The sequence below is a fragment of the Salvelinus fontinalis genome, chromosome 19 (genome assembly GCF_029448725.1).
Source record: "Salvelinus fontinalis isolate EN_2023a chromosome 19, ASM2944872v1, whole genome shotgun sequence".
NCBI lineage: Eukaryota > Metazoa > Chordata > Actinopteri > Salmoniformes > Salmonidae > Salvelinus > Salvelinus fontinalis.
Genome location: NC_074683.1, coordinates 7,915,476 through 7,968,896, shown reverse-complemented (window position 1 = coordinate 7,968,896; position 53,421 = coordinate 7,915,476). Strand labels below are relative to the sequence as shown.

Here is a 53,421-nt window from a genome sequence, read left to right as displayed (position 1 = left end):
CCACCAAGCTAGCGGCACCATGAAGACCAAGGAGCTCTCCAAACAGGTCAGGGACAGTGTATCGGGTGCCTCGGCCAAGGACAAGGCCTCCTGCATGTCTCCCAAGTCTGGTGAGTCCTGTGCCTGTGCTAAGAACTAATCCTACTGCATGTCTCCCCAGCCTGGTGAGTCCTGTGCCTGCTCCCAGAGCCAGGCCTCCTGTGTGTTTCTCCACTCCAGTGATGATCCATGGCAAGAAGCCTCCAGTGATGATCCATGGCAAGAAGCCTCCAGTGGTGATCCATGGCAAGAAGCCTCCAGTGATGATCCATGGCACGAAGCCTCCAGTGATGATCCATGGCACGAAGCCTCCAGTGATGATCCATGGCAAGAAGCCTCCAGTGATGATCCATGGCATGAAGCCTCCAGTGATGATTCATGGCACGAAGCCTCCAGTGATGATCCATGGCACGAAGCCTCCAGTGATGATCCATGGCACGAAGCCTCCAGTGATGATCCATGGCACGAAGCCTCCAGTGATGATCCATGGCAAGAAGCCTCCAGTGGTGATCCATGGCACGAAGCCTCCAGTGATGATCCATGGCACAAAGCCTCCAGTGATGATCCATGGCACGAAGCCTCCAGTGATGATCAATGGCAAGAAGCCTCCAGTGATGATCCATGGCAAGAAGCCTCCAGTGGTGATCCATGGCACGAAGCCTCCAGTGGTGATCCATGGCACGAAGCCTCCAGTGGTGATCCATGGCACGAAGCCTCCAGTGATGATCCATGGCACGAAGCCTCCAGTGATGATCCATGGCAAGAAGCCTCCAGGGGTGAGACATGGCACGAAGCCTCCAACGGGGGTCTCCAGCCTGGAGCCTCCAGAGACGCCCTCCAGTCCGGAGCCGCCAGAGTCGCCCTCCAGTCCGGAGCCGCCAGAGTCGCCCTCCTGTCCGGAGCCGCCAGAGTCGCCCTCCTGTCCGGAGCCGCCAGAGTCGCCCTCCTGTCCGGAGCCGCCAGAATCGCCCTCCTGTCCGGAGCCGCCAGAGTCGCCCTCTTGTCCGGGGCCCGCTGTCACAGTCGCCCTCCTGTCCGGGGTCGGCAGCGAGGATCCCCGGCGGCGGGGTCCACATCCCGCACCAGAGCCCCCACCGCGGATAGATGCCCACCTAGACCCTCCCCTATAGGTTTAGGTTTTGCGGCCAGAGTCCGCACCTTTGGGGGGGGGCTACTGTCACGCCCCGACCTTAGAGATCATTTTTATGTCTATATTTTGGTTTGGTCAGGGTGTGAGTTGGGGTGGGCATTCTATGTTTGGTGTTCTGTTTTCTATTTCTGTGTGTTTGGCCGGGTGTGGTTCTCAATCAGAGGCAGCTGTCTATCGTTGACTCTGATTGAGAACCATACTTGGGTATCCCTGTCTTAGGTCAGTTAGGATCACCACTTTATTTAAAAATGTGAAATGTCAGAATAATAGTGGAGAGAATGATTTATTTCAGCTTTTATTTCTTTCATCACATTCCAGTAGGCCAGAAGTTTACATACACTCAATTAGTATGTAACGGCCATCGTTTAAAAAGGCTTGTAAAGTTTGGAATTTCCACGTAAAAATGTCAGACTTGATTTGCCCTTTCAAAAAATGTATTTACCCATACATTTTTCCCCCATTAATTATAATTTACATAACAATGTACATTTGCTGTTGCTACAGGATTATAATCCTCCTGTGTGAAACTGTCTCAAATTAAGATATGACATCTGTAAGAGATGTAACACAATAAGTATACCAAACATTAGGAACACATTCCTAATATGGAGTTGCACCCCCCCCCCCCACCCCCCCCCCCCCCCCACCCCTTTGCTCTCAGAACAGCCTCAATTCGTCGGGGCATGGACTCTACAAGGTGTCAAAAGCATTCCACAGTGATGCTGGCCCATGTTGACTCCAATGCTTTCCATTGTCAATCTGGCTGGATGTCCTTTGGATGGTGGATCATTGTTGAAACTTATGTGAAACTGTTGAGCGTGAAAAACCAGCAGTGTTGAAGTTCTTGACAAAAACCGGTGTGCCTGGCACCTACTATCATACCCCGTTCAAAGGCACTTAAATCTTTTATCTTGCCCAATTATCCTCTGAAAGGCACACAAACACAACCCATGTCTCAATTGTCTTAAAGCTTAAAAATCCTTCTTTAACCTGTCTAAGCCCCTTCAGCTGCACTGATTGAATGCTGTTCATTGACTACAGCTCAGTGTTCAACGCCATAGTGGCCACGAAGCTCATCACTAAGCTAAAGACCCTGGGACTAAACACCTACCTCTGCAACTGGATCCTGGACTTCCTGACGGGCCGCCCCCAGGTGGTAAGGGTAGGCAACAACACATCTGCCACGCTGATCTTCAACACTAGGGCCCCTCAGGGGTGTGTACTTAGTCCCCTCCTGTACTGCCTGTTCACCCACGACTGCGTGGCCAAACACGACTCAAACACCATCATTAAGTTTGCTGACAACACAACAGTGGTAGGCCTGATTACCGACAACGATGAGACAGCCTATAGGGAGGAGGTCTGAGATCTGGCAGTGTGGTGCCAGGACAACAACCTCTCCCTCAATGTGAGCAAGACAAAGGAGCTGATTGTGGACTACAGAAAAAGGTGGGCCGAACAGGCCCCCATTAATATTGACGGGGCTGTAGTGGAGCGGGTCGAGAGTTTCAAGTTCCTTGGTGTCCACATCACCAACGAAATATCATGGTCCAAACACACCAAGACAGTCGTTAAGAGGGCACGACAACACCTTTTCCCCCTCAGGAGATTCAAAATATTTGGCATGGGTCCCAGATCCTCAAAAGGTTCTACAGCTGCACCATCGAGAGCATCCTGACCGGTTGCATTGTCGCCTGGTATGGCAACAGCTCGGCATCTGACGGTAAGGCACCACAGAGGGTAGACACCTTGTAGAGTCCATTCCCCGACAAATTGAGGCGGTTCTGAGGGCTAAAGGGGGTGCAACTCAATCTCAAGCTTCCTGCCGTCCAGGATCTATAAACTAGGCGGTGTCAGAGGAAAGCCCCCAGAAATTGTCAGAGAATCCAGTCACCCAAGTCATAGACTGTTTTCTCCGCTACCGCACTGCAAGCAGTACCGGAGCGCCAAGTCTAGGACAAAATGGCTCCATAACAGCTTCTATCCACAAGCCATAAGACTGCTGAACAATTAATCAAACGGCCACGTGACTATTTACATTGACACCCCCACCCCCTTTGCATTTGTTTTGTACACTGCTGCTACTTGCTGTTTATTATCCATGCATAGTCACTTCACCCCTACCTCCATGTACAAATTACCTTGACTAACCTGCACATTGATTCGGTACTGGTACCCCCTGTATATAGTCTCGTTATTGTTATTTTATTGTGTTACTTTTTCTAATTTATTACTTTAGTTTATTTGGTAAATATTTTCTTAACTCTATTTCTTGAACTGCATTGTTGGTTAAGGGCTTGTAAGTAAGCATTTCACGGTAAGGTCTATACTTGTTGTATTCGGCGCATGTGACAAATAAAGTTTGATTTGATTTAAAGTGGATTTAACGAGTGACATCAATAATGGATCATAGCTTTCACCTGGATTCACTATGTCATGTCATGGAAAGAGCAGGTGTCCTTAATGTTTTGTACACTCAGTGTATATATTTATTGTGTGTCTGTCATTGAGGGATATCATTGCTCCATGGTACACAGCAGAATAGGAACCTTGCTCACTAATGTGTATATATCCATGAATCCCAACTTCAATACGTGCAAGTTAAGTTTGTGTATTTATCCCAGTTCACTACAGTCTGACTGTGCTATTAACCATTGTTCACATATCCCTAGTTCCCTACGGCTCATTACACAAAGCTTAGCTGCACCGAAATGAAGAAAGAAGAAATCTCACTCTGGAGGCTTGAGGATTTTGACCAAACAGAACAAATCAGCAAAAGCTGACACAATCCCAAAGTTTTTTGAAAGAAATAAAGTCAAACAGGTATTTCTAGCACTCCTCGCAGACTCAGCGGACTATGATAAGCTCTGCCATCTATGAAAACAACTTGCAAACCTCTTGCTGACAAATTTAAGACTGTTTGAGGCAGGTTCATTAACCCATTGATTACCATAGGACAAAGGCATTATCCACACACAATGAGGAAGACCAGATGAGCTAAATTCGGATCGCATGACAACCACTGTAGGATCCGTTGGTGTGTAAGAGGGAAAGTTTATTGGTCCTTAAGACATCAACACTTCCTCCCTTTTCCTTTAGCCTTGTATTTAGTCAAATACAGATGGCAGGGATGGAGTTACATTACGGGGGTTAAAATTGAAATACATTTTTCAGTTTTGTCGTGGCAAACTGTAGAGCAAAGGTTTATACAGATTAGTTACCCATACATTATACACCACTCATTAAAATCATGACTTCATGCAACCAGATCAAAAGATGTGAGATGCTTGGAGGCATCTTTATCATGTCAACAGTGCTGAAACCCAACCCCATTCGGCCCTCCTCTCTTATAAAGGAGGAGGGAGAGGCTCAGGGGCTCACAGACACACTGGGTCTCAGGATGTCTATCACTGCTGCTACACACTCAGGAAGCTAACTGGAACCTTCCATCACTGCTGTTCTTCACTGACTACCTGCACAAACCCAGCATTTTGGACATTGCACAAGCCTACCTCACCTGGATCTGCAGCACGCAAAAAAGGCTTTGGATTGTGAGTCTTCAATGGAGTTTTGCTCAGTAAAAAGACAATCTGCCTATATGCATTCTTAAAAATGAAATAGTGGGAAGGTGTCTGATACAAAATCTTAACATTTCAGATTAAAAACTAGTGCTAGTTTATTTTAGATGAATCTGATGACTCGTTGTGCACTAATCTTGTGCACAAATATCAATTTTCAAATACTCCATGTTGAGCAATCGTGTTGTCCTCACTGAACATGAAGTAATTTGGTAGATAAATCATGTAGATGGTTGTTTAAATGTAAAAATTCTCCAAACTTTATCCTTGATTGTCTCTCTCTGCTGGAGGGACAATGCTGTTCCCTACTGTGACCTGGTTCCTGTTGGTAGCAGGGCTGTTGGGTGTCTGGGCTCAGGACTACTATGAAGAGAGAACAGTGAATAAGAGACCCAGGGGCAGGGGGGCCCAACTGCAAGCTGCAGCCATTGCAACTAACGTGCAAAAACATAATGGACAAGGTATGAGGGGGAAACACATTATATTTTTTATAGTATAGTTACTCATTGCAAACAGTTGCCATTTCAAACAGTGAGATCACCGATGTCTTATTATGTCGCATTTCTGTGACCATAATTCATCAATCCAATAGAAATCAAAATTCCAGCTAAACAAGAAGTTGAACATGCACCATAAATCCCATGTTTGGTTAACACAGGTGAAGACAGTAGATAGATATCTATCCTATGAGCGGATCTCCTGGGATATACTACTGTACCTGCTATGTTCCCAAGGAGTTGATATCCTACGGCATTTTCACTCTGTCATAACATGATTTAGCTTGGTCTTTCTGTCCATGTGAGAGATGTAATGTCAAGACAAAGAGTTCATTTTAGATAGTGTTTTTGGCATTTTGACGTGACTGTCATGACTTTGAACGATTGCACTCATCTAAAAATGAGTGAAGATAGAAAACACAGGAACTCTTTATTTGAAGGGCCCCTACATAAGTACTTCATAACACATTCATAACCCACAATGACAATTTTTAATAGAATAGCCTCTTGGTGAAATTGTGTGTCTCTGACTCGTCTTCACGTGAACACAGCCATTTCAGATGAAGACTGCGGTCTGGAGCTTACCTTTCTGCTGGACAGCTCTGAGAGTGCCAAGGAGAACCATGAGCAGGAGAAGCGCTTTGCCATGGATGTGGTGGACAGGCTCCAGGCCGCCCGTCTGCAGACGGGCCGCAGTCTGAGCTGGAAGGCGGCCCTGCTGCAGTACAGCAGTCACGTCATCATCGAGCAGACCTTCAAGCAGTGGAGAGGCACTGACAACTTCAAGTCCCACATCACCCCCATTGTCTACATCGGCCACGGCACCTACACCACTTACGCCATCACCAACATGACCAAGATGTACCTGGAGGAGTCCAACCCAGGCAGCATCAAGGTGGCCATGCTGCTCACTGACGGCATCTCCAACCCCAGGAACCCAGATATCTTCTCAGCTGCCACTGACGCCAAGAACCAGGGGGTTAAGTTCTTCACGGTGGGCATCACCCGCGCAGCCAACGAGTCAGCCAACGTGGCCCAGCTGCGTTTGTTGGCCAGTTCTCCTGCCTCCCGATACCTCCACAACCTTCAGGATATTGACATTGTGGAGAAAGTCCTCAAAGAAATTGTGAGTATGATCTGGCTTGCATTACTTCTCAAGAAACACAATGTTGGTTAGTGATGATGACACAATGGTACAGTTGTGATTTACATGTAATCAGAGTTACACATAGACCGGTGCAGGTTGTGAATTACACAAAATGTTGCAACCAAAATCATCTCATGAGGGGTTTTTAACCCTCATACTACGAACTACCATGTTTTACATACAACCTAGGTCATTTTGATCCAAAGAAGAAACTATTGGAAAAAGCAACAATCATAGCAAAAAATATTCTTAATTCTTATCAAAATATCATTAGACATGTAAATAATGTTGTTTTTTTAACCAAAACAAGCCAAAATGACAGTTAATTAGCATATTCTGTCAAACAAAAATATAAATGTTCCCCTTAAATAATGTACAAAAAAGTCCAAAAAAACTGATTTACCATCATCTGATTGTAGTATCATTTAGTTTTAATAATTATGAAGTAAATACACATTTTGTCATAATCAAAAAGCATGCCCAAATCCTCAGTCACTTAAAACCAAATGTTATAGCAACCCAAATACCATAACAAGTTGCACATATAGAATAGTGGATGATATTATAGGAAATCTGGTATTTATATAATGTTTCCCGTAAAATATTTGTTTTAGAAGAATACACACCAATACAGCACTATGTGTACATTCAGAGGGTAGCTGGTTCTATAATACAGTTCTGCCAAGTATGCATACCGCTGACCGACTTTTATGAGCTGTTTTGACTGCAACTAGGCATACAGTATATGTAAGGTCATTTGGATTTTGTACATGGTCATACCTAGTTATAACCAGTTATAACCAAAGCCGAATACATAAGGCGCTTCATTTCTGCAGATGATCTGTCTATCTGTTCAAAATCCCTGATACAGGTCCCCCTCCACCCTCTGAGGATATTTAATATTATATCTCCAGAGAATCCGAGATTCAAATAAATACTTTTTTAGATTTTCCCTAGAATAACTACTTTTCGGAGAATACACACCAATACAGCTCTTTGTGTGGATTGAGTATATCGGAGTTCTGTATTGCAGTTCTATCAAGTATTTATACCATTGGCAGACTTTTTATACCATTTCCAGATTTGTATATGCCAAAAAATAAGGTAATTTTGGTTTTGTACGAAGTCATAGAATACGTGGTATAGAAAAGTACAATCTTAGGCGAGTACATGGAGAGTTATATCTCTGCAGATGATCTGACTATCTGGTCAAAGTCACTGATACAGGTCCCCCTCCACCCTCTATAACTTGGATAACTTGTTATTATGTCTCCAGAGAAATCTAGATTCAAATAAAGGTCCTATCTATCAAATTACTATAGGCAGGATTAGGTGTGTTTGGCTGTCGTGAAGATTACCCCAAAGAACTTGCATTTTTAAGTCTATATGGATGCAGAAACACTAAACAATTATTTAGATTTAGATTACTAAGAACAAGTTGATTGACAAAGTCATGAACGTTTTGAAGAATACATTTTTTTTCAATTCCTCTGCGGTCAAAATGGCTCCAGACTGGAGCCAGAATGACTGACATTCCACAATTCTTAGGTATACAAATTCAAGAGACTGTAGCAAGATAATGAATGACTATGGATAAGAGCCATGGATTTGGTATTTTTGTTCAATGAGCAGACAGCTGTCTTACATTTCTCAGTAGAATTGCTGCTTACCATCTCTATACTGTGAGTGCATATCCCATGGGCTTTACTTTGACTGCTATGCTTCATGGGATTTCTCAATAAGAGTAAACACAATCTTTTGTGGTCGCACCTTACATTCCTCTGAGTGTAAACAGTCAGGGTGCTTTCAGTGATACTCTTTTATCATACCATTTGGTTTGCATTTGTCTCATTGGTATTACAAGGGACTTTCTACACATGAATTTATTTCAAGTGGCAACATAGCCAAACAGAGCTTGGCACAAAACCATAATTCTAGAAACCCCCAAAGTCACTTGGACTCAGACACCAGGCTTTTCAGTCTAGTTTATACACTGTCTAGTTTATACACTGAACAAAAATATAAACGCAACATGCAACATTGTCAAAGGTTTTACTGAGTTACAGTTCACATAAGGAAATCAGTCAATTGAAATACATGCATTATGCCCTAATATATGGATTTCACATGACTTTGAATACAGATATGCATCTGTTGGTCACAGATTCCTTAAAAAAAAAAAGTAGGGGCGTGGATCAGAAAACCAGTCAGTATCTGGTGTGACCACCATTTATTTGCCTAATGTAGCTCAACACATCTCCTTCGCATAGAGTTGATCAGGCTGTTGATTGTAGCCTGTAGAATGTTGTCCCACTCCTCTTCAATGGCTGTGTGAAGTTGCTGGATATTGTCGGGAAAAGGAACGCGCTGTCGTACACGTTGATCCAGAGCATCCCAAACATGCTCAATGGGTGACATGTCTGTTGAGTATGCAGGCCATGGAAGAACTGGGATATTTTCAGCTTCCAGGAATTGTGTACAGATCCTTGCGACATGGGGCTGTGCATTATCATGCTGAAACATGAGGTGATGGCGGCGGATGTAAGGCATGACAATGGGCCTCGGGATCTCGTTACGGTGTCTTTGTGCATTCAAATTGCTATCGCTAAAAGGCAATTGTGTTCGTTGTCCGTAGTTTATGCCTGCCCATACCATAACCCCACCGCCACCATGGGGCACTCTGACATCAGGAAACCACTCACCCACACGATGCCATACACACTGTCTGCCATCTGCCCGGTACAGACAAAACTGCACATTTTAGAGTGGCCTTTTATTGTCCTCAGCACAAGATGCACCTGTGTAATGGATATGATGTTTAATCAGCTTCTTGATATGCCACACCTGTCTGGTGGAGGGATTATCTTGGCAAATGAGAAATGCTCACTAACAGGGATGTAAAAAAAATTGTGCACAACATTTTAGAGAAATAAGCTTTTTATGCGAATGTAAAAATTCTGGGATCTTTAATTTCAGCTCATGGAACATGGGACCAACAATTTACATGTTGCGTTCATATTTTTGTTCAGTATAGTGAAACATGTGACCGGTGTGTGAAGAGGGGAGGCAAAAGTATGATACATTATGCTAGAGTTTACTAGTCCTGTAATCTAGTCGTAAATGTACATGGTTTCGGTATGTTTTGGATGATACAGTATATGATTTCCTCTAATGGTTGTCACTGTTTATTTTCTCTCTACACAGACTGACCTGGCTGATGAAGGGGTAGGTACTAATACATTTTGATGCGCTGATACACTATCCTCATTCAACAAATAAATAATCAAGTTCAGGGACCCTGCATGACATAAGAATTTGTTCTTAACGGACTTGCCTAGTTTAAAAAAAAGGTTAAATAAAAACAAATACAAAAAAAATGTCTGACACAGTTACATGTTGATTCTGAAACCATGTCTTGCCTTTTTGAAGTGTCCCCCGGCCCATCAATGTGCCTGTGAGAAGGGCGAAAGAGGACTCAGTGGCTTAGCCGTAAGTACTTTGTCTTTCCTTTCCAAACACAGAATACTTTTCCTTTGAAATTTAAGGTGATATATTCCTGAAGGGCTGAATTCAATTAAAAGTTCTAAAGAGGAATCTTACATGGTTCTGATATTGTGGATAATTGCTTGTTTCTTTTTATACTTACAATAATTGCTTGCTTTTTTCTAAGTTACACCCAGTGGTCAGAGAAAGCTGTCTTTCTTGCATCTTCATTACCAGCATTCTGAAAATAATCCAAATGCTACAGGACAAGACAGATTTTGGGTTGTTTTTCTTAATGAATTTCATTTACGCCTCAACTGCTAATTTGTGTTGCCTGTTCTGTCAAGTTATTGCACATTTCCCTTCCCACATAAGATGTCCCCCATGGAAGCCATGGGCATCCTATGAAGACCTTTACTCGCAATAAAACAGGACCTTTGTCATCGGAAATAACACTTACTACCTCCATTGTCAGCTAGTCAGAGAGGGAGAATGTTGGAGGGGGCTTAAAGTGTAAGATTAGGTTATTTTACACAGTAGTTACTGAAGTAAAAAATATTTTAATGTACTACTTAAGTCGTTTTTGGGGGAATCTGTACTTTACTTTACTATTTATATTTTTGACTACTTTTACTTTTACATCACTACATTCCTAAAGAAAATATTGTACTTTTTACTCCATACATTTTCTCTGACAACCAAAAGTACTCATTACATTTTGAATGCTTAGCAGGACAGGAAAATAGTCAAATTCCCGCACTTATCAAGAGAACACATGGTCATCCCTACTGCTTCTTGTCTGGAGGACTCACTAAACACAAATGCATCTTTTGTAAATAATGTCTGAGTGTTGGACATTTAAAAAACAAGACAATTGTGCTGTATGCTTTGCTAAATAATAGGAATTTTAAATGATTTATACTTTTACTTTTGATACTCAAGTATACTTAAAACCAAATACTTTTAGACTTTTACTCAAGTAGTATTTTACTGGCTGGCTTTCAATTTTGCTTGAGTAACTTTCTATTAAGGTATCTATGACAATTATGACAATTGGACACTTTTTCCACCAATGCTTCTAATCATCAGAACAGACTAGAGGCCCCCCTGAGTAAAAGTAAAGATACCTAAATAGAAATTGACCCAAGTAAAAGTAAAAGTCACCAAGTAAAATATTACTTAAGTAAAAGTCTAAAAGTACTTGGTTTTAAAAATACTTAGGTATCAAAAGTAAATGGAATTGATAAAAGTATAAATCATTTCAAATTCCTTATATTAAGCAAACCAGACGCCACAATTTATTTTTATTTTTTATTGACGGATAGCCAGGAGCACAACTCCAACACAATTTACAAACGAAGCATTTGTGTTTAGTGAGTCTTCCAGATCAGATGCAGTAGGGATGACCAGGGATGTTCTCTTGATAACTGTGTGAGTTGGATAATTTTCCTGTCAAAATGTAATGAGTACTTTTGGGTGTCAGGGAAAATGTATGGAGTAAAAAGTACGTTATTTTCTTTCAGAATGTAGTGAAGTAAAAGTAAAAGTTGCCAAAAATATAAATAGTAAAGTAAAATACAGATACCCCACAAAAATACTGAAGCAGTACTTTAAAGTATTTTTGCTTAAGTATTTTACACCACTGTCAATAACCAGGTACGTTATCTATAGAGAGAGTCCTTACATTCTTACACTGAGACTTAAAGGCTCTCATAATTGCTCTCATTAGTTTAATGGCCAGAAACCTGCGATTAGCTATGCATGGCAACCGCCACAAGCTGTCCATGTGCCGAATGGCAACCTGACCTCTCACCTTTTGGCCAAGCAGCAACATGTCCATCCTTTACTTGTACCATGATACACCCCAATACACAGACACACACACAAAAAGCCACCCCCCTTGTGACCACAGGTCCTTTTACCACCCGCACTAAGCAAACAATACCGACTCCCTCAGGAAAACTATGCTTCTCTTTCACTTTGCCCTTCTGTGGCCAGTGATGGCTTATCTCTCATTGACTCACTGCAGATCATTTGCGAAGGATAGTGGCCGTTCGTCAGACATGTTTTGTTTGAAAGTGAGTTAAATGAATCTCGTGTTGTTACTTCATTCCACAGGGGAAGAAGGGTCGCCCAGGAGATGATGGAGCCCCTGGTCTTAAAGGATCGAAGGTCTTTGATTTGTTATGATTATTTTTCATTATTTAATTGTTTTACATACCTGTTGTGTTCCTGATGTCTCTCTAAAATCAAAGATACTGTAACGGCAGTCTACTTCGTCCTCCTCCTCAGACGAGGAGAGGCGAGAAGGATCAGAGGACCAATGTGCAGCGTGGTAATTAGACATAATGAATTTAATTAGACAAAACAAAAACACTATACAAACTGACAAAACACACTAACCGTCACAGTCCCGTGTAGCACCAACACTGACACAGGAACAATCACCCACCAACAAACAGTGAGAACAGCCTACCTTAATATGGTTCTCAATCAGAGGAAACGTCAAACACCTGCCTCTAATTGAGAACCATATCAGGCAACACATTAACCCCAACATAGAAACACAACACATAGAATACCCACCCCAACTCACGCCCTGACCAACTAAACACATACAAAACAACAGAAAACAGGTCAGGAACGTGACAGAACCCCCCCTCAAGGTGCGAACTCCGGGCGCACCCCTAAAACTCAAGGGGAGGGTCTGGGTGGGCATCTGTCCGCGGTGGCGGCTCCGGTGGAGGACGAGGACACCACTCCACCATTGTCTTTGTCCCCCTCCTTAGCATCCTTTGAGTGGCGACCCTCGCCCCCGACCATGGTCCAGGAACCTTCACCAAGGCCCCTCCTAAATAGAGGAGACAACTCAGGACAGAGAGGTAGCTCAGGACAGAGAGGTAGCTCAGGACAGAGAGTTAGCTCAGGACAGAGAGGTAGCTCCGGACAGAGAGATCGCTCCGGACAGAGAGGTAGCTTAGGACAGAGGGGCAACTCTGGACTAATGGCAACTCTGGACTAATGGCAGCTCCGGACTGAGTGGCAGCTCCGGACTGAGTGGCAGCTCATGACTGGAGGGCAGCTCATGACTGGAGGGCAGCTCATGACTGGAGGGCAGCTCATGACTGGAGGGCAGCTCATGACTGGAAGGCCGCTCATGACTGGAGGGCCGCTCATGACTGGAGGGTAGCTCATGACTGGAGGGCAGCTCATGACTGGAGGGCAGCTCATGACTGGAGGGCAGCTCATGACTGAAGGGCAGCTCATGACTGGAGGGCGGCTCATGACTGGAGGGCGGCTCTGGCAGCTCCTGACTGGCGGCTCTGGCAGCTCCTGACTGGCTGGCGGCTCTGGCAGCTCCTGACTGGCTGGCGGCTCTGGCAGCTCCTGACTGGCTGGCGGCTCTGGCAGCTCCTGACTGGCTGGCGGCTCTGGCAGCTCCTGACTCGCTGACGGCTCTGGCAGCTCCTGACTGACGGACGGCTCTGGCAGCTCCTGACTGACGGACGGCTCTAGCGGCTCCTGACTGACGGACGGCTCTAATGGCTCGGGACAGACGGGCGGCTCAGATGGCGCTGGGCAGACAGATGGCTCAGATGGCGCTGGGCAGACAGATGGCTCAGACGGCGCTGGGCAGACAGATGGCTCAGACGGCGCTGGGCAGACAGATGGCTCAGACGGCGCTGGGCAGACAGATGGCTCAGACGGCGCTGGGCAGACAGATGGCTCAGACGGCGCTGGGCAGACAGATGGCTCAGACGGCGCTGGGCAGACAGATGGCTCAGACGGCGCTGGGCAGACAGATGGCTCAGACGGCGCTGGGCAGACAGATGGCTCAGACGGCGCTGGGCAGACAGATGGCTCAGACGGCGCTGGGCAGACAGATGGCTCAGACGGCGCTGGGCAGAGAGATGGCTCAGACGGCGCTGGGCAGAGAGATGGCTCAGACGGCGCTGGGCAGACGAGCAGTGCAGGCGGCGTTGGGCAGACGGCCGACTCTGACCTGCTGAGGCGCACAGTAGGCCTGGTGCGTGGTGCCGGAACTGGTGGTACCGGACTGGAGACACGCACCTCAAAGCTAGTGCAGGGAGCAGGAACAGGGCACACTGGACTCTCGATGCGCACTATAGGCCTGGTGCGTGGTACCGGAACTGGAGGTACCTGGCTGAGGGCACGCACCTCAGGGCAAGTGCGGGGAGAAGGAACAGTGCGTACAGGGCTCTGGAGACGCACAGGAGGCTTGGTGCGTGATGCCGGAACTGGAGGTACTGGGCTGGAGACACGCACCACAGGGAGAGTGCGTGGAGGAGGAACAGGGCTCTGGAGACGCACTGGAAGCCTGGTGCGTGGTGTAGGCACTGGTGGTACTGGGCTGGGGCGGGAAGGTAGCGCCGGATATACCGGACCGTGCAGGTGTACTGGCTCCCTTGAGCACTGAGCCTGCCCAACCTTACCTGGTTGCATGCTCCCCGTAGCCCGTCCAGTACGGGGAGGTGGAATAACCCGCACTGGGCTGTGTTGGCGAACCGGGGACACCATGCGTAAGGCTGGTGCCATGTACACCGGCCCGAGGAGACGTACTGGAGGCCAGATATGTAGAGCCGGCTTCATGGCACTTGGCTCAATGCTCACTCTAGCCCGCCCAGTGCGGGGAGGTGGAATAACCCACACCGGGCTATGCACCCGTACAGGAGACACCGTGCGCTCTTCCGCATAACACGGTGTCTGCCCGTACTCCCGCTCTCCACGGTAAGCATGGGAAGTGGGCGCAGGTTTCCTACCTGCCCTCGCCACACTACCCTTTAGCCCCCCCCAAGACATTTTTGGGGTTTCTTCACGGGCTTCCAGCCCGCTTCCGTGCTGCCTCCTCATACCACCGCTCCTGGGCTTTAGCTGCCTCCATCTCTTCCCGAGAGCGGCGATATTCTCCAACCTTAGCCCAGGGTCATTCTCCGTTCCATATTTGCTCCCATTACCATTCCTCCTGGTACCGCTGCTGCTGTCGCTGCTGCCCGTTGCCACGCTGCTTGATCCTTGTTTGGTGGGTGATTCTGTAACGGCAGTCTAGCTCTTCCTCCTCCTCAGACGAGGAGAGGCGAGAAGGATCAGAGGACCAATGTGCAGCGTGGTAATTAGACATAATGAATTTAATTAGACAAAACAAAAACACTATACAAACTGACAAAACACACTAACCGTCACAGTCCCGTGTAGCACCAACACTGACACAGGAACAATCACCCACCAACAAACAATGAGAACAGCCTACCTTAATATGGTTCTCAATCAGAGGAAACGTCAAACACCTGCCTCTAATTGAGAACCATATCAGGCAACACATTAACCCCAACATAGAAACACAACACATAAAATACCCACCCCAACTCACGCCCTGACCAACTAAACACATACAAAACAACAGAAAACAGGTCAGGAACGTGACAGATACAGCCAATTTACATGTACTATTCTTCTATAGACATACTGCGTATTCCTTATAGGAGTAATAATATAAGGCTCGGGCTCCAGATGGCGCAGCGGTCTAAGGCACTGCAGCTCAGTGCAAGAGGCGTCACTACAGACCCTGGTTCAATTCTAGGCTGTATCACAACCGGCCGTGATTGGGAGTCCCATAGGGCGGCGCAAAATTGGCCCAGCGTCGTCCAGGTTTGGCTGGGGTAGGCCGTCATTGTCAATAAGAATTTGTTCTTAAACTGACTTGCCTAGTTAAATTAAAATAAATAAAATAAAAAATAATCGAAATTGAATAGCTCCAGTGTTTACTGTGTAAATAATATATGGTAGATTACCATGTTCTCCTTTCCTTTTAGGGAGAGGGAGGACTAAGTGGACTTCCAGGTCAGGATGGCGGAGAAGTGAGTGATACACTTAAACACGTAGTACTTCTTATATGAAATGTTCATATGCAGATATCTATAGATACAGATCTAGGTTCTTAATCTAATCTCCCTGTTGCAGGGGAACTTTCCTGGAGGAAATGTAAAACATGTAGTGTATTTGAGGTTTTAAAATGCTTCTGAAGTTTTCCACTTTGACATTTCAGACTTGATTTACAAAAAATGTATCAACCCCCAATAAACCCTCTTAAATGTCCATTAATAATAATCCACATAATATTCCACATTTCCTGTTGCTGCAGCAAACTTTATTAAATTAAGATCCTACATCTGTATGTTGATTAAGCGTTTATCAATGTACGTACAGCTGTTGCTCACAATCAAACCTATTATACTGTGTTTGTTTGCAGGGAAAATCTGGTTACAAAGGAGAGAGGGTATGTCATTCAAGTTGTCATTACTATTTACTGTATGTTATTTTGAAGCTACAGTTCATTCATATGACATATTGCTTTCCATTACACAGGGTGAGAGAGGCGAGTGTGGCACTCCAGGAATTAAAGGGGACAGGGTAGGTATGAATAATCCCCCTTATCGGCTCTCTGAGTCATGCTTTTGTTCTGTTGATCATACTACAGGTTGATTTATACAGTACCTTTATTTACTGTTTCATTGAATGTCCACTCCCAGGGTCCTGAGGGCCCAATGGGCACCAGAGGAGTCAGAGGTCTCCAGGTGGGTAAACAACAGCAACATGTACCTAGAAAATGCCCATATTCAGATCAAAGTGTTATACTTTTGTGAAACACCTGTATGAACGCATATATACTCGCTCCATGCTCCACTCTCCTCCCACGCACACACACAATGTAGTTGATAATGTCTGTAATCTCTGTAGATCTTCCCAGCAATTTAGCATCAGTATCTGGGTAGCCTTCACTTTATATCCCAATGTGAATTGTCCACCTTTGTTAAGGAGTGTTCTTTGTTCCTCCCCAGGGTTTACCCGGTCCACAGGGTGACGTTGGACCTGAGGGCCCTCAGGGAAAGAAGGTTCGTAAGGAGACACCTCATACTTACCTCATCACACACATCTGCTGTCGCCTGTACACTTCCTTTGTAACGATTTTCCTCCTCCTCTCCATTTTCGGAGAAGGAGGAGTATTGAGGGAACCAAGGCGCAGCGAAGTTTGAACACATAATGATTTATTAAATAAACAAAATAGACAAAGACGACGTAGACAGAAAACGAACTATACTTGAAAATGATACAAAATAACAAAACGAAAGTAGACAGTCCTGAACGACGTACTTACATACAACGTGACGAACGAAATGAACAGGAACAGACTACAAGAAATGAACAAACCGTATACAGTCCCGTATGGTGCAAACATTGACACGGACACAGGAGACAACCACCCACAAACAAACAGTGTAATTGCCCTACCTAAATATGACTCTTGATTAGAGGAAAATGCAAACCACCTGCCTCTAATCAAGAGCCATACCAGGCAAACCAAAACCAACATAGAAACGAATAACATAGACTGCCCACCCAAAACACATGCCCTGACCATAAACACATAAAAACAACATAAAACAGGTCAGGACTGTTACATCCTTTTAACGGAACTTTAAAAGAGAGGTTCCTGCCACGCGTTGTACTACCTGAGAGTCGAGGGGCATGTGTCTCTCTCCCTTAATAGGCACCTGTGGAAAATACTGGCCCGGTGCCAGTGCCTTCCCCTTCACTAATTCAGCAGCGTGAGGATTAATGCTAGTTTTCACATTCATACTCAGGTTCAGTTAATGGCAGGAGTCCTGTTTCTAAATATACGGTACACTAGGAACTGCCTAAAGCACTGTCTACCTCCTTACTAGTCCTCTGTTGGGATTGTCAAGGCACTACAGCTATGAAAAGTCAAATGTTCTCTCTCCATGTGAGAACATGCAGGTTTCCATTGGAAAGAGAAAAAAGGGTAAACAGAATGTTAAAGACAGATGTTGCTCCCATAATATGAGTATGTGAACTGTACGTGTTGAGATTTTAGCAGCCTAGTGATTTATCTCTTGCTAATTGAATCAGCACCACCATCAAAGACAATCTTTCAAAACTGGATGGATAATTGTGGAAAGAGCCATGTTTATAGTCTACCCTGTTAGGAATATGTTTTAAGAGAGGAATGTAAGGTGTTGAGCATTTAACTGAGGTCAAATGTGATTGTTATGGAGGTATGGACTGAAACGTGTGAGAGATCTGCCTTGCTTTGGGAAATGTTTTCTAGTGGTTATCTTAGCTTTCTGCTTGACAGGCTCAACTTCTTTGTTGTTTCTTGTTTAGGATTAAATAACTCCTAAATCGTGAATAAATCTCATGATTACTGCAAACTCTCCGGCAAACCATTGCCTCCAGTAAAATAGCTCTTAATTGTTTTGAGACTGGATGTTTTTGACTACTTTGAGTCGACACCTCAACTGAGACAATGTCTGGCTTCAGGATGTGCCCTGACTTGTTTCATTTGGAGGGGTAAAATAGTTTCCCCACTTTTCCATATACAGTACAGTTCAGACAATAGCTCCCCACTGTGTATTCACTGGTTGAATCAACGTTGTTTCAACATAATTTGTCAGCATATTGTGACATGGAATCAATGTGGAAAATACATTGGATTTGAAAAGATTTCAACCAGCGTTGTAAACATTGAAATTAGGGTAAAACTTCAACTTAAATATATTGACTTAACAGATTCTTACAGTGCCTTCAGAATGTATTCACAGCCCTTGGCTTTTTCAAAATGTTGTTGTGTTACAGCCTGAATTTAAAATGGATCAAATGTGAAGTTTGTTTTGTCACTGGCCTACATAAATTTCCCATAACGTCAAAGTGGAATTAGGTTTTCAAAATAAAAAAAATTAAAATAAAATATGAAAAGCTGAAATGTCTTGAGTCAATAAGAATTCAACACCTTTGTTATGGCAAGCCTAAATACGTTACATAATACGTTGCAAGGACTCACTGTGTGTGCAATAATAGTGTTGAACATGATTTCTGAATGACTACCTCATCTCTGTACCCCACACATACAAATTATCTGTAAGGTCTCTCAGTTGAACAGTGACTTCCAAACACAGATTCAACCACAAAGACCAGGGAGGTTTTTCAATGCCTTGCAAAGAAGGGCACCTAATGGTAGATGGGTAAAAATAAGTTCAAGCAAGGGTTGCCTTCTAGAGAGACAGATTGTAACATTCTCTGTTTCACGGAAACATGGCTCTCTCGGGATATGTTGTCGGAATCGGTTCAGCCACCGAAATACCTTATTTAAGTAAGTATTCAGACCCTTTGCTATGAGACTCAAAATTAAGCACAGGTACATCCTGTTACCATTGATCATCCTTGAGATGTTTCTACAACTTGATTGGAGTCCACCTGTGGTAAACTCAATTGATTGGACATGATTTGGAAAGGCACACACCTGTCTATATATGGTCCCACAGTTGACAGTGTATGTCAGAGCAAAAACCAAGCCATGAGGTCGAAGGAATTGTCTGTAGAGCTCCGAGACATGATTGTGTTGAGGCACAGATCTGGGGAATGGTACCAAAAAATGGATCCCAAGAAGAAAGTGGCCTCCATCATTCTTAAATGGAAGAAGTTTGGAACCACCAAGACTCTTCCTAGAGCTGGCCGCCCGGCCAAACTGAGCAATCGGGGGAGAAGGGCCTTAGTTAGGTAGGTGATCAAGAACCTGATGGTCACTCTGACAGAGCTCCAGAGTTCCTCTGTGGAGATGGGAGAACCTTCCAGAGGGACAACCATATCTGCAGCACTCCACCAATCAGGCATTTATGGTAGAATGGCCAGACGGAAGCCATTCCTCAGTATAAGGCACATGGCAGTATAAGGCACATGGCTAAGGCAGTCAAATTCAACATGACTGTTTAGTCACGGTAATTAGGCTTCTCCAAGCTCTGATGCTGCTGCTGGTCATTAGTAGCCTACCAAACTTGCTAACTGCTTGGTACTCAGCACTCTATTGTCCCTCTAATCACTCTGACATCAATGCAAATGTATTTGAAAATCTAACACTTCATGAGAGCCCATGAGCTCATTTCTATAGCCTATGCAATTAAGACAGAAAACAGAGTGATGGCTGCTAATAAAAAGAGGAGGATCCCATCAGCTTTCAATAGGCTAGGCCTACTATATTTATTTCTCAACCTTCCTAATATTAATTGCATTGCTAATATTTACAACATGAGTATAACCTACCTGGCTGGCATGAAAATAAACCATGGGGAAAAACATCCTCCATTCGCTATTTCAGTGCATAGATGACGTGTATTTTTCCCTGCTGCATCTGTTTCGATACAGGTGCATGGTAATAGTCCATTCTAAATCAAAACAAATGTCACACATATATTATTAGCATGTAAAGACAAGATCAACATCAAAATGGCGCCGACAAAGAGGGCTGCCTCGCTTCTAGTCCTTAGGAAACTTTGCTGTATTTAGTTTTTTTAATGTATTATTTCTTACATTGTTAGCACAGAAAATTTTAAGTGTTACTACATACAGCCGGGAAGAACTATTAGATATCAGAGCGTCATCAACTTACTACCACTACAACCAGGAATAGGACTTTCCCAAAGCGGATCATTTGTTCGAACTACCCTGTGCATTTGAGCTGATTCCAGAGGCTGACACAAAACAACACCGCCAGAGAAGAGGTAGACAGAGCGGTCTTCTGGTCAGACTTCGAAGGCGCACACACCACCCACCGCTTCCAAGTATATTACTCGCTAATGTCCAGTCTCTAGATAACAAGGTAGACGAAATTAGGGCAATGCTTGCTTTCCAGAGAGACATCAGGGACTGTAACATACTCTGTTTCACGGAAACATGGCTCTCTCGGGATATCCTGTCGGAGTCTGTACACCTGGAATCTTTGTACGTCACGCCGACAGGAATAAACATCTCTACGGGAAGAAGAAGGGCGGGGTGTATGTTTCATGATTAACGACTCATGGTGTAATTGTAACAACATATAGGAACTCAAGTCCTTTTGTTCAACTGACCTCGAATTCCTCACAATTAAATGCAGACCGTATTATCTCCCAAGAGAATTGTCTTTGGTTATTGTCACAGCCGTGTATATCCCCCCTCAAGCCGATACCACTGCGGCTCTCAAGGAACTTCACTGGACTTAATGCAAACTGCAAACCATATATCCTGAGGCTGCATGTTTTGTGCTGGCAAAACTCTGGATCACTGCTACTCTAACTTCCGCGATGCATACAAGGCCCTCCCTCGCCCTCCTTTTGGCAAATCCGACCACGACTCCATGTTGCTCCTCCCTTCCTATAGGCAGAAACTCAAACAGGATGTACCTGTGTTAATAACTATTCAATGCTGATCTGACTGATCAGAATCCACACTCAAGATTGTTTTGATCATGCGGACTGGAACATGTTCCGGGTAGCCTCAGAAAATAATATTGACGTGTATGTTGATTCGGTGAGTGAGTTTATAAGAAAGTGCACAGGAGATGTTGTACCCACTGTGACTATTAAAACCTACCCTAACCAGAAACCGTGGATAGATGGTGGCATTTGCGCAAAACTGAAAGCGTGAACCACCGCATTTAACCATGGAAAGGTGACTGGGATTATGGCTGAATACAAACAATACAAACTCCCTCTGCAAGGCAATCAAACAAGCGAAATGTCAGTATAGAGACAAAGTGGAGTCGCAATTCAACGGCTCAGACACAAGACATGTGTGGCAGGGTCTACAGACAATCACGGACTACAAAGAGAAAACGTCACGGACACCGACGTCTTGCTTCCAGACAAACTAAACACCTTCTTTGCCCGCTTTGAGGATAATACAGTGCCACCGACACGGCCCGCTACCAAGGACTGTGGGCTCTCCTTCTCCGTGGCCGACGTGAGTAAGACATTAAACGTGTTAACTCTCGTAAGGCTGCCGGCCCAGACAGCATCCCTAGCCGTGTCCTCAGAGCATGCGCACACCAGCTGGCTGGTGTGTTTATGGACATAGTCAATCTCTCCCTCTCCCAGTCTGCTGTCCCCACATGCTTCAAGATGGCCACCATTGTTACTGTACCCAATAAGGCAAAGGTAACTGAACTAAATAACTATCGCCCAATAGCACTCACTTCTGTCATCATGAAGTGCTTTGAGAGGCTAGTCAAGGATCATATCCCCTCCACCTTACCTGACACCCTAAACCCACTTCAATTTGCTTACCGCCCCAATAGGTCCACAGACGATGCAATCGCCATCACACTGCACACTGCCCTATCCCATCTGAGGAATACCTATGTAAGAATGCTGTTCATTGACTATAGCTCAGCATTCAACACCATAGTACCATCCAAGCTCATCATTAAGCTAGAGGCCCTGGGTCTCAACCTCGCCCTGTGCAATTGGGTCCTGGACTTCCTGACGGGCCGCCCCCAGATTGTGAAGGTAGGAAACAACATCTCCACCTCGCTGATCCTCAACACTGGGGCCCCACAAGGGTGGGGCCTCAGCCCCCTCATGTACTCCCTGTTCACCCATGACTGCGTGTCCATACACGCCTCCAAATCAATCATCAAGTTTGCAGACGACACTACAGTGGTAGGCCTGATTACCAACAACGACGAGACAGCCTACAGGGAGGAGGTGAGGGCACTCGGAGTGTGGTGTCAGCAAAACAACCTCTCACTCAACGTCAACAAAACAAAGGAGATGATCGTGGACTTCAGGAAACAGCAGAGGGAGCACCCCCCTATCCACATGATGGGACAGCAGTGGAGAAGGTGGAACGTTTTAAGTTCCTCGGCGTACACATCACAGACAAACTGAAATGGTCCACCCACACAGACAGTGTGGTGAAGAAGGCGCAACAGCGCCTCTTCAACCTCAGGAGGCTGAAGAAATTTGGCTTGTCACATAAAACCCTCACAAACTTTTACAGATGCACAATTGAGAGCATCCTGGCTGGCTTCACTCGCAATAACATCTGCTAACCATGTGTATGTGACCAATAAAATGTTATTTGATTTGATTTGAAATCAAGAATAGTCTGATAGGTGACAAAATTAACCTATCACTTGTGAATTATATATTATCACTTGTGAATGATGCACAGCATAAGAAACAATGTCTTTTTTGCAACTTTTAGTCACACACCTCATGTAGCCTACCCATAGGCCTATGTGCTGCAACAAACACTCAAACTGGACAGTTTTATCTCAATCTCTTCATTCAAAGACTCAATCATGGCCACTCTCACTCTTAATAATGTTTGTACACTGTTTTGTGCTGCTACCATGTTATGCTGCTGCCACGTTGTGTTGCTACCATGTTGTTGTCATGTTGTGTTGCTACTGTGTTGTGCTGTCATGTGTTGCTGCCATGCTATGTGTTTGTCTTAGGTCTCTCTTTATGTAGTGTTGTGTTGTCTCTCTTGTTGTGATGTGTGTTTTGTCTTATATTTTATATATTTCTATATACAGTTGAAGCCGGTAGTTTACATACACCTTAGCCAGATACATTTAAACTCAGTTTTTCACAATTCCTGACATTTAATCCTAGTAAAGATTCCCTGTCTTAGGTCAGTTAGAATCACCACTTTCTTTTAAATGTGAAATGTCAGAATAATAGTAGAGAGAATGATTAATTTCAGCTTTTATTTCTTTCATCGCAATTCCAGTTGGTCAAAAGTTTGCATGCACTCAATTAGTATTTGGTAGCATTGCCTTTAAATTGTTTAACTTGGGTCAAACGTTTCGGGTAGCCTTCCACAAGCTTCTCACAATACATAAGTTGGGTGAATTTTGGCCCATTCCTCCTGACAGAGCTGGTGTAACTGAGTCAGGTTTGTAGGCCTCCTTGCTCACACATGCTTTTTCTGTTCTGCCCACACATTTTCTATGGGATTGAGGTCAGGGCTTTGTGATGGCCACTCCAATACCTTGACTTTGTTGTCCTTAAGCCATTTTGCCACAACTTTGGAAGTATGCATGGGGTCATTATCCATTTGGAAGACCCATTTGCGACCAAGCTTTAACTTCCTGATTGATGTCTGAGATGTTGCTTCTATATATCCACATAATATTCCTCCCTCATGATGCCATCTATTTTGTGAAGTGCACCAGTCTCGTGCAGCAAAGCACCCCCACAACATGATGCTGCCACCCCCGTCCTTCACGGTTGGGATGGTGTTCTTCGGCTTGCAAGTCTCCCCCATTTTCCTCCAAACATAACAACCGTAGTCTGGCTTTTTTTATGGTTGTTTTGTAGCAGTGGCTTCTTCCTTGCTGAGTGGCCTTTCAGGTTATGTCGATATAGGACTCGTTTTACTGTGGATATAGATACTTTTGTACCTGTTTCCTCCAGCATCTTCACAAGGTCCTTGCTGTTGTTCTGGGATTAATTTGCACTTTTCGCACCAAAGTAAGTTCATCTCTAGGAGACAGAATGCGTCTCCTTCCTGAGCGGTATGATGGCTGCGTGGTCCCATGGTGTTTAAACCTGCGTACTATGGTTTGTACAGATGGAGGTGATACCTTCAGGCATTTGGCAATTGCTCCCAAGGATGAACCAGACTTGTGGAGGTATACAATTTTTTTTCTAAGGTCTTGGCTGATGTCTTTTGATTTTCCCATGATGTCAAGCAAAGAGGCACTGAGTTTGAAGGTAGGCCTTGAAATACATCCACAGGTACACCTCCAATTGACTCATATTATGTCAATTAGCCTAAAGCCATGACATAATTTTCCAAGCTGTTTAAAGGCACAGTCAACTTAGTGTATGTAAACTTCTGACCCACTGGAATTGTGATACAGGGAATTATAAGTGAAATAATCTGTGTGTAAACAATTGTTGGAAAAATTACTTGTGTCATGCACAAAGTGTATGTCCTAACCGACTTGCCAAAACTATAGTTTGTTAACAAGAACTTTGTGGAGTGGTTGAAAAACGAGTTTTAATGACTTCAACCTAAGTGTATGTAAACTTCCGATTTCAACTGTAATTGATATCATGTCAATATATCTCTAAGTAAGATAAATTAAAAGACAATGGTTCTATGTGATGTCAGTTAACATTAATCTGAATCTGAATCTAAATGTAAAACAACTGAATGTAAAAGTTTCTCTGAACTGCCTAGACTGAATTAGAGCTTTAGACTGCCCTTTAGCTGAAACTCACTCCCTTGTTCTTGACATTGGATCTGTATTATGCTGCTGTCTTTGTTTGCTGCTAACTTTAATCTGTGTCTCTTGTGTTTGTCATCACAGGGTGACCGGGGTCCAGCTGGCCCGGCCGGAATTCAGGGAGAAAATGGTATTGGACTTCCTGGATCTAAGGTACATTTAGTCTGTTATTGCTTTTCTCTAACTAATGAATTGTTTAATGTTACCTATTCCATCTCACTGTGTCTTTTTTGCAGGGTGATCTGGGATTCCAGGGGAAACCCGGCCCCCCTGGTCCACCAGGGTTGGGTGAATATGGTCAGCCAGTGAGTGGAATGAAACACCCGACTAGCATTTTACTGTAGCTTACTACATTATGTAGTTTGGTTTCATTGACACCTTAATAAACCTTGTGAATGATACTATACACTCAGTTTACAAAACATTAAGAACAACTTCCTAACATTGAGTTTCGGGCATGGACTCTGGAAGGTGAGTCCACAGTGATGCTGGCCCATGTTGACTCCAGTGCTTCCCACAGTTGTGTCAAGTTGGCTGGATGTCCTTTGGGTGGTGGACCATTCTTGATACACACGGAAACTGTTAAGTGTGAAAAAGCCAGTAGCGTTGCCGTTCTTGACACAAACCGGTGCGCCTGGCACCTACTACCATACCCCGTTCAAAGGCACTTAAATATTTTGTCTTGCCCATTCACCCTCTGAATGGCACACATACACAATTCATGTCTCAATTGACTCAAGGCTTAAAAACTATTCTTTAACCTGTCTCCTCCCCTTCATCTACACTGATTGAAGTGAATTTAACAGCTGACATCAATAAGGGATCATAGCATTCACCTCGATTCACATGACCAGTCTATGTCATGAAAAGAGCAGGTGTCCTTAATATTTTGTATACTCAGTGTATATCACAGTAGGAAATGTGAGCTGGGATGACAACTACAAAGACAGTGTCATCTGACCCAATGTTGGTAAATGGATAATGCTGGTTTATTTTACAGGGGCCTCAAGGGCCACAAGGTTTTCAAGGAGAGATAGGACCCCACGGAGAGGGGCTCCCTGGGCCAAAGGTATGATTACGATTTTGTCATGACTAAAAGGGAAAATACAATAGAGAAATTATCTGGGTACAGCTAGAATGCGCTCCTCTTCATTTTTATCCTCCATTCTTTCTAGTGAGAATTGTGTTAGCCCACAGCATCATTTCTGGGATTTACCATTAGCTACAATGCTGGAAGCAGAAAGTCCACTCAAAAGACCTTCTTTGTATTACACCAATAGCAGAAACAGACATAAACCTTCCATAAATCAGACGGCTTCTCAACCTCTTGATTCTACCAGCGCCTGGGCTGTTGAAGATGGCCATCTGTTGGGCCATAATTGGCCTCAGAAACTGACAAGGAGTTACATAAGCATGAAAGCACAACTCTCATTCGCTGGATTTCAGAGGGAAGAACTGTGTAATAAACAAATTTACTGCATCTGCCAAAGCCAGGCCCTGCTCTTCTCCAAACTAGTCTAATCACAGCTAGTTCTCAGTCAAGTGTTACCATTCATGTTGATGCGCGCATGCAAACCCTTTAAAAACAATGTCATTTCTCCATGTTGCAACTTGTGGAGTGACATATTATATCTTATATGTGGACTGTTCAAACATCACATACACTTGGAGAGGGACTGGATTTCCATGGGATTTAAGTGGCAAACAACCACAAAATAGAACACATTATGTAAACATAGCTATCATTTTTTTTATGACAGCACTTGGAGATCATCTTGGGTTTTATTTGAGTTATATTATCATCATAACATGTAGAGACATGAACATGAACACAGTGCTTATATCAGATGAGTAAATGTATAAAACATCCTCATGAACAAATTCTTTAGCAGTGGAATACTTCCTTCAGTCTGTTTTTCCTAATTCAAGTCAGAACCTGAGAGCAAATAAAATAACAGCAGTGATGAGAGTGTGACCTGTGGTTGATGCACTTACATTTGGCAGTAGTAGGCAGATCGTGGAAAATGAGCGTAACACAGAAAATGTCCTGAGGCAACCAAACATTGGCTCTTATGGGAAAGCCCTCGTTCCGAAAGGGGTCAGAGCAGTTTTAAAGGACAGGTCAACCCCCCCCCCCCCCGCCCCCACCCAAACAATTAATATGTTCCTGTCTGTGTGTCTGCATTTAATTATTTTCAACTGTTGCTGAGGCAATAAACATGCCAAAATGCATCACCCTCTCCCTCTGCCAAGTTTGACAAGGGTAAGCAACAGAAGGATAACGTAAACATATTCCAACATGAACGTGTTATTTGAGAATAACATAACTTCAGTCATAGAGGACCATGTCATGTTACAAGACAGACAGGTGCTAACTTAACCCTCCCGGTCCCCACTACACTATTGACTGAGAATGAGAACAATGAGGATAGTGCTGTGATTGTGTGAACCAGTGGGAGCTGGATGTGTGTGACGGGAGAGAGGGGTGATGACTTGTCTTTGTTCGGCAGGGAGACCGGGGGCTGGCCGGACCGAGGGGGCCAAGAGGACAGACGGGTGCAGGAATCAAAGGAGAAAAGGTGGGCTGTAAATACATCATTAATCAATGCCATTCACACAAACATGCCATGCCTACCCAACAAAAGACCTTGGAGCACTCCATTGTGAAAGAAAGGGCGGGGGGGGGGGGGGGGGGGTTATAGCAGTAGTTACTGTGGGAAAGTTGAAGGTAGGATTCTTTTTGCATGTTGTAGGATTCAATAAACAACCATGCTACAGTATATTGTTACATTCAACTACTGCCATAACCAGTGTCTAGCACTCAAATTAAACCACATTTAGGGTTAGGTGGTTAGGGATTTTAGCCCTCTAGTCAAGAATAAGATACTCTATATGCTCACATCACATTTAGGAAAGGCACTCATGCAGATATTGAGCCTGGTGATTCTATTAGTACCAATTATCTTGATTTTAAGACATAAAGGCCAATAACCTCATAAAGGTTTAAAAGCTAACCTAGACCCTCAATCAGGGTCGGATTAATGCAGGGGTTTAACGGGGCTGAAGCCGCTGGGGGAAGAGAAATCAAATAGGAAGCAAAAAACAAAAATATATAATAATAATAATGTTTTACAATAATATTAAAGGAAGTATATACTGTATGTATTATATACTGTATGTGGTATATATTTTGGATCTTTTTTACTGCAAATGCCAAACCTCGGGAGCCTGCTCTGCTAGTCATGCATTTTTTTTATCCAACCACAGGAGCCCACGCCAAATGTTCAAAATACACCAGAGAGCATAATTTAGCCATAGAGGATCAATAGTTCATAATGGATTAAATTGTATCACAAGCACATACAGGTATCTGCCAAAATAAAAGAAACACCATCTTAAAGTGTCTTTATAGGGTGATGGGCCACCACGAGCTGCCAGAATAGCTTCAATGCACCTTGGCATAGATTCTACAAGTGGACCTTAACCATACCAGGGAAATGCACCCCCACACCATAACATATACTTTGTATACCTCGTTTACCCAAGTGTTTCCTTTATTTTTGGCAGTTACCAGTTTGCCTTCAGTTGCCGCTCAGTTTGGGCAGCATGCGTGTCAAATATACAGCTTGTTGCATTGTGGCCATAGACATATAATCCATAGAAGGGTTTTGGAACCTCTTACCCTGGCAATTTGACAGTTAAACTCATAGGTACACTAGCAATGGATGCCAGTCCTGACTTGAATGGGAACTGCCATCTATGGATTATATTTCTATGGTTAGTTGCGGCTGTCGTTTTGCCTTACAGAATTCAAAATACAATTGCGGGAAAAACATGCAGTTTGGAAAGCAAATGCCCACTGCTGAAAAGAGAAGACTAATCTGTGTTTAGAATCAATCAAAAAAAATATTCTCAACTTCCAATTTTAGCTAACAGCAGCACTGTTTTTCAAAGTATCTCATCTTGAGATAGGCTATTGCCACGATGAGCGCATCGGCCATCATCGTGAGCTGGGGGCAGGGGAGCCTATAAAAGACAAAGCCCCGGGGCCTATGATTTCTTAATCGGGCCCTGCCCTCAACCCTTTTTATGTTTGACCTCAGGGTGAGTTTGGGCCTCCAGGTCATCCTGGACTTGTTGGACTTACAGGAGCGGGCATCCAGGGGGAGAAGGTAAGATGAGTGGCGAAGGTTAACGTAACACTACACTTGCATGCCCATCAAACACACACACATGTGATTGTGATTTTTATTCCTCAGGGAGTGGAGGGTCCCAGAGGTCCACCTGGTGGCAGAGGACCTCAAGGAGAGGGCTTACCTGGACCTAAGGTTGGTAAAGACAATGTAAAGCCATGAATTGAAGGCCAAGATAATGGAATTCTCTAATTGCTGTTGTTTGTAGCTAGCCTGTTGTTTTTGCCTGGTGGATTTCTTCACCCTGCTTTCCATTCTCTTATTTCTAGGGTGATCAAGGTTTACCAGGAGAGCTCGGAGCTACAGGGGAGAGAGGCGTTGGTGAGCCAGGGCCAAAGGTAAGACAAATACCTTATCCACCCTCTTCCAAATAATTAAAAACACCTTCTCAAATAAGCCTGTTTAACTTGTGATATATTTTTTAAAGCAATTTGTTTCTTTTCCAGGGTGAGCTTGGTACATCTGGCCTGGCTGGCTTACCTGGTCTTCCAGGCGAGGACGGGGCTCCAGGACAGAAGGTGTGTTATTTCACCTTTACACCACTTCTATAGATCCAGTATACTTCTATAGATCCAGTATACTTCTATAGAGCCAGTATACTTCTATAGATCCAGTATACTTCTATAGAGCCAGTATAGTTCTATAGAGCCAGTATAGTTCTATAGAGCCAGTATAGTTCTATAGAGCCAGTATAGTTCTATAGAGCCAGTATACTTCTATAGATCCAGTATACTTCTATAGATCCAGTATACTTCTATAGATCCAGTATAGTTCTATAGATCCAGTACACCACAAAGGAAAGGAATGTGCCAATGTGAAATGGTCTGTCCCATCTACCCTTCGCCACTGCCAGGGTGAGGCGGGTGTAGCTGGTATAAGAGGTCCTGATGGAGCAGCAGGGATCGGCACCCAGGGCGAGAAGGTAGGTTTCACATCCTTACCCTTCTGTCATACTAACCTGTAAGCACCAAGAAAGGGGTCATGTAAATGATATGTGCGCCACCCCTACCAGGGAGACCAGGGTCAGAGGGGCATCCGTGGATTACATGGACCTCCTGGCATGACCGGACCCTCAGGGGCAAAGGTAATAATGATAATAATAATTGGTTGCATTTATGTAGCGCCTTTTCACCTACAGTAGATGCTCAAAGCACTCTTTGCATAGTGGGGGGGGGGGGGGGGGGCAGAATGCTCACCATACGTAAGCTAGCATAGTGGAGAGGTGAGGAGTGATATATGCCAAATGGGAATCAGGTGGATAATTAGGTGGACATGATTGAAAGGGGCCAGGTTGGGAATTTGACCAGAACACCTCTACTCTTACGATAAGTATCATGGTGAGAATAACACAATAACACACAATAGCACAATCTGATCACAGCACTGCACTGCAGATTTAGCAAACCTGATAGAATTGTTTGCTTTGACCTACCATTATTCATTAAATTAACGTCTATTTAGGTTATTTACAACCAACCCTCAACACACACTATATTGACTGCATATTTGTTGAGATTGTTGTAATAGCAGCCCAACAGTTTGAGTTCAACCAAAATACACTAGAAGATTACAAAAGTGGGAAACTCTGCAGAAAATCTCTGCAGGCTGCTGGTAGTGTAGGGCTTGTTTGGATAAAGTGTCTGTAGAGTTCAATGTTATTTTAATTTTTTTCAGGGGGAGCCTGGCACACCAGGCCGACTGGGCATGCCAGGACTACCGGGACGGGCCATTGCAGGTCCCAAGGTAAGAAATACACATCTATTAACACCCTGTTTCTGTATGCAGGTCTTGGCAGGTACTGTACACATTTGACAGGCCTGTTAGCCTGCAGTAAGAATCACTGTTACATGCAGTCTGTTGCAATGCATCATCATATCCTGGCTGATAAACAGCATTGTGATGAGCTTATCTCATCCTCTGTCTCAGGGTGATCTGGGCACACCTGGTCCCTCTGGGCCGATTGGAGAGACAGGCTATGGGCTACCTGGGCCAAAGGTAAGTGTTGCAATTCACAACAAAGAAAATATGAAATTACTATTACTATGAGGCATATGCTCATCGTTTGAATAATGTTTTTACCAGGGTGACCGTGGTAATCCTGGTCCATCAGGACCTTTTGGGCCCAAAGGTGAAGGTTTCCCTGGTCCAGTGGTGAGTGCTTACAACCAGCATGACCAACTGCATACTTAACTGCAGATTACTGGTGTTAAGCCAAACTCATTCAATTTGGATTGTTCCCCGTTCTTTTTTTAGGGTCCTCCAGGCCTTCCAGGTCTACAGGGAGAGCAGGGCCCTGAGGGCGTTGGCATCCCAGGACCTAAGGTACTTGTCATGCATCTGTCCCTAAATCATCTATGTCAATCTGCTACAACCTACTACATGTCAATGTGAATGTGTATTATGTATCGTACGTGACTCTACATCTGTCTGTCCCAGGGAGACATTGGCTTCAGAGGATTGCCAGGTTTGCCAGGCCCAAAAGGAAAGGGTGTGCAAGGACCACCGGTATGAAGCTAATATTAACAGAACTTCCATTATTAAGCCATAGGTCACATTCTGAGTGTAATACGTGGCATACCTTAACACATACCAGTAGTCCAGCTGTGACGGCAATGTCCAAACTTAATCAACTTTAGTTATAGTCTGTAGCCTGTCCGTCCCCTCCCATTAAATTAGCATAATTGGTTTACAGGGTAACATTGGAAGGAAAGGACCCCCTGGTCCAAATGGGCCCCCAGGGGAAGGTCTGCAGGGCCCCAAGGTATGTTTAATAACACCGTCCACTCCTGACCTGTGATCTTTAGTGTGTTTTAGCTCTTTTTCAACTACCTGGCCTTTGGGTAAATGACCACCCCATGGTTCTTGTTTTGATTAATGATTCATCTTTTGTATTTTAGGGTGAGCAGGGGTCTCAGGGTGTGACAGGGCCAAGGGGACCCATAGGGGAAGGATTCCCAGGAGGTAAGGTAAGAGGATGACATGCATGCTTCAACTCATACCCCTCTTCTTCTGATGGATATAGTGACCTTGTCTCTAACAGCAGTGCTCCTGTTTCTTCCTCCTGTCTCTTCACTGCAGGGTGACCGTGGCTTGCAGGGTGAGAGAGGAAATAAGGGTGTAAAGGGGGGCATGGGAGATTCTGGGATTCCTGGAGAGTCTGTGAGTTTTCTAAATATTCATTGTTTTACTAAAATTGCTGTGTTATGATATTTCATATCATTTATAAGTAGTGATAATTTATAAGTAATCATTTCAAATGTTTTCTCATATCTCAGGGGAGGCCAGGAGTAAAGGGTGAAGCAGGGCTTACAGTAAGTTCAAAAACTTTACATACGGCTTGAATGACTCTGTAATATATACAAAAATATGAAATATGCATATAACTCTCACACTTCTATCACTTCCAGAGAGAAGACATCATTAAATTGATCAAGGAAATATGTGGTAAGCCTAACACCATGACAATAATAAATCCAAGCTAAAACATGAAGCATTAATTCAATAATGTTAATTCAGTATCTCTCTCATGCTTTTAGGATGTGGAATCAAGTGCAAGGAGAGGCCAATGGAGCTTGTATTCGTCATTGACAGCTCAGAGAGTGTTGGTCCGGAAAACTTTGAAATCATCAAGGACTTCGTCACAGCGCTGGTGGACCGTACCACTGTTGGACGTAACGCCACCAGAATTGGACTGGTTCTGTACAGTCTGGATGTCCACCTGGAGTTCAATCTGGCGCGCTACATGACCAAGCAAGATGTCAAGCAGGCCATCAGGAAGATGTCCTACGTGGGTGAGGGAACCTATACTAGCACCGCCATCCGGAAGGCTACCCAGGAGGCCTTCTACAGTGCCCGTACTGGGGTTAGAAAAGTGGCCATTGTTATCACAGATGGACAGACAGACAAACGAGAGCCTGTGAAGCTAGACATTGCTGTGAGGGAGGCCCATGCTGCCAACATTGAGATGTATGCCCTGGGGATTGTCAACACCTCAGATACAACCCAGGCCGAGTTCCTGCGTGAACTAAATCTGATCGCCTCGGACCCCGACAGTGAACATATGTACCTCATCGACGATTTCAACACTCTACCAGGTGATTAACATGGTCATATGTGTATGGTATCACACATTACTTAATACAATGCTGTTGTACAGTAATAACAACTTTACCCTTTATTGTCATACAGATATCATATTTTATACTTTACCTGAGGTTGTCATTTCTCTCCTTCTGTCTTTCAGCTCTGGAGTCAAAACTTGTTAGCCAGTTCTGTGAGGATGAGAATGGAGCCCTTGTGTTGAATCGCAACGCTAATGGCTTTGGAAGGAATGGGAACAGCGGTCATGGGAACAGCGGTCATGGGAACAACGGTCACGGGAACAACGGTCACGGGAACAACGGACAGGGGAACAGCGGACATGGGAATAACGAACATGGGAATAACGAACATGGAAACGCCTATAATGAGGATCCTATCCTAAATCCAAGTGGACGCACCAGTTCCCAGAGTCACATCAGAGGCCGTGGAGATAACTTTGCTCTGCCCCTCAATGCTGGACCACTCCCAGTGCAGGTTCAAGTAGACCTTTACAGGACACATTTATATCATACAAAGTATCTCTCTTTAGGTGTTATAGAGGAGCAATTGAAGGATTGCTTTGTTATAGTCATTGCTCTGTTAGTCAATTAAATTACATTTTAGCAGTAGTGGGTTGAGTTACTGTCTAACTAATCTATGTGTGTGTGTCATCATCCAGGTGGATGATGAAGAGGGTGAAGATTTAGACGTAAGGACCCACGTGCAAGGAGGTAGTACTGTGGCTGTAGTTAACAAAACAGTATCCATCTTCCCTGCAAGGGAAAGCTCCCACTCCAACACAGCTGTCTCATCATCATCATCATCAGGATCAGCATCATCATCCTCAGGAACATCAGGTTCAGCTTCATCATCCAGCGAGGGCCAATTTCAACCTGTATCAATTCCTATCCCTAATTCTATTTTCCCCCAAGGTTAGGACCTAACACTGCAACATGTTGTGTTAGATAAAGAAACACAGTCATTTCTGTCATGGAAGTTGACATTCACTATTTTTGCACATTTTCAAATTCCTTGAAATCGGAAAGTATTCAGACCCTTTTACTTTTTCCACATTTAATTACACTACAGCCTTATTCTAAAATGGATTAAATCAATATTTTTCCTCCTCAATCTACACACAATACCCCCTAATGACAAAGCTAAAACCCGTTTTTAGAAATGTTTGCAAGTATTCAGACCCTTTGCTATGAGTCTCGAAATTGAGCTCAGGTACATCCTTTTTCCACTGATCATGCTGGAGATGTTTCTACAACTTGATTGGAGTCCACCTGTGGTAAATTCAATTGATTGGACATGATTTGGAAAGGCACACACTTGTCTATATAAAGTCCCACAGTTGACAGCATGTCAGAGCAAAAACCAAGCCATGAGGTCGAAGGAATTGTCCATAGAGCTCCGAGACAGGATTGTTTCGAGGCACAGATTTGGGGAAGGACACCCCAAATATTCTGCAGCATTGAAGGTCTCCAAGAACACAGTGGCCTCCATCATTCTCAAATGGAATAAGTTTGGAACCACCAAGACTCTTCCTAGAGCTGGCCGCTCAGCCAAATTGAGTAATCGGGGGAGAAGGGCCTTGGTTAGGGAGGTGACCAAGAACCCGATTGTCACTCTGAAGGAGCTCCAGAATTCCCCTGTAGGGATGGGAGAATCTTCAAGAAGGACAACAATCTCTGCAGCACTCCACCAATCAGGACTTTATGGTAGAATGGCCAGACGAAAGCCACTCCTCAGTAAAAGGCAGCCCTCTTGGAGTTTGCCAAAAGGCACCTAAAGACTCTCAAACCAAACCGTGTCACATCTGGAGGAAACCTGGCCCCATCCCTATGGTGAAGCATGCTGTGTGATGTTTTTCAGTGGCAGGGACTGGGAGACTAGTCAGGATGGAGGAAAGATGAACAGAGCAAGGTCCAGAGAGATCCTTGATGAAATCCTGCTCCAGAGCGGTTCACCTTCCAATAGGACAATGACCCCAAGGACACAGCCAAGATAACGTGGGAGTGGCTTCGGGACAAATCTCTGAATGTCCTTGAGTGGCCTAGCCAGAGCCCAGACTTGAACCTGATCGAACATCTCTGGAAAGACCTGAAAATAGCTGTGCAGCGACACTCCCCCTCCAACCTGACAGAGCTTGAGAGGATCTGCAGAGAAGAATTGGCGAAACTCCCCAAATACAGGTGTGCCAAGCTTGTAGCGTCATACCCAAGAAGACTTGAGGCTGTAATCGCTGCTAAAGGTCCTTCAACAAAGTAACTGAGTAAATGGTCTGAATACATATGTAAATGCTTTTTTTTATTTTTTAGCTTTTTCTTTTTAATAACTTTGCTAACATTTCTAAAAACCTGTTTTTTCTTGGTCATTATGGGGTATTGTGTGTAGATTGATGAGTGAAAAATAAAATGTTATCAATTTTAGAATGAGGATATAACGTAAAAAATGTGGGGAAAGTCAAGGGGTCTGAATACTTTCCGAATGCACTGTATGTCATACCTCTCCTTCGATGTTGTTTTGTCAGAGTCCGTCTCGCTCAATCCCCGCTGTAACCTGAGTTTGGACCAAGGCACCTGTCGAGAGTATAACATCCAGTGGTATTATGACAAACAGGCCAATTCCTGTGCACAGTTCTGGTATGGAAGCTGTGAAGGAAATGCCAACCGTTTTGAGACAGAGGATGTGTGTAAGAAGACCTGTGTTCTATCTAGAACAGGTATGTGCCACAGCTCGTAGTGATCTTAAGCTTCGGTGCTGTTTTCTGGTATTCTTTTTGATATGCTCTCTCTGTATTTTCCACAGCTGGTTAAAACAGGCAGATGATCAATCAACTCATCAGAACAATCTGCTATGGAACCAACTAAGCAGAGTGCAGAGGATTCTTTGAACAGTGTTTAATAATAGTCTACTACTGATATCTAAATATGGTATATTTACAACAGGCATTTATCATTGGAAATTACGTTATTTTGTAGCTCTCTGTGTCTCTCTCTTGAGGTGTAGAGAATAAGGGAGGGACATGCCACTTCTAGATTTCATGAAGTTGCCTTTCTTTTCAGATGTATGGTTATCTGTGGACTTTATTTACGGAAGTCTGAATTTGTGAAGAAAATATAACATTGCTATGGTAACTGTTTTATTACATTTGAAAAGTGATCCTATACCTTACTCTTATTATATTGATGTTGGATTAACTAATCCATTCAATACCTCAATGTTACTCAACCTTAAGCTGTACTGAACAAAGGGGATAGGTTCAAGCCCAGCTTTTGTCATTTCAGGTTTACCTGAGAAAAACATCACACAATACAATTCTCATACCTCTTAGCCGTAAGCACATTGTGCTGCATTATGCTGTCCCACAATATTGTCTTATAATATAGGGATAGTCTTCTAGAATACATCATTTTTTTGTAGTATATGTTTGAATACAGTAAAAAAATTAAAGCAAACTAAATTAAATAGGTGCTGTAATTATTTTTCTTGTTTGTTTAATGATATGAATTAGTCCGTTTTAGGGTCACATACGCCAGGCCTATAAGTGACAGTATGCAACTTGACCTATGTATTTTTCTTCCAAAGTGTTTTGGGAAATCGCACGTTGCTGTTGATGGAAAAAGCTAACTTTGAAATGACTCAATTTTTTTACATGTGGACTGGTTTTGATGATTTTGTTTTGTATTTGTTTTTATTGATTGAAGATAGATAGATAGATAGATAGATAGATAGATAGATAGATAGATAGATAGATAGATAGGACAGCCAACTTCACAAAACTGTGGGAAGCTTTGGAGTCAACATGGGCCAGCATCCCTGTAGAACACTTTCTACACCTTTTAGCGTCCATGTCCTGACGAATTGAGGCTGTTCTGAGGGCAAAAGAGGGTGCAACTCAATATTAGGAAGGTGTTCCTAATGTTTTGTACACTCAGTGTATTTGGCCTTGCATTTTAGGTTATTGTCCTGCTGAAAGGTGAATTTGTCTCCCAGTATCTGTTGGAAAGCAGACTGAACCAGGTTATCCTCTAGGACTTTGCCTGTGCTTAGCTCTATTTATTTTCTTTTTATCCTAAAAAACTCCCTAGTCCTTGCTGATGACAAGCATACGCATAACATGATGTAGAACCACCATGCTTGAAAATATGAAGAGTGGTACTCAGTGACGTGCTGTGTTTGATTTGCCCCAAACATAATGCTTTGTATTGAGGTCAAAACGTAAATGTCTTTGCCACATGTTTTGCAGTATTACTTTAATGCCTTATTGCAAACAGGATGCATGTATAGTGACTGGGTGTATTGATACACCATCAAAAGTGTAATTAATAGCTTCACCATGATTAAAGGGATATTCAATGTCTGCTTTTTTTACCCATCTAACAATAGGTGCCATTCTTTGCGAGTCATTGGAAAATGTTTCTAGTCTTTGTCGTTGAATCTGTGCTTGAAAGTCACTGCTCGACTAAAGGACCTTACAGATAATTGTATGTATGGGGTACAGAGATGGGGTAGTCATTCAAAAATCATGTTAACACCATTATTGCACACAAAATTAGTCTGATTAATCTGACTTATTAAAGAACATTTTTACTCATGAAGTTATTTAGGCTTGCCATAACAAAGGGGTTGAATACTTATTGACTCAAGACATTTCAGCTTTTAGTTTATTAATTTGTACAAAATTCTAAAAACATAATTCCCCTTTGACATTGTGGGGCATTGTGTGTAGATCAGTGACACAAATATATCTATTTTAAATTCAAGGTTGTGATACAACAAAATGTGAAAAAATGAAAGAGGTGTGAATACTTTCTGAAGGCACTGATTCTTGAAGAATAAATGCCTCATGAGCTTAGTTCAATTGTCCCCATCAGAACCCAAAATATAAGCTTGTTTTACAAACACTGCATAGCCTCAAAACATGGTTCAAACTATAATTTAGAAAATATCACGGATGGTCAGTACTTGCACCCATAGCTCTGTCTATGAATTTGAGAGCAGTTTACCGAAACAGTGGTTATTGTTTGAACAGCAGATTGCCCCTTTAACCAAGCTCCAACCCTCCCCATGTGCCTTTTGTGTTCGTTCTTCAACTGTGAATAAATATAATTTTGTGATTCTTATCTCCGTCTCCTGATTGCATTCGGACTGATGCGTGATAGTGGCAGCAATAAACCTGATCTAGCCTATCATACAGTCCAACCTAGTCCATCCTTCGTTTAAGTAAACCCTCCACCTTTTTGATCTATAAAAGAAGAGTGTCACAGGCCTGTTTGTGTGTGTGTGTGGTTCTATAGAGTAGATGTGCTGTGTGTGTTCTCTTTCAAATGCTTTTGTCAGTATCTCACTATGGGGAACCGGTGACCACATAGAAGCTCCAATCACACAAAGTCGGGCGGACAGAATCACTGCTTTCCTGCTTAATTGTTTGCCAGGACTCGCTGCGGAGTGTAGGATTACAGCTTCTTGTCGAGAGAATTGAGTACTTTTACTGAAAGGAAAAGTTTGCTTCTCAGGCTCCAGTCAAAGCTAGCACAACATGGCTAGCCTTCATCCAACTAGCCCTCTTAGCTACCTGCTTTGGGATGCTTTTTCCACACCACGGTGGAAGAGAGAAAGGAGACTTTTGAGATTTGGTTAGCCAATGTGGCAAGGCTAACCTAGCTAGCTCACCGAAAACTTACGCCATGCACTTTTTCTTCATCTAGCCTTCGAATGCCAAGATTAGCTAGCTACACAGCTAAGCGTCAGCCAGCAGATGCATAGCCCGTACTTCTGTTATGGGATTTTTATGAATAATGACTAAATTGTGTATACATTTAACTAGAAATATAACTAACAGAATTATATCCTGTCTGATTAAGAATGTTTGTCCATAAGAAAGAGGGACTGTTAGTAGGCAAGGAACTGTAGCAGACAACTTGTGACCACTGTGAAACTGATAACAGAGAAGGATGTCTCCCCACCTAGGTAGGGGAGAAACCTTGGGCTTGTAGTAGATTGTATAACAGGTGGCAGGCAATGTATGAGAAGGACTTGTGAACTATATTGTCATTGTATTAGAGGAGGGGGGACACTTATGATGAAATGTGAGGTATATAAACCATAGTACAGGAAATGATAGGCAGAGCGCTCTCGTAAATACATTTTCTGACTATTGTGGCTGGGCCTCCGTCTGATTCATTTCAACCAGTTTCTTACAAATTCTGGGTTTCAGGCTGAGTAATTAATTAAATTGGGTATCATCAACACGGATAACAAAATTCTCATAACAACTTCCCACTTGCTGGAGCTATGGCTACTAGTACCCCTTCACAGGGTGAACCCAGCTTGCCTCCTGCTCCCCTACACCCGTGCCTATGTGGTTTCTTTATCAGGGAAGACACTCATTTTATCTGTTTCACCTGCTTGCGACTGTAGCATGCCCAGACAGTTCTCGCTAACCCAGAGTCCTGCGTGCATTGCAAGAAGATGCCCCACCCCCCCATGAGGCTATTCTTCCTCCCAGCCTTCGGGCAAAGAGGCCACCCAACAACCTCAAACCGAGACCAGCTGGGCCGAGGTTATAGACGGTCTCCTTCTAGATTTCCACCAGATGTTCGACGAACTAGCAGCAAGAAAGGAAGACATGGTGATTGTATAGGAGGAGGACGACAGTATTCTGCACATCTTCTGCAACAAGGATGATGAAGAAGCTCAGGCCTCGAGGCCTTCTAGCACACTTGCCCCCCTCAGCTTGGAGTGTGGGCTACTCCATGTGTGCAAACGGGCTGCAGCCAAGCTCAAGATTGACAAACGCAACTAGGACAAGCCCCTGTCCTGCAAGGTCCCAGCTAGGGACTTCGCTGCCATGGACATGCAGGGTATGGAGGAGCTTAGGTTATGCAACCCCCCCCCCCCCAGCAGTGGAACCTTCTCTAGCTAACTACCTATACCCCGAGCGCCATGCGTCCTCCCTCACCGGTGCATCTCTCCCTGGCATGATGGAATGTTTCTCTTCTTCCATCCTCCAGAAGGTGTATGTGTCCGCAACAAACTCAGTTAGGGCACTGAACAACACCACTCTACTGATGCCATATCAGGGAGAACTGCTGGATGAGATGGTCAACCTTAATGGATTTGGGCATGTCCAACCCAGCTGCCTGCCAAACCAGCTGGCTGCCTAGGGGCGCTATCCATAGCTGTGAATGCGCCATGAGCCTTGCGGTGATAGGAGAGAGGGCCTAGTGGCTGAACCTGTCCAGCCTGACAGACAAGGAGAAGGCTGACTTATTGAATGCCTCTATCGAGCCGAACAAGCTGTTGAAACAGAAGGCGAGGCTTTAAACTTCCGTCCCGGTCCGACGTCCCCTGCAACGAGCCAGTATAGCTGCATGACAGGAAGAGGGCAGTATACTGGTGCCAGTGGCTCAGGTCCCCACTTGTGATTCCCCTGGGGTAAAGAGGGGGCGACCGACCTAGGGGTCTGTCCCCAGAGGATGAGGGGAGCAGGACATGGCTCTCTCCTCTCGGGCGGAAGGCAGATTCCCTGCTCTACAAAAAGCATCTGCCATCGTTTTGAGTCTGTGCACATGGAAGATGGAGGGAGCCCACTCTCCCCCCTAGGGCTGTTACGGTGACTGAGTAGCCTACCTGGCTGGCATGAAAAAAAAAACGTGTGAAAAGCGTCCTCCATTCGCTATTCGAGTGCATTCAGATTACGTTTCTTTTTTCCCCTGCCCCTGTTCTGACGGTTGCATGCCTGGCTCATAATCAATAAACATTCTAAATCAAAACAAATTTCACAGATACGATTTAGTTTATGAAAAAACAAGGTTAGAATAGTCTGATGGGTGAGACTATTATCACTTGTAAATGAAAGACTAATGAACAGCGTGTGCAGTCTACTGAGGCAAGACAGAGTGCATGCATTTTCAAATCATCAATAGAGTTGCATCATGCAGCCCACATATGTTTTGATTTCTAAGACATTCTAAGGTTTGCGTCATAGATGATGTTGCCAAATAACTCTAAACTAAGCGTTTAGGACCCTGGGAACAGGGTTGACTGGCCACTATTAAAAAGAGGAGGAACCCATCTTTCTAGTGCTGCTTCTCAATTCCTAAAATTAAGCACATTAATCCACTTTACAACGGGAGTAGCATAGGCTACCTGGCATATTAAAAATGTAATCACACAGAGCACATCCTTCTTTTGCTATTCGAGTGTATATAAACTCAGCAAAAAAAAGAAACGTCCTCTCACTGTCAACTGCGACTATTTTCAGCAAACTTAACAGGTGTAAATATTTGTATGAACATAACAATATTCAACAACTGAGACATAAACTGAACATGTTCCACAGACATGTGACTAACAGAAATGGAATAATGTGTCCCTGAGCAAAGGGGGGGGGGTCAAAATCAACAGTCAGTGTCTGGTGTGGCCACCAGCTGCATTAAGTACTGCAGTGCATCTCCTCCTTATGGACTGCACCAGATTTGCCAGTTCTTGCTGTGAGATGTTACCCCACTCTTCCACCAAGGCCTGCAGGAAGGGTACCGCAGGAAGGGTACCACATGAGGGAGGAGGATGTCCTCCCTGTAACGCACAGCGTTGAGATTGCTTGCAATGACAACAAGCTCAGTCCGATGATGCTGTGACACATAGCCCCAGATCATGACGGACCCTCCACCTCCAAATTGATCCCGCTCCAGAGTACAAGCATCGGTGTAATGCTCATTCCTTCGACGATAAACGCAAATCTGTCCATCACCCCTGGTGAGACAAAACCGTGACTCATCAGTGAAGAGCACTCTTTGCCAGTCCTGTCTGGTCCAGCGACGGTGGGTTTGTGCCCATAGGCGATGTTGTTGCCGGTGATGTCTGTTGAGGACCTGCCTTACAACAGGCCTACAAGCCCTGTCCAGCCTCTCTCAGCCTATTGCGGACAGTCTGAGCACTGATGGAGGGATTGTGCGGTCCTGGTGTAACTCGGGCAGTTGTTGGTGCCATCTTGTACCTGTACCACAAGTGTGATGTTCGGATGTACCGATCTTGTGCAGGTGTTGTTACACGTGATCTGCCACTGCGAGGACGATCAGCTGTCCATCCTGTCTCCCTGTAGCGCTGTCTTAGGCGTCTCAAAGTATGGACATTGCAATTTATTGCCCTGGCCACATCTGCAGTTCTCATGCCTCCTTGCAGCATGCCTAAGGCACGTTCACGCAGATGAGCAGGGACCCTGGGCATCTTTCTTTTGGTGTTTTTCAGAGTCAGTAGAACGGCATCTTTAGTGTCCTAAGTTTTCATAACTGTGACCTTAATTGCCTACCGTCTGTAAGCTGTTAGTGTCTTAACGACCATTCCGCAGGTGCATGTTCATTAATTGTTTATGGTTCATTAAACAAGCATGGGAAACAGTGTTTAAACCCTTTCCAATGAAGATCTGTGAAGTTCTTTGCATTTTTACGAATTATCTTTGAAAGACAGGGTCCTAAAAAAGGGACGTTTCTTTTTTTGCTGAGTTCAGGCTACAAATTACATGTATTTTGTTGGGGCCCATTCTAAATCTGTCACGATTGTTTGTAGAAACGGACCAAGGCGCAGCGAATGTTGAGTTCCACATAATTTATTAATAGTGAAACTTATCAAAAACAATAAACTAATAACGAAAGTGACGACAATGGAGTGCTGGTCCAACTACCCATTAACAATAGCCCACAACCCACAGGTGGGAAAAGGCTACCTAAATATGATCCCCAATTAGAGACAACGATTACCAGCTGCCTCGAATTGGGAATCATACAAAATCACCAACATGGAAAAACAAAACTAGAACCCCACATAGAAATAATAAACTAGACTAACCCCCCAGTCACGCCCTGACCTACTCCACCATAGAAAATAAGGACTCTCTATGGTCAGGACGTGACAAAATCTAAACAAATTTCACACATATAGTAGACTATATGGAAGACAAGATTCAGTTGCGAATAGTCTGGAGGAGTGGGACTGGGAATATTATCAAGTGTCACACCCTGATCTGTTTCACATGTTCCTGTTATTGTCTCCATCCCTTCCATGTGTCGCTTATTTTCCCCAGTGTATTTATCCCTAGGTTTCCTGTCTCTCTGTGCCAGTTTGTCTTGTATGTTTCCAAGTCAACCAGCGTTTTACCCGTTCTCGTGCTTTTTGCATTCTCCTTTTCTAGTCCTCCCGGTTTTGACCCTTGCCTGTTTCTGGACTTTGTAACCGCCTGCCCGACCATTCTGACTGCCTTGACCACGAGCCTGTCTGCCACTCTGTACCTCCTGGACTCTGATCTGGTTTTGACCTTTTTGCCTGTCCACGACCATTCTCTTGCCTACCCCTTTGGATTAATAAACATTGTAAGACTCCAACCATATGCCTCCTGTGTCTGCATTTGGGTCTCGCCTTGTGCCTTGATATCAAGTGCTTGTCCAATTGGGAATGAGAGAAACAGAGTGAATGCCTTTGCCATCAATATAGTCGCATCATGCAGCCACCATAGGCTATATGTTTTGATTTCTAAGACATTAAGGTTTGTTTAACAACTAAAGTTGACAAATAACTCTATATTAAGCATATAGGACCTATTTCTAATTATCACTTTTTATAACCGCTCAAAGCAGAATAGCCGCTCCATGTGCACGACTCACTCTCCAATCGTTTGGGAAAAATATCCTTTCTATTTTATTCAGCTATGTTCAACTGTATTCTTCTTTCTATAAAATAATTTTACTTAATGGCACGGGAATTATAAGCAAATATTGTTAAATGAACTAGCCTACATCCTAGGCTATGAGTAACCTGAGTAAGATAAGGCCGACTCAGAATATGCTAAAATCATCGAGGATAACATAATAAAGTCTGGGACTTATTTCCACGGTGGTCCTCTTAAAACAAGATGGCTAGGCAAGATCGAACACGGTTGAACACAGTATGACAGCGAGCTAATAAAACATAAAAACAAGGAAGAACATCTATCTCATTTCAGTTACATCGTAGGGTACGTTCATATGGGCACAGCATACATCAACTGTTTTTTGCTTTATTTTTAAAGCTGCCCAGAGAGGATGTCGTTTTTATGGACAGAGGCAACTCATTCCACTCTGAGGATCCAGTATACAAGAAAGTACCTTTCCCAGCATTACTCCTGAACCTGTATAAGCACACATTAGCAACACCTAACATGGTGAAAATAATCAGTTAAATATCTGGGCGCAGAACAATAAACACTCCTGTAAACTAAACACAGTCTAATCTGGGACACCCTAGCCCTTAGCCTGCATGTTTTTTTAAATTGTCAAATTAATCAACTAAACTAAACATTCTGTTCTTCTGAAATACATTTCCTTCATATCATAGTGGTTCTTAAGACCTACCTGTAATAAATAATGGATTTAATGTGATGATTTATATTAAATTATTTTATTATACTTTTTAAAATGTAGATGTTCCAACGGAGCGCATTAGAGGATTGTAGGCATGGAGGCCTGGCGTGGAGGCCCAAAGATGCTAAATGTGTTTATGTTCATCAATTACCATGAGCCCATTGTAATTTGCGTGACAGTTACTACTCCTTTTTGGGGGTTGCTGGTCAAAAAGTTTGAAAAACACTGAGCTAGCAAACAGATTGCTGTATTTCTGTACAGCTATAGGATCAGGTGCAGCGCAAACATCAAATTGTAGGGAGAGAAGATTTTCCCTAAATAAATATGCAGCTCCAAAAATGGTTTGGTGATCAAGAATATGAATTGTTTACTTTGCAAACTCACCAGCAATGGAGCATAAAGCAAAAATGACTAGCATAGGCCTACTGGTCATTTGGTATGTAAAAATTGCTCGAAATGTATGATTTACTTATGAAGCTTGCATTTGGAATTTGTTCAAATTAATTATTACATCATCAAAATGAGTTGTAGACAAAATAATGAAAAGGGCTATCTGGTAGCCTCAATAAATAGACAAATATTTGTAGTTGAACAAGTCATTGCCTGTGTAGATTTTGTGTTACTTGACTTAAAAAAAACTTGTGACTAGACTTGCTCTTAGAATGCACGACTTGGACTTGCCTCGAGACTCGACCGGTTCTACTTGGGACTTGACTTGAAACTTGGACCTTCTGTCTTGTGAATAGCTTGTGACTTGAATAATAGTGATTTGGTACCGCCTCTGGGGGTTACACGAGTAACCTTAAGTTACAGGAATGCAGTTCTGGCCATAATGCGCAGGAGCAGTGTCTACTGTTAGAGGAGGATACAGAAGTCTACCTCTGTCAAAGTCCAGTGCTGTGCTCCCCATCCAACGTCTTACAAACCTATCATCCTCATGGACACTGGTAAATGCTTTGTGTGTGTGTATTACTATCCTCCTGAGTAATGGAAATCCCCAAAAGTCCCCACATGGATAGTAAAACAAGGAAAATTATTTCACATGGAGACATTTTCCAGGTTTCCATGAGGACAAAGGCTATTTCATGGTTAGGTACCAGGGTTACAATTAAGGTTAGACATTGAGTTGGGGTGAGGGGTTAAGGTTAGGGTTAGGGATTAGTCTAAATAAGATTTTGAATGGAAATCAATTATTTTAGGTCACCACAAGAATAGTAAAACGTGTGTGTGTGACCCAAGTCATAGACTGTTCTCTCTGCTACCGCACGGCAAGCAGTACCGAAGTACCAAGTCTAGGTCCAAAAGGCAATTAATCAAATGGCCACCGGACTATTTACATTGACACCCTCCCCCTTTGTTTTTACACTGCTGCGACTCGCTGTTTCTTATCTTTACCCCTACCTACATGTAAATATTACCTCGACTAACCTTTACACCTGCACATTGACTCGGTACCGGTACACCCTGTATTGGGGCAGGAGGTAGCCTAGTGGTTAGAGCATTGGGCCGGTAAATAAGAATTTGTTCTTAACAGACTTGCCTAGTTAAAAAAAAATATATATATACATATGGCCTTGTAATGTTATTGTGTTACTTTATATTTTATATTTTACTTTAGTTTATTTAGTCAATCCTTTCTTAACTCTATTTTCTTAAAACCACATTGTTGGTTAAGGGCTTGTAAGTAAGAATTTCACAGTCAGGTTTACACCTGTTGTATGTACAATTTGAGAGTAATGCTGAGTAATGCTGCGCTCTACTGGTGTGAATATGCACTGAAATAGTGGTTGGGAGGTCAGCCGTCTCCCTCTGACAACTTCTGGTGCTCTCAGTCAGTCATAGTTACGAAGAAAACCGACCGAAACGAGGAGGGACTAGCAGACCTTGCTGTAGTTCCAAACCAGATTCTGCAGTTCGTACTGTATATTGAAGGACCAGTTCTGTACCGAAGAGATCAGCATTTCATATTCCTTCTATATTTTATATGTAATTGACATTGCTCCACAAGTTGTACAGTCATCAGTTTTACCATTGTCAAAACAAATGTGTATTTCTAGTTTGTAAAGGAAGGAAATCATTCAAACCTTCTACAGTGCATTTCGGAGAGCAGAAATTATGTACCATTGACTGTATATTTTAGAGGGTGAAATCACAACCATTGACTGTATATTTTAGAGGGTGAATTCACAACCGTTGACTGTATATTTTAGAGGGTGAAATCACAACCATTGACTGTATATTTTAGAGGGTGAATTCACAACCGTTGACTGTATATTTTAGAGGGTGAAATCACAACCGTTGACTGTATATTTTAGAGGGTGAAATCACAACCATTGACTGTATATTTTAGAGGGTGAAATCACAACCGTTGACTGTATATTTTAGAATGTGGAATCACAACCGTTGACAGTATATTTTAGAGGGTGAAATCACAACCATTGACTGTATATTTTAGAGGGTGAATTCACAACCGTTGACAGTATATTTTAGAATGTGAAATCACAACCGTTGACAGTATATTTTAGAGGGTAAAATCACAACCATTGACAGTATATTTTAGAGGGTGAAATCACAACCGTTGACAGTATATTTTAGAGGGTGAATTCACAACCGTTGACAGTATATTTTAGAGGGTGAATTCACAACCGTTGACAGTATATTTTAGAGGGTGAATTCACAACCATTGACAGTATATTTTAGAGGGTGAAATCACAACCATTGACTGTATATTTTAGAGGGTAAAATCACAACCATTGACAGTATATTTTAGAAGGTAAAAACACAACCATTGACAGTGTGTATGACAGGATAAAATCACAAATATTGACTGTATTTGATGCGGTAAAATCACAATCATTGACAGTGTGTATGACAGGGTAAAATCACAAACATTGACAGTGTGTATGACAGGGTAAAATCACAATCATTGACAGTGTGTATGACAGGGTAAAATCACAATCATTGACAGTGTGTATGACAGGGTAAAATCACAAACATTGACACTGTTGACTAATCACTGCTATTATGTTGTGCCTGCTTCTGAAAGAAACTATATGCACATTCAAAATGGTTATTTATTCAAACACAAAAATACAAATCTACCGTGGGTGAGTCTAAACATCTATCACACACACACGCACACGCACACACACACACACACACACACACACAAGGCTCACTGTCAGTGAGACCAGTGAGATCTGCATAGGAGTGGTGTTACCAAAGTGGATGTATGGGTACAGTCTCTCAGTAAACATGCTCAAAAGTGTTGATTTGTGTCATGTCTTCAGAGTCCCAGAAGAACACCTCACCCTTGTCAAGCTGCAGTCTGATTCTCTGGGGTCTCCTCTGCAGAGTGAGAATGTTACCACTTCCATCTGAATACTCACCACTTCATAGCAGTATAGTCCAGACTCCATTGTTTGGTAATAAACTGAGCTCATTCTTTCTTTCTATGGACTCAGTAACCACACCTATAGACCAGAGAGGATGGTCTCCCACATCCACCTCTGTTTGTTTTCCTGAGCTGATCCCCTCAGAGCCCAGAACCTGGTAATATTTTCGATTCCTCTCTGGGTTTTCAGGGACCTTCATTCATGTGCCTGTTTTTTTTTTACACTGACACTGGTCCAATGATCAGACAGAGAGCCAGTGGTTTGCAGTGTTGGGGTCCAGAATCACAGGAGCTGAAAAAATGGTAATATCTCCGATGTACACTTTGTTGGACAATCTCTCGGTGAACTCAATGGATGAATGAACACTTTCTTGGTCCATTAGTAACGTTCTTTGTACATCATATGTATATGTGCTTATAAATCAGTTATGTATTGGAGGGTAAACACAGGTGAACAGTTTTTTCCATTTGCATTTCTTGCCTCCTGTCATCTTGATCATTGCTCAGCATTTACCCACCTATTTGTTACCACTGCATAAAAGTTTCATAATGCATTATGAAGAGGCTATTTATAGGAAATGTTATCAAAAAATTTACCATTTAATCACACATGTTTTCTCTGGTCTATTACTCGCTGTGTTTGACAACCCCCTGCATCTTCTCCCAGACTCTGAACTGGGGGTTTCCCAGGTGTTTGGCCACGTCTATCAGCACTCCCGAGACCAGCTGTGGATCTGGTAGTGTGCACTGGGCTCTGGAAGAACATTCAGGAGTCAGGAGTACAGTGGGGTTGGGTTCAGAACCAAAGACAGAGAGAGAGACAGGAGGCACACTTACCTTTCCATCGTGGCCTTGAAGTTCTGCAGCGGAACATTTATCATTGTTATCAATTATATAAACACTTATTAATGTTATTATATTGTCAATCACTTTTTGAATTAATATACAATCTGCCAGAGAGAGCAGTTCTTACATGCAGGAATGAGATGTCTTCAGCGCTCAGATCCTCCTTTACGGCTTTGATTGTGTCTGAAAGTGATGATATCTCTCTACTCATGTCCTCAATATTCTTCTTCATCATCTGACTCTCCTGGTCTTCTTCCTCCCTCGGTGCAGCTATCCTGGCCTTCTCTTCATCTCGTAGAAACTGGTGAAGCTTCTCAAATTCCTCCTTAACTGTCACACCCTGATCTGTTTCACCTGTCTTGTGCTTGTCTCCACTCTCCACCAGGTGTCTTCAATTTGTCCCAATTATCCCCTGTGTATTTATACCGGTGTTTTCTGTTTGTCTGTTGCCAATTCGTCTGGTCAAGCCTACCAGCGGGGTGTTCCGTACTCCCGTTTGTCTAGTCCCTGTTTTCTAGTCCTCCCGGTTCTGACCATTGCTGCCTGCCCTGACCCTGAGCCCGCCTGACATACCATTCTGCCTGCCCTGACCTCGAGCCTGTCTGCTGTCCTGTACCTATCATCAATCTGTACTTGATGATTCATTAGAGTAAATTATAAAAGCTATGCTGTTACATGAATCTTAAGTACTTAATTTTCCATTATGTGTTCCTGTTTTCAAATCAACATTTAGAGAGTTGTAACAATATTGAAATATATTTTAGGATCATACTGTACATTTATATCAACCATGCATTGGACACTTGAAGTATTGGGACCATTATTGAGTGCCCTAGTTTCAGACGAAGTAAGAATTGGGTCAGTGATTCAGCATGGGATAATTCAACAAGCCAACAGAACCCCATGTGGATAACAATGACAACACTCAATTCTCAGAAATATACACGTATTACTGTAGCTACTCTATTTACAAACTGTCTCCACCCCGGAGGAATTTATGTGGACAAAGAGAAGCTTAGGGGTAAATACTAAGTATTTGAAAGTATTTGAAAGCTTATTGCTCCATCACAAAGAGGTGACAACTTTCCAATAAAATAACCATGTTTCACATGTTACCTTATGATCTTGTGCAACCTCATCTAATGCGAAGCAGTTATGAGATGTCTGTTTTCTTGAATCTCGCCACACCACACAGATGGGCTGTTTATCCTCCGGACAAAAGAGCCTGAGTTTCTCACTGTGCAAACCAAAGACCCTGCTAAAGCTCTCTGACCCTCCAATAAGGTCTCGCACAGGTTCTTCAAAGCCAGGTTATGGAGAGGTAATATCTCAGGGCATCCTTTCCGGCAAACTGGACATTTCCGAGATTCCTTGTTTTTACACCATTCCTATGCACAGGCTTTACAGAAGCTGTGGCTACGTGACAGAATCCCTAAAGTTATAGCACACAGGACAGGATAACCCCTCCTCTGGGAGAGTTGATTTGGAAGCTATTTTCACTACCACTCCTTCATTCAAACCTGAAATGAAAGATTTTCAGATTAATATACACTGAACAAAAATATAAATGCAACAAGTGTTGGTCCCATGTTTTATGAGCTGATATAAAAGATCCCAGAAATGTTCCACATGCACAAAAAGCTAATTTCTCTTAGGTTTTGTGCACACATTTGTTTACATCCCTTTTAGTGAGCATTTATTCTTTGCCAAGATAATCCATCCAGCTGACAGGTGTGGGATATCAAGAAGCTGTTTAAATGACATGATCATTACCCAGGTGCACCTTGTTCTGGGGACAATAAAAGGCCACTAAAATGTCACACAACCCAATGTCACAGATGTCTCAAGTTTGAGGGAGCGTGTAATTGGCACGCTGACTGCAGGAATGTCGTCCAGAGCTGTTGCCAGAGAATTTAATATTTATTTCTCTACCATAAGCTGCCTCCAAAGTCATTTTAGAGAATTTGGCAGTACATCCAACGGCCTCACAACCGCAGACCAAGTGTAACCATGTCAGCCCAGGCCTCCACATCCGGCTTAACTGCGGGATCGTCTGAGACCAGACAACCGAACAGCACCGAAGCACCGAACCGAACAACAGTCAGAAACCACCTCAGGGAAGCTCAACTGCCTCTCGTTGTCCTCACCAGGGTCTTGACTTGACTGCAGTTCGGCGTCGTAACCAACTTCAGTGGACAAATGGCCACTTCGATGGCCACTGGCACGCTGGAGAAGTGTGCTCTTCAAGGAGAATCCCGGTTTCAACTGTACCAGGCAGAAAGCAGACGGCGCGTAGGCGTTGTATGGGTGAGCAGTTTGCTGATCTCAACGTTGTGAACAGAGTTCCCCATGGTGGCGGTTTATGGTTATGTTATGGGCAGGCTTAAGCTATAGACAAATACAATTGCATTTTATCGATGGAAATTTGAATGCACAGAGATGCCGTGACAAGATCCTGAGGCCATTCATCCACCACCATCACCTCATGTTTCACCATGATAATGCACGGGCCCATGTCGTAAGGATCTGTACACAATTCCTGGAAGATGAAAATGTCCCAGGTCTTCCATGGCCTGCATACCCACCAGACATGTCACCCATTGAGCATGTTTGCGATGCTGTGGATCGATCCGTACGACAGCGTGTTCCAGTTCCCACCAATATCCAGCAACTTTGCACAGCCATTGAAGAGGAGTGGGACAGCATTCCACAGGCTACAATCAACAGCCTGATCAACTCTATGCGAAGGAGATGTGTTGCGCTGCATGAGGCAAATGGTGGTCACACCAGATACTGGCTGGTTTTCTGATCCACGGCCCTACCTTTTAAGTCGTGTGACCAACCAATGCCTATCTGTATTCCCAGTCATGTGAAATCCATAGATTAGGACCTAATTTATTTATTTCAATTGACTTATTTCCTTATATGAACTGTAACTCAGTAAAATCTTTGAAATTGTTGCATGTTGAGTTTATATTTTTGTTCAGTGTAGTAACATTTGGTCAGACCCCTGTAGATCAGATTTACAACAATTACATTTTTTATTCAGATTTGTTGCTAAAAATGTGGTCATTTTTACATCTTAGTAACTTTCATGTGCATTAGGATAGTCTGGGATATCTACAGCACCCTCATAGCCAAAGGCTTACACCAAAAATAGCCACGGTGTTCTGACTGTCAGCATCCTCCAGCGCATCCATTGGTATGAGATTTGTATTTTTAAATAACAAATCAGTCCTCACACCATTATCAAGGTACCAGTGAAATCATTGCATCTCTTTAGTAGCCAGCTTATCCAGAGCTGCTGCAAGCAACTCAGGGGTAGGAGCATGTGTCGCCATTGTAGATCACTAGCTCAGTGGCTTCAGATTAGAACATGGAGGTAATGTATTAACAAAAATATGGAGCAATGTTTTCACAGATACAGCGTGTCACTTGTAGTGACTAAATCTCAGCTTTGATGTAGAACAAATGTTCACTTACAAGTTGACTTTGTAAATGTAAAGAAGGAAACTTGAGTCAAAGGTCGAAGTAGCAGCTTTAATGCATAGTGCTCTGGGTACGAGAAGTCACATCAAGACGCAAAAGGCTAGCTCAAAGTGAAACTTCCTTGAACTCAAGACTATATGTAATAATTTTCTTTTTTTACCTTTATTTAACTAGGCAAGTCAGTTAAGAACAAATTATTATTTTCAATGACAGCCTAGGAACAGTGTTACTACACTGAACAAAAATATAAACTCAACATGCAACAATTTCAAAGATTTTACTGAGTTACAGTTCATATAAGGAAATAAGTCAATTGAAATAAATAACTGCCGAGTTCAGGGGTAGAACAACAGATTTTTACCTTGTCAGCTCCTGGATTCAATATTGCAACCTTTCGGTTACTAGTCCAAGGCTCTAACCACTAGGCTACCTGCCACCCCTGATATACATTCATTATGTAAATTATTTATGTCATAAAACCTGAGTTTCTTGTAAAGGGGATAGACTTGATCAGTTTTCTTTTCCTGCCAATTATGGTAAATGTTATGTTGCATTGTCTATGTCACCCTCAGGACAATTCTTTGTTGGGTGGGCTGGTCAAAATATGTAGAAAGGTCACCTCACTCAAAGTCCTATTTTTCAGGCAGCTAAAACACATGATTTGGTCAAACAGTAAAGTACATGATCCTGTAATCAAAATCCGCCCTGCCCCTGTGCCCTCGCTGGGGCGTGTTGCTGTCTAGTGATGTTATGTTTCATACCAGCGCTCTGAAGCATGGGTTGAAATCGCTAAGCAGTTTACCGATGCCTGTATAATTTTATCAGAAGCATGAGATCAATGACATCCGAAGCATTGTTTCTTCAAACAACCACCTGATTGGTTTGGTAGAAGACAAAAAGGCTACCCTGCACACACGCTACAGCGTGTGGGACATCTTCTATAATAATTTGGTGGTTCTAAATTATTTTGACCAGCAGGTGCCACTAGTGTACTCTCGCTCAAAGCCTCAAGTAATTAATCTATTTAAC

General features: G+C 43.3%; 1 protein-coding gene and 1 pseudogene across 1 annotated transcript; one reads left to right on the top strand and one right to left on the bottom strand.

The window, feature by feature from the left end:
• The first annotated feature begins 5,062 nt into the window (after window positions 1-5,062).
• Window positions 5,063-36,080, top strand: LOC129817002 (collagen alpha-1(XXVIII) chain-like). Its single transcript, XM_055871993.1, has 35 exons — window positions 5,063-5,228; window positions 5,816-6,390; window positions 9,616-9,636; window positions 9,841-9,900; window positions 12,013-12,066; window positions 15,726-15,770; window positions 16,163-16,189; window positions 16,279-16,323; window positions 16,443-16,487; window positions 16,752-16,805; window positions 25,070-25,138; window positions 25,222-25,290; window positions 25,986-26,054; window positions 27,496-27,564; window positions 29,089-29,157; window positions 29,245-29,313; window positions 29,448-29,516; window positions 29,625-29,696; window positions 30,032-30,100; window positions 30,191-30,262; window positions 30,853-30,921; window positions 31,105-31,173; window positions 31,261-31,329; window positions 31,432-31,500; window positions 31,615-31,683; window positions 31,871-31,939; window positions 32,076-32,144; window positions 32,257-32,337; window positions 32,454-32,489; window positions 32,586-32,622; window positions 32,715-33,272; window positions 33,422-33,759; window positions 33,938-34,190; window positions 35,795-35,986; window positions 36,073-36,080. Exons 1-35 carry the CDS (start codon window positions 5,063-5,065, stop codon window positions 36,078-36,080), a joined length of 3,774 nt encoding a protein of 1,257 aa, XP_055727968.1.
• A 1,026-nt stretch (window positions 36,081-37,106) lies between these two features.
• LOC129817001 (zinc-binding protein A33-like) lies at window positions 37,107-52,103 on the bottom strand (annotated as a pseudogene).
• Window positions 52,104-53,421: the final 1,318 nt, after the last annotated feature.

What these genes read in the sequence shown, in the direction of transcription:
- LOC129817002 (XM_055871993.1), top strand. Translation starts at nt 5,063, where the DNA reads ATGCTGTTCCCTACTGTGACCTGGTTCCTGTTGGTAGCAGGGCTGTTG. An exon ending in TCGGCACCCAGGGCGAGAAG is followed by an intron (nt 30,101 to 30,190) that starts GTAGGTTTCACA and finishes CACCCCTACCAG; the next exon opens with GGAGACCAGGGTCAGAGGGG. An exon ending in ATTGATCAAGGAAATATGTG is followed by an intron (nt 32,623 to 32,714) that starts GTAAGCCTAACA and finishes TCATGCTTTTAG; the next exon opens with GATGTGGAATCAAGTGCAAG.